Here is a 65,093-nt window from a genome sequence, read left to right on the forward strand (position 1 = left end):
ATTGATCGTAAGGGTAGGGATATTATACGCTTTCAATCGATATTTCCATAGATTTTAGAGGAGGCTGCAAATTTAATTCTTCTAATTCGTTGCTTTCCTTAGCCAAAACGAGGAAATGAAAAAGCGGGAGGCAACTGGAAAACCAGGGTAGTTGCATGACAAAATTGGTCAAGGTTAGAACTGGCATGGACATCAGAGTTAAATGCCTTTGTCGAACAATGGCAGCAGATCATCTTCGCAGCAAAACTCTGCCTTAGGCAACTTGGTTAGCTTCATTCCTCCGTTTCTGTGCCTAAATTTCATCCAAATAGTAAGGGCCTCAACCCAATAACGCAGGTAGAAGCACTTTCAGGGAAGAAGGTTTGACGTTCCTTGGTCGTCTAAGAATCTTCCAAGGTGCACATGGTGGTAATGGTATTTACCAGCATCACCATTCTCTGGGAAACAGGTCAATACCTATGTTTCATCATTTGATGAGAAGCGGTGCAGAGCGGGAATCCTTTCACTTCAAAAACGTCAGGAGGAAGTCAATCATCAAGCCAACTCCTTTCGGCGGTACCAAAAGCCAAATCTTTCGACACCAAGCATTCACTAGCTTCAAGGAAATGGAAACCTGTATCTTAGACTCACTTTCACCATCTGGTATTAGACCCCAATCCCATTACACTCGATGGAGTATGCCGATGGATGACCAATATCAGAGTGCGGAGGCAGGAATAGAAGACAATACGAACGAATTGCTTATGTCGGACTATAGTGGTGATCCAAGCACATCGAGCGCGAGCGAGTATGGAAGTGCAAATCTCCAATTCTAGACGAAATACTATACCATGAGAGGTAATACATTTTTTTATTTCTATGTACTCTGCAAATGTTTAAATTTTTTGCCCAAAAAAGGGAAATTTCAATGGAATAGTAGGATGATGTAATGTAAGCCTAAAGACATTCAGAGCTGAACTAGAAGTTGCATGAATTGAACGTAATGTGTTAGCTGCCATGAGAACCGGGCTAATCGCCTGTCTGTCGAAGTGTGTGGTGCACGCTATCACCACTTCAACAGTTTTGTTCATGTAAGTTAAACGAGTGATTTCTGTACAAGGACTTTTTCCGCTAAAAACTAAGGAGTGACTACAACGCACAAGATAATAAATAGGGAAAAACAAACCAAAAAACAAAAACAAAAAACAAAAAAATACACACGTAGGTACGTGAAAACAATGTTGAAACATTCATGTACATGTGTTTACAACGGAACATTAACTTGTACAACACTTGTGTTATGAATTTGCAAGATATGCTTGTCGTGAGTCTCTTGCCTGCTTTTTTTCGAGCAACGAGGGTCATACTGGAATTTGAATTGTTCAATAGAATTTTAAGAAAAACTATAGTTATATACAAAGAAAAATATGTAACAATGTTGGATGTTGAAAGGGTTTTGTTTTTTTTGTTAATTGTGAGTCAGCAGACGTCCAAACCATAAGGCGTAAAAATATCATACTTCGTCCTGAATTATGCGAGAAAAACCACTTGTCATACAGTGAGTATGCGACCTTTAAGGACTATGTCTTAGGTAGTTTCAGCTGAATCGAGGTTTTGAGCGTTTTCGTCAGAGTAGCACTTTAAATGATCTGAGTAAAGAGAAAACAATTCATTCTTCTTGATAGGGTTTTCGGAAAGCTCTACTGATAGACAACCGCATCAAATATATATGGAGGATACCTATTTTGGATATGTTTTGAAAGCTTGTATATATATTGGAAGCGCCACAAATTTTTCAAAGGCTGTATATAAAAGATACAATATACTTTTAGATAAGTAGATTAATCAGTTCCAATCACGCTTCAGTCTTGAGATTTGTTGAAACTGTGTTAAAAAAGTAAACCATGTATTAGTTGTATGTTATTGTATGTAGTATGCAGTCCTGATATTATGCCTGTAGCACACCTTGAGGCATCAGAAGCGAAACAAATGCCAAAAAAATGGGGATTAAAAGAACTTCAGCTCAAAGAATGAGGGTATGGGAATTTGGTCATCGGTGGCTAATTCAAAGTCTGAAGCGAATATGAGAGAACTTTGGATGCACTAAAGAATACTAACATTAGACGGGTATATGATTTATTCTAGTAAGAAATGGAACTATAGTAAAGGAAAAAGTGCCCTCCTCAGTGTTACCACCGTCTGCACCTCCCCACTTTGAAATCCCCCCCTCTGCCACGAATTTATTGACTCCCTTATAATACTCGAAACTCCCGCGTGCTCCTGCGTCGTCTTTGATTAGTACCCGTTTGCGTCTTAAGTACTACCAAGGTTCGTCTAATTTGGCCGCAGACCGCTTTTTTTCCCCCTCCCGCGGGCGTGCCCAGTGGGGCGGGTCTGTTGGCGTATTGTCGTTAGGCGCTACTTGTGCTCCTGTAGGTCTTTTCGCTTCAGGTTGCACATCTCTGTGGTTTGCGGTTGGTGGTGGTTCGTGTTTCGGTGATGCTTGGTCTAATTTTTTTAAAGAACCAACAATCTAATGTGGGCGAAAACTACAAACGATGGCTGTAATCACGGTTTGTTAGATGAAAGGTATTTTCCAGGTGCGCCAGCTTGAAGTGCAGTTCTGCTGAAGTTTTCTGACGAGTGGTCAAAAATGCAAGGGTGACGAACGGCACACACCATATTTACGCCAGGCTATTACAAGGAGGCAACAGATCTATGTGGATTTCATAAGCGCTGGGCAATGGGATTTCTACAAAAAACAGACAGATTCGTATGTGTTTCCCCATTCATCCAATTCTGAAAGATCAGACTTGCCGAGTCTGTCAAATATGTCACAACGGTGAATTCAACGAACCCGTTGACACTGTCCCAGCAATTCAGGAGAGTCTCTCAGACAGCAAAACCAGGCGGCACTTCAACGTGAGGAGATATGTCCACCCTGCCATAGACGGCAGGCGTGTTACTAGGAAGCTTTAATACAAAGCTGGTCCCGTGGTCAGGAAGTTGGTTTGTCAAGTCGAAAATGGACAGTGGTGAAAGACCCGGAATCACAAGGTTGGCGACGAGTGAAGACGAGACGCAATGCCAGCGAAATGAAGATATCTCGAAAATGAATTAATATAATCGAGGATAAATGATTTGATTGAGAGCAATTTCGCCAAGGAGTTCAAAACAGCTCCTTACGTTAATAGGAAAAAGTCCTAATATTGAAAAAGAATAATAGAGGAAAATACATATTGTAGTTTAAGTAGTCAAGACCTACAACTACAAAATTTAAATGGATACAAATTTTTTATACATTTTCCTTTTGATACAAGTGTAGCAGTATACAATTGATTGATAAATAACTTTACATTTGACCAGAGAAAGTGACAACGTGTGTAAGAGTGGCAAGGTGTTAAGAGTGGGCAAGATCTATGTTGGGGGACGAAGGCATTCCAGGGTTCTGGGGTTGTAAAGAAAGCTGTGATAAACAGAAAGTCAGAAAACGAATACAATGATGTTAGAGGTTGGAGCGGTAGGAAACTCGGTATTGATCGGTATTTTCTGACGCAGCCATTTATCAAAAGTAGAAAACACAAACCTTTATTGATCGAGACTCGAAAGACTACTAAAAGTCAGTTATACATAGGTTCTATACAACCTTGTCCTCGCTTTTTTCCACACTTCAACATAACGATTTTGCAGGTTTAATACAGAAAGAGTAAGGGAAAACATGTAGAACTTAGAGTATGACAATTCAAAGGCAGATAGTTGTTGTATATTTAACTGAATTACACTTTTTTTGCACAGAAATACGACCAACCATATTTTTTAACAGGGTATTAACATGTTCAAGTGTGGTTATAGCAACCTGCCGTAATAATGAACAAGTTTAGACACATTGCAGTTCCAAATGCAGGTGATCAGATGATAATAATTACAATCTTGGATAACACTCTTCAACTATGAACTAAACCAAATACTACAGAATCAAGTTCCACCATTGTATATCTCATCAACAGAGGATACCATCACAGATGAGTAGTATAGGGGATGCCACTCCTGATTCACCCCTAGACCCCCCATTAACGCCCGTGTTTAGGAGTCCTATAGGGGGATTCGCCGCCTCGAGTACCCCTACTTTTACTATGTATTTCGGATGCAACATGGGGGATTTATTGCGCCAACTCCCCATTTATAGTAACCGGATTTTTACTATTAAGTAACTTTGGTAGTAATCGAAAATGAGCTCCTAAAATGACCCACGGGGATTACAGGAGCCTACTCAATAAGATAAGGAAACCACCAACGAATACCATTAAATATGCTAACATATATGCATGAATGTAAAGAATTCAGTCCAATTTATGACTTCTGTATAAAGTGTTTGAAACCTAAGTTTATGCCCACTAAACCAAATAAGTATATTTGTTGTGGTAAAAAATGCAATAGAAGATGACACGTCAGCACAGTGTTACGAGTGTGGTAAGAATATTCGTAATGCCGTACCAAATGCTACCAGAGAGCAGTATTACGCCAATGGAGGTCGTAAGAAAACACCTTATAAGAGAATAAAATACTTTAGGGACTGGATGAGTCATATCCATGGTTATCGGTCGGTATATTTAGATAACGAAGTAAAGAACACTACCAAGCAGCCCAGGAAGACCGGCTGCCATCTTTTTTCCAAGTCCGTTAGACCATTGCCTAACTTCTTTACGCCTGCGCCCGTAGCCTTAAGGGAGCTAAGAATTACTCCTACTACGCTTGAAATAACAACCGCGAATGCAAGGGGAATACCATGCTTCATGAGAGCTCTTTTTACCTTTTCCTTGGTGGTAAGGCCCAACTCCTTTTCCAAGTTTTCCTTTTGCGCCTGTAATTCCGCAAGGCGCACCTCGAGGGTTTATACTTCCCTTTGAGCTGCCTCCCTTTCCTCTTCAGGGCGAGCCTGGTCATTGATTATTTCCTGCTGCCGCTCTATTTGCCCCTCCAGCTCCTCAATGGCCTGATCTCTTTGCCTGATTTGCTCTTCTTTGGTGTTGATTTCGGCAACCAACTGCCGGCGTTCCTCCAAAGAGCCGGCTATGGTGGTATGCAAGTTTTTGGCTTCCTCCTTGCTCATATCCAGGTCTTGCAGGGCAAGATTGAAGGCCTTTTGGGCTAGGTTTTTTTTGCGTAGGGCATCGTCTCTTTGTTCTCTCATTTCTATTATTTGCTGATTCTTGTCATTGACTTCTCTTTTTTGAGCATCGAGAAGCAGTTGGTTCTGTCTCATGTAATCTGCTTCCCTTTCTTCCAACGTTTCTTGCAGCCCCTCGACGTGTTTTTCTAACGCAACCCTCTCATTCAGGGTTGCCAACCTTTCTAATGCGCTTCGGGTAGCTAGTTGAAAACCTCTTAATCTCGCCACGTCACCCCTAACTTCGCCATTCTCATCAAAGAGGAGTTGTGGTTTTGTCCAGTGGTTCTTATCAGGAAATCTTAGGTCTTGGACGCTTATGAGGACTCTACCGCCGCGCTCGGTAAGCCTTACTTCGTCTGAGTTAAAGTTGGAATACGTATCTTTTAGCCGCTGCATGGCCGAGTTTACAGTGCCTAAGTCCTCTAGCTCTATGTGCTCGCGCGTAAGTACGTACTCGCGTGCTTTGGGATGTCTTAGGGCCTTTGTGATTCTATTTCTTAGGGAATCATCGGGGGCAGGAAGCAGCGGTTCTTCATCGCCGTCGTTAATGTCTTCTTTACCTTCCTCAGTGGTGGGGTCGAAGTCAGTAGTTTCGTCTACCTCCATTATATATGATAAGCTCAAAGTTAAATCCCAACGTATTACCTAAGCAGGTTGGCGGGCTGAAAGCGGAACGCACCTTTCACCGGGTCACATTCACGCCTTCTAGCGCAAAACCAGGAGAAACCTTGTACGTAGGCGTGCCCCGCCTAACGGATAACCTAGTCTTAGTTCCTGGCACCTTGGCGTTAAGGTTTGACCTAGCGGTGCAGCCCAGCACCAAGGACAAGCGCTATACCGTCAATAATGTGGGCAGGAACCTCGTCTCTAAGATGAGAATCAAGTTTGCCGGGGAATCCCTCTTGGACTTGAACAGGTACGATCTGTACACCACGTATAAGGATCTGTGGCTAACAGCCTTCGACTGTGCACAAAAGATAGAGCAGGGAATTGGAAGCATTATTCTTCGTAAGCTTCGCAGCGATACCAACCCGGCGCCTACGGACTCCAGTGGAGCAACCGCAGTAGCAGACGCGACGAGGGTAAAGACCGCCTATGGTAGCAAGTACGTTATCCCCTTGGATTTCGAAGTAATTACGAGTCATGGCGTGTACTACCCCAGACAGTTATCCGAGTTACAGTTTGAAGTAACCTTGGCGGACACTACGAACGTCATTGGAGGCATGGACAGCGCAATTAGCGGGGCTGTTGATCCCTATTCTATCACCAACTTAGAGCTGCAGTATGAGACCGTGTACAGCAAAGAGCTGGCCCGTAGCGCTGGCATGGAATACAGCTCCGGCAAGGCATTCCTTTACGACCACGTAGTAATGTACAAGACATTTAGCTTCTTGGACAAGACGGATGAGGTTATTAACCAAAGTATTAACCTCCCCCGAAGAAGTCTCACGGGGTTAATGTTGGTGTTTGCCAAGCCCTATGAGGCCGGTAAGCGCGATTCCGAGGCCTTCCACAACCCCAACATTACCAACGTAGGGATAAATGTCAACGGCGTTCCAAACAAGGTCTACTCCCAGGGGATAAAGCCCGCAGACATTTACAGGGAGGCAATGCGCAAGTTTGGCGACCAAATTAGCCCTGAGGAATTCTTTAATGATAAGTATGCGCTGTGGATTGACATGCGCACGACGAACGATGAAGACCTACATGGTCAGGGTCTGCGGTTGATAAACACCCAGGACGGCATCACTTTGGAGATCAAGCGCACCAAGAACACCAGTGCGGGCGACGGCGACAAGATAAACTGCTACGTCTTTGTCGTGTCTGACGCGCAACTGAGCGTAGAAATGAATCAGCTAAAGAGCGTTGCATATTAATTTCGGCAAACAAGTTTGCCTCTAGAGGTGAGCTATGCTCACCGACTTCGCTGCGCTCCCTCATCCTAGTTACCCTGAAAAACATGAAATATTTCTAGTGTATACGATGCTACGCGTATTCCAAAACAACGAAACAAAACTTCAATGCATAGTGCAAGGTGAAACTTTGTACTTCAAAGGAAAGGAGGTGGCTGCTGCATTAGGATATGAGCACCCCAAGGATGCTATTAAGGCGCACGTTCGTGATAAGTATAAGATAAAAGTCAGTGAGCTTAGAAGGGAGGCGATTCACCTCCCTTCCAAGTTACACCCAGATTCCCTGTACGTAACCGAATCTGGCTTGTATCAATTAATATTTAGCTCTAAGATGTCGACGGCGGAGGTGTTTCAGGATTGGGTGCTCGAAAATACGCAATAGAAAAGCGGTTTGACACCCAAAACAAGCTGGTTTTCAAGATCGAAAATGAGTTTGACCTGCATAAGAAGGTGGTTAACTATATCCGCAGGTTTTACCCACAGATGCTCATAACACCAGGTTTGGGTGAATTACAGGACTCGGATGGAAAGCGCATTAAGTGCTGGCAGAAGGGCTACCAACGTGGTCAGCCTGACTTAATGATCATAAATGCGCATGTTCATTACCGTGGGTTCTGTATTGAATTAAAAACGCCAAAAGGTAATGGGGTGCTTTCCCCGGATCAACAGCTGCTCCTGCAAAGATATGAGGAAAACGGGTACAAGGTGCTCATAAGTAATGACTACGACGACATTTGCCGCGCAATTAACGCATACGCAGAGCAAATCCGCATACCTTGTAAGTTCTGCTGCAAAGCCTTTAAGACCTCCGAGACGTTGTCGACGCATTTAAAGATATTCCATAGGATATATGAACCGGCTTACATCGAAAGGGTAATTGGTACAAACACAATGGCGTGAATTAATCGAAGGTGTTTCATATGAAATAAAAAATTACGTCGTCTTCGAGGATTTGAACCGCATGCGGTTACTCCTCAAATACGACGGCGTTGAATATTCTCTCTGGGCGCCTGACAGGGTGCGCTACATACTACAAGGCGAGGAATTCCCCCACCTGCGTTCGCACGGCAAGCGGGATGGGCGGTGGGTCTTTGACATCGAAAGAAGGGTTGCCCCGTCTCCTCTATGTGGTTAGGCGCGTTTAAAGTAGGGTCGTCGGTCGGCGACTCTTTTTTAACGATGCAGTCAGCAGGGGGTTCGCATGTAATACAGTCCATATATTGAAAGGGTTATTAGTACTGCTGCGTAGGCTATCATATATCCATCCCAGAATGTTAAATGGTGGTTAAGATTTTGTTAAAAAAGGTCGGAAACTATTTCAGAAACCATCTCAGAATGTTAAGCTGAGGTTAAAATATTGTTAAATGGGGTCGGAAACCCTCAAAAAGAATGCCTCAAAATGTTAAGCTGAGGTTAAATCTTTGTTAAGGCAGTTAAAGATATATTCCTCTTCTCTTACACATCCACATCTCCCACACTGCTGCCTCCAATATTCCCTGTTAGTCCATGGAACACCTTCTAACATGTCAAAACGGGGTAGCGTCCTACTTATCTTCCTAAAATAGTCTATTCGATTCCTTAGGTAATCATCCTCATGAGATCCCCGCACTGATAACAATCCACCCCTTCCAAGTCGTATCCCTTTGAAAGGTATTGATACGATCTTTCATGCTTTTCCTCGTGAGTTTGAAGCCGCTGACAACTACTTAAAACCTTTCCACAGTAACTACACTCCGTCGTTTTACGACAAATACCCTTACTTACGTGTTGTTGCATCTCTTGAACGGTGCTGAACTCCTTATTACAATCCTTGCAAGCCTTGCTGACTAACTTCTTCGTACAAACCCCATGGTAAACGAGGTATTTTAACCTTTGCTTTGTACTAAAAACCTTCTTACAGACTAAGCAGTCCATATATACTTAACAATATCTTAACCTATATTTAACATTTTAAGGCACCTTTCTTAGGAGTTTCCGACCCCATTTAACAATATCTTAACCTATATTTAACATTTTATGGTGGATATCTCATAAAGTCCTTAACGGACTCCTTAGCCCATGAGGCCATCGTTAACAGCGTACAAAACCTTTCCGCGCGCTTCAGACCACACATTTCATCGTACAACTCCTGCACGCGCTCTTTTAATCGATTGATCTCCTCCCTTTGCATTTCAATGGTGTCTCTCTTATCTTTTACGTCGTTAACGATTCTCTGCACTGCTTCCGTAGGCTCCATATATATGAACCCAGATCACATGCCTTGTAACGCTCTGATAGTAGGACCCACCGGCTGCGGAAAGACCCAGTTCGTGGTAGAGCAGCTATTAGGACCCTTTAGATACCGTTTCGACTACATAGTGCTGCTTTGTCCCACCTACGTGAACAACCGCACCTGGACGGGCGTAGGCACGAAAGATGACGACTTCTTTGTAGACATCTTAGACCCTAACGAGTTATCTGGACATCTTAAGTTCTGGCACAAACAATTCTCGTCTCACGGGGCTCGACGAGCGAGTACGCAAACCTTGCTCATACTGGATGACATTGCCTGTGGGGAAGACGTAAAAGACGCACCTCCGAATTAGTGAAGCTCGTCTTTAGCGGCAGGCATGACAACATTAGCGTTTGGTTGCTCTCGCAGCAGCTTACCAGTGTCTCCAAGCCTTTTAGGGAAAACATAGGTTCACTTGTCGTATTTTATACTCCAAGTAAGTCAGACCTGGAAACCATCTTAAGCGACTATGGCGGTGAAATATCCAAGGAACAGTTACACGAATACATGCGGCATTTGAAGATGCACCAACATTCCAAAATGATCTTCTCTTTGAGGTTTCCGTACGACGTTGGAATCTTTGATTCCTAATGTATATGGAGATTGAGCAGTTGATAGATGAAGTCGCCACACAGCTAAGTGAACCACTTAACATCCTGGTGTCTTCTGGGAAGCGCAAAGAAATGATAGGCAAGGAACTCACCCATGAGCAGGTAAATAAGTTGTCAGAAGAGGAAGTTAAAAAGTTCCATAAGAGGTACGAGGCTGCCCTTGCAAGTAAGACCACGGACGCCGCAGCAGACTCCGCTATCCGACTTGCAACTAAATTGCTTGGACTTGCGCTGCCTATAGACGACGTGGAGCAACTACGGAAGGACATAAGCGAGGACTATGTTATCGCCTAAGAACTTAAGATAACCTGTGGGTGGTTGTATTTGAAGTGCGGTAAGTTAATGGCAGTCGCCTCTGCGGCACTTCACATAGCTCAGCATGTCGACTTGAAGGAACTTACGATGTCTTGGAAGGACTTCAAGAAGGACAGAGAAGTCGAAAAGGTCTTCCAGGCGGCACTTGCCGAGGTACCTGATCAAGTCGCCTCAAGTCCTTCTTAAGTACTTACTTAAGTCATTCTCAAGTACTTATCAAGTCCTTCTCAAGTACTTACCCAAGTTATCAAGTCCTTCAAGTCCTTAGATATAAATGAGTGAATCGAAGGCGGAGGAGCAGCCCCAAGAGGAGCAGAAGATTACCAAGGCTAAATCTCCAGGCAGAGTCGCTGCCGGTAAGAAGCTCGCGGAGATGAACAGGAAGAACAAAGCCAAAAAAGAAGAAAAGGTGGAGGAAAAAGAAGAGGAATCCCTTATTAATCCGGGCTACGTAATTGGCGCGTTGGGATTTGCTATAGCAGCAGGCAGCCTCTACTTACAATGGCGGGCTACGAAGCCAAAGGTAGAACCCGTACATGTGACGCAGGAGCCTAGAAGCAAAATACCCGTAATGGAGTAATAACCTTCTCGCTCTGTAATATAATGTCAACCGCGTTATTGAAAACCGTTGAAGAGGCAGCTATTATTACTTCCATCGTTGCGGGTATTGGTTGGGTAGGTAAGAAAGTGCTCAAAGAAGACTTTACTGAAGACCCAAGCAAGAGCTTCGCTAACTTTGCTAAGATGACCGCTGCCGTTGGCGGGGCTATCATGCTAAAGGACTATCTGCAGAAGGAAAAGTACATCCCTAATGTATAGATGGCTGCGATAGGAGGTGCATTAATTGCTGCTTTAGCATTTACTTGCGCCAGTTACGCAGGTAAGTACATAGAAAAGGCGGTAACTGGCGGAAGTAGTCTCGAAGCCGAAAGGAAAAGACACGACTTAGCGCTGGAAAAGTATCAAAGGGACGTGGCGGCTTGGAATGAAAAAAGACAAGCTTACAGGGATTGGTTGGACAAAAATTACCAAGACAAGATGCAGGCGGATAAGAACTTTGAAAATACAGACTACGCCTTTAAGCTCTATGCGCAAGCACACCCCGCGGCATCGACGGGGTTGAAAAGGCCTCAGTTCAAGAATTACTACCAACCTTCTAAGAAACAAAAAAATAGCGAGCTGGTATTTGTAGGAGTCGCAGGGCTTGCCGGAGCCGTAGCTTTGGTGTATTTAGTCTAAGCTGCGCTTAGCCTCTAGTGACGCGAAGCATGAGCGTCTAATATATATGATCGTCTTTTTGGAAAGCGACAAGAATGACTTTACCACTTACTTCAATCCCCCCATCAAAGCCTGTAAGGTTCGGCTCATAAGTTGCTCTTTGTACAATTCTTGGCATAATTTAATTGGGGGCATAGTCACTGAGCATACAGGAGGATCTAACTATCAAGCCGTATTGCTGCCCAATGGACATTACACCCCAATAACACTGGCCAAGGAATTAGCAAAACACGGTTATACTCTCACCACGGGATTACCACACGAAATGACCCTCAAACATAATATGCCAAACTATTCAGTAACTTTTGGAAAGTTTGACGCATTGGGATCTTTATTATGTGCCTCGGGCAAGACGATTACCGACACAGCCATACCTGTAAATTGGAAAGTCGCATCCTCTTATGAAGTCTATTGCGATTTGGTCCATAGTTACAGCAATGGAGAAAAGTCTTCTCTTATGTCCAAGTTTCTACCAAAAGGTAATCCATTTGACCTGGTAGAATACACTCCCATTTCTTTAATCTATGACTTGTTTAATTTGGTAGAAAGCATAAACATCACCATTAAAGTGGACGGAGAGACGGTGGATTTCAACGGGCGAAAGATCAATCTTGTCTTATCCTTTGCTTGAATCAAGCGAAGCGCGATTATATTCATATAATGGGTCGAACTGAGGACAAACTCAAAAGGCTTTACTATGGGCCTGAAGGCTATTGGAGAGGAGCGTCAGCTATCAAGAAACTCGCGACCGCTGCCAGGGTATCAGAAGAAACGGCCAAGAATTGGTTAAGAAAACAAACCCTCTGGCAGGTTTATCTTCCCGTGCCTAAGTACATTCCCAGGCCCAGCTTTACCGTAAATGCCCCCAATGAAGTTCATCAGGCGGACTTGCTTTTCTTGCCGCACGACAAGGTGAGAAGAAAGACCTATAGGTACGCTTTGACCGTAGTTGATATCGCAAGCACATACAAGGACGCCGAACCCATAACCAGCAAGGATTCTGGGGAAGTCGCAGAAGCCCTAGGTAGGATTTATAAGCGCGTCTTGAAATGGCCTAAGCTGCTGCAAGTGGATGCGGGGACGGAGTTCATGGGCGTGGTTACCAAGACCGTGAAAGACCACGACACTAAGATTAGGAGAGCTGAAGCTGAGTACCACAGGGGTCAGAGCATCGTCGAAAGATTCAATAAGACCCTGGCCGAGCGCCTCTTTGGATACCAGTATTGGAAAGAGCTTGAAGATCCCTCCGAGCGCAACAGGGAATGGACTCAGAGACTCCCCCAGGTCTTCGCGGCTTTAAATAACGAGGCGGCCAGGGCTACGGGAATGAAACCCAAGTATGCCATAAAAAAGAAACACGTGGAGCACAAGTCCTACGTCAGAAGTTCGAGGGCGGTCTTCCCCCAGGAAAAGAGATTAGGCGATGTCACGGTTCGATATCTCTACGAGCCGGGGAATTAGAAGGAGGATCTAAAAGAGCTACGGATCCTTATTGGTCTTTGGAAACTTACCAGATCCGAAGTGCGATAGCTAAGAAGGGTCAGCCCATCTTGTATTATCTTCATGATGGTCCCACACGTGGGTTTGTCAAAGAAGAACTGCTTATCGTGTGATTACCAAACGCGTGCGTATGGATACCATCGTCGCACATCCACCTCTTACCATCAAATGCTGACAGCGACACCTTCTCTTGGGTGACGTTGTGTATTTGATGTTTAAAGGACCGCAGGGAGTTCATTTGATGCTTCTGAGACTTTTGAGTTTGAAGTACATCCACGTACGATTGGTGAGTTAAGTCTTTCTTCACCACGTACTTTTTTACGCCTTTGGCTTTCTTATCTGCGCCGTCTGTCTTTAATACGCTGTACATTTTGGGTTTAAGACCCACGTATTCCACGATGGGCTTGCCCAGGCATTTCATCCTTCATCTTACCTATTACCTTTTTATTCTTTGTCGAGTAAAGTGGGTGATCCTTCGGGTAACCGCTGGTGTCATATTCGTCAATGTCCTCCATACAGTCCGCGTAAACGTCAGGCGTCTCTATCTCCATTATCAAAGAGTCGGTGTCCGTGTGTATCAAGCGGCAACGGTCGCCATATTTCGGTTTAAGTTTGTCATAATAAAACTCATACATCAGCAATTTTGACAGCTCCAGCACTGAAAACCCTGTGTATACAGGATTGTTTAGAAAGAGGTTCACCTTCTTCATGTGAATTACGAAGAAGTTCAACATGTCTACGTATCGAACAAACCCTGGTTGCGAAACGTACTTCTCCGCTTCCTCGCGGGTGTTAGCAATCTTTATGCTAACCCGCTTACGAATGTTCTCCATTGTCTTTCCAAACACGGAGTTATTCATCAACTTAAACAGGTTTTTCTCAAAGTCATTCTTTGCTGCTGTGCGCTTTTGGGTATTAAAGTCGATGTAAGGCTGCATCCACGGTTCTTGACGAAACTTCAAAGCGCGGTGCACCTTTGTCACACGCATTCCGTGTCGCACGTAGAATTGCAGGTTGCGGTAGTGAACCACGTAATTCTTTTTATTCATCAAATTCATCGTTAACTTACGGTACGGCTTATAGTTGGGGCACAGCTTCTTTTGAAGTGGGGATAGCTGTTCGAAGGGTATTTCAATTGCTTCTGGGGCAAGTGGGTAATCATCGTGAAGGTGGTGTAATTCCTCAGGGTATTCTAAGTCAACTTCTAAGATAAAGCCTTTGCGGCTGTCAGGTCTTATTTTCATGTAAAACTCGGGCTCTCTCGGCTCCGTCCATTCAAAGTCGCGCACGGGTAAGTGCTGGGACATTGCCCAACCGTAAAGGTTGTTAGCATCCAGATAAAAGATGTAGGTGTTTGGTTTGTCGGGGTCGTAGCCCTCCACTTGGGGATTATTCGCTCGCGCGTAACGCCTGCTGGGTCAGCAAACGCCACCTCGGATGCCGTCTTCCATAAATCTATACATTTCATAATCAGTTAATAGATCCAGTTGCGTACCTGTCTTCTTTAACAGCGCACTCCAAGAAAGCCTGGGGGCTGTATAGAAGTTTGCTGGGTCTAACTGATAGTAAGACATAGCCATCTTTCGGAAACTTTGAAAGACGTCTGCTAATAGTACGACGTCTGACAACAGGTAAACGTCGTGGTAGTCACCTAAGTTCTTACATTCGTGTCTCTTCCAAACCTCCTTCGCATGCTCGTATTCAGCATCGGATATCCCCGACTCAGTTAAGGTGCTGTAGAAACATTCTTGTGGTGGCAGCTGCGTTTCTTTAAAGAGATCCCAGGAGTTCATGTACTCATATGGATACACACCTTTCTTTTCTGCGCCGTTTTCGTCGGATATCGGTGAATACTCGTTGTATTTAGCTAAGTTGGCTAAGGAATCTGCCATGAACTGCTGTGAGTCCAGGAATTTTAGTTTGCCAATGGTTACGGACATATACCGTTCTTTGTTATTAGGTATGCACTTTACTTCGTGCCCCTCCACACCTTGCAATAGTAAATGGGAGTCGTACCCACGAAGATTGTGAAAGAACACAGGAATCTCCATGTTTGGGTTTATCCTTTGCCTGCATTTCCAGTGGGCTGCACCCTTAAATTCACCGGTAATTTCACAGCAATCAAGAACTTTGTCCGTGTAGAAGTCTTCCTCTAATGGCTCACCGCAGTGAAAGCAGTGCGTGGAGGGCTTACCAGGCTTATCCCCATTTTCTGCGTAACGTCCGCATGTAGGGTGTGCTTCTCCCAAATAAGCTCCATCCTTAGCCCAGGCTTTCTTTGCTCGGCGTCCGTACTTTAACAAACCTAGCTTGCAAACGTGGCACTCCTGTGCTGCATGATATGCTCCTAACTGCTCTTTGGTTAACTTAGTCTTCTTCTTATGCGTTAAGCGGCGTCGAATGTCTTCTTCCTCTTCTTCTAAAGCCGTAAGAAACTTCCTCGCGGCAATAGGACCCCAGTAAAGCACTGGTTCGTCTGCTTCACCGTCGCAGCGGACAACTACGTAGCCGTACGAGCAAATCTCGTGTAGTCCTTTCTTTTGCGTGTTACCGGCTTCCTCATACTCATCCGTAATCAAGGACTCGAAGTCCGCGTAAATCACGTAAGGCACCTTGTTTTGCCGCTTATGGTCGTCGTATTGTAAGTTCTTGTCTTCTGGTAGCTGAATTCTTTGAGCTGGCTCCTCAACTCCTCGACAAATTCTGTCATGTTTCTTCAATGCTTTTAGGTCCTTAAATGGTAGCAAGCAGGCATCGCAAAAGAACCTCTTATGTCCGTTTTTGCTATGCGTCGCAAATAGGCGGCTCGTCGACTTTACCCACGAATAATGCTCACCGTGGTAGAAAAGGTGTATGCGCTCTCCCTTACGGTCTGAAATATGTAGTGGGACTATAGTCTTTTCTCGAACGCCGTAAACGTTTATCGTAAGGTCGTTTCGTTCTTCAAACTCTGGTATGCATCGTATTTCCATCGGGAATTCAACGTTAGACCAATCTAAGTCGTCGTGTGGATACTTAGACGTCCTAAATGCGTTTTCAGTGGCTGGGTACAACGCTGATCGCAGCGCCCATTGAAAACATCTGTCATCCTTATTACGCACGCTAATTATTGCCTTCTTACGCTGTATGAAAGTTGGCAGTGGCACGTAAGAACCACCGCGAATCGGTACGTAACGGGCAATGCTAATCGTAGCACCTTTGATGGCTGTTACAGTCCATCCGGATCCTTCTCGGGTGTACTTAGCGAGCGTTTCCAAAATTGGCTCAACTTGCGAGGACACCTTTTGCTCCAAGTCCGTCGACTCTAAGACTGTTAGCGTTTTGGCGCGCAACCAAACTGTGGTTTCTGTGTCGTCTTTCATTAAGTCAACCTCCACCACAACGGAGACTTTTGCAGCTCCTAACTCTTCTATGCCCTTCTCTATTAATCGCTGTATGCGCCTCGCGTTCGTATCCCAATACCGTCGCAAATCTATTACAGAACTGCCAGGAATGGTGTATGTTTCGAAATTGTATTGCGAGTCCATTGTCTATATATAAGGAATATCTTTTGGGAAGCGTTGTGGGTAATGCCTGTAAAGCTGTTTTTGACCTCATAAGTACCCGCTTTGTAAGCCTCCTATGTTCCCTGGGAGCCATTTTAGGAGCTCATTTTCGATTACTACCAAAGTTACTTAATAGTAAAAATCCGGTTACTATAAATGGGGAGTTGGCGCAATAAATCCCCATGTTGCATCCGAAATACATAGTAAAAGTAGGGGTACTCGAGGCGGCGAATCCCCCTATAGGACTCCTAAACACGGGCGTTAATGGGGGTCTAGGGGTGAATCAGGAGTGGCATCCCCTATACTACTCAGATGCACTCCTAAAGGCTACAAACATGGCCATCAAGTACAGATACAGAAACAAACATCGTCAAATCTGTCACTTTGTAACACACTGCTTGAACTCTTATCTCAGTTTTGTTCAATATAGTAGTAGTATATTTTACAGTTCCTCTTGGTTACTCCAGCCTCAATACCGTGTAATATATTCTTTAGTTTTTGACTGCAGCCCATGTGTTTTTTAAATGTTTCGATCCTTCTTTTATGTATCCATTCTTTACATTACTACAGCGTGCAGTCAATAACTAATAAAATACATTACTCGTTATCAAGGCTACAGTAACAAAGAGTAACTGTAATAGTTGCGTTGTAATATAAGTTTAAATTAAAAAAAAAAGATGGTTGATTCTAAGTGTCACTTAAAATTAAAACGTACCAGTTTTATAATCAAAAATTTAAAGAGCTTTCTTAATGCTGCCATCTATAACTTTCACGTCTAAAAACCGTTTTTTGTTGCAAAACGTTTTATGTTGCTTGTATTTACTTTGTAACATTGTAATCTTTGTTGGGTTATTGAGAGTTAGAATTTAAGGCATTATGCAAGGAGTCCCTCAGCCCGTCCCTCCCTGAGCCGTCGATTCATTCGCCTGAGATTATTGCTTTTCAATTCAATTAAAACTCTGAAACGGCTTAGATTTATTCACACATTTAATTGTTTGTATGTTTGTTTGTAAAAAAATTTAGGGAAGAAGGGATAATGCCTATGCACAACAAAATGAGCAGTAGAACTGATAATTGTTTGGGGTTTCTATCTTTAGGTAGAAAACAAAGACGAAGAGGTGTCTTTAGAACAAGTATTTGCAAGTCCAACACTCTCTCAAATAGATGGTACTGAATGCTTTAGCCCAGATACTCCAAAAAGCCTTTACAAGCCAAGCCAAGAGTCACTTTTCTTTTCTACTGTTGCAGAAGAATCCCTGCGAGAAAAATTAAATGAATATCTTAGTTCCACAGATATCAGTCCCGTCCGAAATACTCTGACGATTCCATGGGAAAATGCGTCAGAGCGAACTAAGAGACTGCATCTAAGAAAGACTCAAGAACTGGTTCATACGTGTCTCGAGGAAATTGCCCCAGGAAAATCAGTCCAGCTGTTTAATCACTTAGATAAAAAAAGTTCGAAGGTTCTAACGTTGATTGCTCATTAATGGAGGCCCTGTCTGAATGTTATAATGATGAACAACACTTGAGGTCTCTTTGTGAGTAAACTTTAAAGGCAAAAGAGAGTTAACCCTTTGCCCCCAAAACCGCGCATATACGCGCGCTCCATACATGGCGAACATTTTTGAGGATTTCAGGGACTAATTGGCACTTTTTTACCGTCTCTCGGACAAAACGTAAAATATACGTGAAAACAAAATGGCGGCCTTTCGAAGTGTTTTCAGCAAATATTTTGAACTTTTTTTGAAAAAAGTGATTGTTTCTTCCTTGGGGATTTAAATATGGCTTTTTTTAATCTTGCAACAATCAGTGTTGCTGTTAATCAAAGAAAGCAATGAAGTCAGAAAGAGAATGGTTGAATGGTTTATATCAGTGTTATTTCGCTTTATTTCAAATGTGAAAACAACAAGAAGAAAACAAAAATGTGAAGACAACACAAAGAAAACAAAGCACGAGAAAAGAAAAGAAAAAGGAAGAACTCCATAAGATAAAAGAAAAAAACCGGCAAATAACCGATTCAATACTGGGCTCAGCCTTCATTTCCAGCATGATGGACACAGCGACAGCTTCTGCACAAACTGTAGCCAAAGCACGGCAAAAGCGAAATGTCCTAAGGATATTCATGCCGATTGCAAAAAAAGAAATCGACAGTTTAAAAAAAGAGATAGAGGAATTGAAACGCCAACTACCCAATATTCTGCACAACATGCTGCCGAAACGGATTGCTCGCCAATGTTCTCGTTTCTGTGAGGAAACAAACTTCCGTCCCTTTAATGAAAGCACGATGCAGTGTATACTCTCAGAGTGCGGTGCCTCCGTAAGGAAATCTTTACAAGGCCTTGACTATTTTGCAGCTGAAGGTATGCGCCCGTTTGACGAGCTCCTGTTGTTGGCTTACTGGATGACAGAATAAGGTGCTGATAGAGAATGGGAGCACAGATGTCAGACGTGCTGAAAACAGCAAAATTTTACTTGCAAGGAGACTACAAGGTATCTTGTTTTTCAATGATTAATAGTAATAGGACGGAGTTGAGTCCAATTCAGTCTGTAATAATACGAAGGATAAATAAGATTGGGTGATCGTGTAACAGGACTCTACCTATTTCGACTGATTACAAACGGAATCAGATGACACGAAGCCCAACTAATCATAAACATAGATATTAGAATTTCCAATAAAGTGTTTTAGCCGAATTTGAAAGTCTGTGATCTGATTGGCCAAATTTCACAATGGTCTACAACATCCAAGACGTTCTAGCCGCCATAAAACATCAGCACCCATCTATCAAAAAGGCATATTTCAGGCAAGACAACGATGCCTGTTACCACTCAGCCGAGATGATCCTGGCTTGCCCTGTCATTTCCAATGCTACAGGTGTGGAGATTGTATGAGTTGACTTGTCTGACCCACAGGGAGGGAAAGGAGCAGCAGATCGGCTTGACTATGACAATTTCCACCTATCAGAAAACAACGAAAATTGGCAACTCAGACTTACAAGTCCACTACAATAACAAACTCTTGGATAGTGTATCTCATGAAAACGTGCTGGGTGTCACAATAGATAAACATTTACTATGGAAATAGCATATATACAATGTTGCTGGGACACTAAACAAAAAACCTAGCTTTATTACGTAGAATAAGAGCTAATCCCCCAATTAGTATTAGGATTATCTATTATAAAGCATTTTTTCAACCTACTATTGACTGCCGTAGTACTATATGGGGAAAATCTAGTCATGTTACTAGAATTTTTAAATTACAAAAACTAGCTTTATGATTAATTTATGATAAACCGTGGGACTCATCATCTTGTCCACGTTTTCAAGAATCTAAATTACTTCCTATTGAAGTTTGCAGGTGAGTTTGCAGCAGTAATCTAATTACTGATATTACTGACCATTTCTCGCAATTTTGCATCATTCCTTCTGGCAAAGGAACCAATAAAACATACCGCCAAAAAGTTAGACGCTTTTCAAAATCGTCTGAAAGGGAATTCGTGAAAGAAATTTCTGAAACTCGCCTCACAGCGTGCTTCTCAGAAAATAAAGTTGACAAAATCTTCTCCTCTTTTATCGAAAAATAAACAATATTGTCAACAAAGTTGCTCCTCTGAAAAAGCTAAGTAAGCGAGATATTAAAAAGCTAAACAAGCCATGGATAACCGAGGGAATTCGTGAGTCTATAAGGATTAAAAATCAGTTATTAATGTCTGGAAATAAAGACCGATATTTTTACTATAGGAACAAAATAGTTTCTCTTATATGAACAAGTAAAAGAAATCATTATGAATCTTTTTTTGAAGTAAATCAAAGGAATGCAAAGAAGACTTGGCAAGCTATCAACTCATTTTTGCACAATTATAAGAGTAAACGCAAACAAGTTTCAGCTTTAAAGGATTCTTCCCTTAACGATCGTGTTACTAGTAACCCACACAAGTTACCTAGCATTCTCAATGCTTTTTTTGCTGCCGTAGGAAAAAACTATGCTAGTCGAATTCTGCAGTCCAAGGCACACTTTACCGAATACCTTAAAAATATAAATCAACTTAATTCCATGTTTTTCACTCCTGTGACAGCATCTGAAATAGATGATGAAATTTTATCGCTATCTAATAATAAAGCCTATGGTCTATACTCATGCCCAGTTAATTTTTTAAAAGCATCTAAACCGTTTCTCAGTGAACATCTTGCGAAACTGATGAACTTATCTGTGCAAACAGGTAGATATCCGACAAAACTTAAGATCTCCAAAATTTGTCCTATTTATAAATCGGAGGATGATACAGACCCTAGTAACTACAGACCTATACCACTTCTCTGTGTGTTTAACAGAATCTTTGAAAATACAATGTATAATAGATTAATTACATTCATACATAAACATCATATTCTCTCTGACATGCAATATGGCTTTAGGAAAAATCACTCCACACAAAATACACTTCTTGATATAATTAGTACAATACAACATAATATGGACAACAAAATATACACGTGCAGTTTTCATTGATTTAGCGAAAGCATTCGATACTGTTGACCATTTCATTCTCATGAAAAAACTTTATATTTATGGCGTGAGAGGATGCGTCTATGATTGGTTTAAGCCGTACTTGTCTGAGAGAACTCAAACTACTAGTGTTAGTAATCATATATGGAATAAAGAAGCAATTAATTTTGGGGTCCCTCAAGGTTCTACATTAGGTCCTTTACTCTTTCTCCTTTACATAAATGATATTAGTATGGCCTCTCATATTTTAAAATTTCATCTTTTCGCAGACGATACAAATATACTTCACTCGAATAAATGCTTAAAAACCCTTGAAAGGGAAATGAACAATGAACTAACAAAGCTCCATGATTGGTTCACTGCAAACAAACTTACCATAAATATCAAAAAATCAAACTTTGTTTTATTCCATTCAGCTCGTAACAAACCAAAACATTCATTGAACATTAAAATCTTGGATTATAAAAGTAACCAGTATATACAGCTTGAAAAAAAGGATTATGTAAAATATCTTGGTGTTTTATTAGATAGTACATTATCTTGGAAGCCTCATATTGATTATATAAGCAAAAAAGTAAGTAGAATAGTGGGTATTCTCAGCAGATTGAGACATTTTGTTCCAAAAAATACTCTAATCAAAATGTATAAATCCCTCTTACAGCCGCTCTTGATATATGGAATATGTACCTGGGGTCAAGCTTGCAAAAAGCTTACTGATAAATTGCTCATTCTGCAGAAGCGCGATCTAAGGTCAATATTTTTCGTGAAATCAATTCAAAGTGCAATACCGATATTCATTGAACATGAAATTTTACCAATCAAATCTCTTTATTTTTATTCAGTAGCACAGCTAATGTACGATGTTAAATATGATTATATTCCCAGTAATATTAGCAAACTCTTTACTTACATAAAAGATATTCACTCCTATGAAACAAGATCTTCTGCCAGTGATAATTTCTACACTAGATATTCACGTTTAAACACTCAAAAAGATTCCTTCTCGCGAGTGGGTGCACGTCTATGGAATCAAATACCACTTTTCATTAGGAGTTTATCCAAAAAAAACTTCCAAAAGGAAATCAAAACCGTTTTATTAAACGATTTTAATATTAATCGCTATGATACTGAGATCTTCAAACTTTTTAAGTAAGTCTATCTGTAATGAGCTATTTTTCATTTTCTACTCAGTGAACTACTTTTCATTTCCTATTCAGCTCTTTGTACTCTGATATTAACATTTATTTATTATTAACATAGAAAGACATCTTTGTAAATCTACGTGTATATTCTGTGAATTGAACCTGCCTAGACTAGCTTTAGCTATATGCAGGTTGTATAGTTTTTCTTTTTTGTATTCTTTTATTCATCAATAAAGTTTAAACGTTAAGTTTAAAGTTTAGAGTAAACTTTAGATTAGCTTTAATGGCATATAAAGCAATCAACGGCTATAATAAAACCGACAAATATATTGTAATCGTTGTTTGGTTGTCTATGATTTTAAGGAGATTTAGATAGACGTTAGGTTTCGTTCGGTACTTGTAATACAAATATTTTGACTTGTATTTCTTGGATTGAAAACATTCATTAAACAAGATTTGCAACATTTATTTATAATCTAAATCAAAACATATATTGTAAGAACCTGAATTAAACTTTTCGATAGTTAAAAGACTAATCTTGAATCTGATAGGTTCAACGTTTTCAACGTGTTCAATGTTTTGAATGTAATCCTTTTCACAAATCAGTCCGTGACAAATTTTACATCATGCAGATAGGACTTTTACATCGTGAATTTCGATTTTTTTTCCTCGCCACACATCCACAAAAAAAGCTCAAACATCACATTCTTCAATATTTTCTTGCAAACTGTACCAAACTAAGACGTATATAAAATTCGAACTTCCTTGACTCCTTTCTCGCCATCATGTGCACACTTTGATGCTATTTTTAGAATCTATTCTTAAAATATCATCCAATATCATTTATTTGAGCGTTTGATTTTCTGCACGTGCTCTATGCTGTTTGATAACGTTTTCTTGTGCTTTCCTTATGTTCAAATGTTCAAATCTGCCCTCAAGACGACGATGTAGGTCGAAAGCTTTAGAAAATAAATGAAAAAAATACTCCAGAAAGTTGAACAAATTACAGTAGTAGGAAAGTAAGAGTTCACCAACATCCGGTGCCGGTGCCATCCGGTGTCATTCCACGGGGGCGCTAATTGGCTAAGGGGTCCAGCTATTGTTAGAGAGTTTTTTTAGATTTTTGTTTTATGGATGCTGTGAGAACATTGCCAACAAAAAAAGGATTAATGAGATTGAAAGAACCAAGGAAAGAAAGGTCACTCTTGATAAACTAATCCATTGGGAAGCGGATGAGACCTTTAGGCAAAAGGCCTTTCAGAAAGTCTGGTTTCGTATGCAAAGAGAACTTCCCTTACCGACATTATTGCAAGCTTTTGACTCTTTCATGAAGTATGAACATGGTTCAGAAAACCTCGAGTACTTAAAACCAGTCCTGAGAAACTACTTCCACGAACTATACGATAATAACGACAGTGGAAAAATGATAAAACTGATGCAGAAAATGAACCACGTTAAGAGCCATGCCTTCTCAGTATCTGACAAGAAAATCTACCTCCAAGAGCTGACTAGTGACTTGGCATCCCAGACCATCAATCCTTTGTTTAACAATCATCCTATTATCATATCTTGGGATGTATTCGTCCCGTATTCCAAATCGAGATGCTGCTACATCCTCGAGATTGATGGTGGACGTACTGTGAGAAAACTGCTGCTCAGGGTATGCAATTTTGCTATGTTTTCAAACCCCAGCTAGCAATACAAGATCCTCAAGACGGGTGAAATTTTCACTAGTCCCGAAAAAGACATCCACAAGGCATTGTTCCTCCACAAAAAGTGTACTGATAAAAATGCCCAACTCATTGCTTGAAATTCAGAGAATTTGAGAACTATAAACATTTTAACTATTAACTATCACGCTGTGTATTGTAATAGTCATATATTCTAATAAAATTTCAAATGAAAGTGTTTCTTCATTAATCAACTATTGAAAAGAGTTCCACACTCCCCCAAAACTGTGCGCGCTAAATTATGAGCGGTATTGGATATAAAGAGCGTGAGTAGTATACAGAATAGGGGTTTTTGGACGGGTGGATCAGGGCGGATCGCGGAACAGCCCTTGCAATGACGTCACTGGGGCAAGTTCAGGCATGTTTGAAATTTTGGATGAGCTAAGCTGTTTTGGAGTTTAGCGAACTCAGGGAATAGAAAATGTACTTAGACAAGCTAGATTGAGCAAAGGGATCTAAAAAAATGGCCCTATGTTTAATATGTCCCGTTTTCACGAGTGTCCTGGGTTTGTCCTGATCATCCTGGTTTTGTCCTTACGGTCCTGGTTTTGGCCATTTTGAGAAAACTCTCATTCGTAACAACTCTTCGAACCGTCAACATGGTAAACTGAGTGTGCAGGGATTATCCTGTTCCTGAATGTGGAGCAAAGTATCTTGTCAAGTTATCAAATCATTTAGCTGATGTGCATTTGATGGTTTACAAAGAAAGATTTTATTTACAAGAAGCAAAGCTTCATCCCAAATTCAAAGTGATTATCTATCGAGACGATGCTCTGAAATCAAAATCTTTTAAGTCTTGTAAATGTTCCAGCACTAACTGAAAGACCAGATATATCTTATGAGCTTTCATCACCAAGAAAGAAAAAGAAATGCGGTGGTTGAAAACGCAACAAAAAAAGTTAACAAGGCCAAGAAGAAAATAAAGAGCAGAAAGAAAATACAGATCTATTCGACGAGAAGAAAATCGCAAACTAGACTTTACCACCGCGAGATATCACTTTTACTTCCTAAAAGCTTTTCAACGAAGAAGATGGATGTTAGTCATCCTGTTTACGCAGAAGTATGAAAGAATCTTGAGTGTTAGAAAAATATCTTTGATCCTAGATGATTCATGTGCTTGTTCGATTATGCAAAACCATTAAGTGCAACTGCTTTTGTTGGCTTAGCATGTGTCTTTGTCGTGAAGTTTGAGAACAAGAATGTTATAAGGTTTATTCCCACTTGAGTAGTAAGAAAAACTAAAAATGAAAAATTTTATCAAACCAACAACATGATTATATGTTGTCAGGATTCAATAAGTCGGATGATTGGTTTCCTTAATTATGCAAAAAGCTTTTCTTTTGTTCAAAGCCTCAGGTGTTGAAATTGAAAGAACATCATTGAATTTGTACATCAAGTTTGTTCAGTTATGGTTATAAAAGTTTATAAAAGAAATTTTTGTGCGTTTCTTGAATCTAAGTCAGTTTGTAGGTATAAACTAAAAGCATCTACAGAAAGAGTGGAAAAATCATAAAGTTATGTGCTTATGTACTACTATACTGTGTATACCATAACGGCCAATCAAAAACCGGTCAGAACAGGTGATCTGAGTAATGGAACAAAAGCTCAGCAGTTTTTGATTAGACATGGCCTTGCGTTTGCTATTCCTTTGCGGCAATTAAAGGCATTGATGCGTGTTTCATGGTTGGGGTAAGAACTAAAATATCTTTAAGATTTCTTTGTACGCAGGCATATAGTTAATAATAAGATTTAAAGTTTTAATATAATACACCGAGCTTTTGGCCATAGTTTGACTGTTTAGTATCTGCCATGTATTACTCAAAATACAACAATTGAATGATTAAACATAAATACCTATTCTATAAAGATTAAAAATCTATACTTTAGTCATGATCATAGGACTAAGATACGCTGATGAAAAACAAAAAAAGAATTCGGATTCTATATTCAGGAGATGAGGAAAAAATTCAGGGCCCAGTTGTTCAAAGCCCGATTAGTGCTAATCCTGGGTTAACTCTTAAAAAGACCTATAGAGTTAATCCTGGATTAGCACTAATCCAGCTTTGAACAACACGGCCCAGACGTTTAAAATCTGTTTATACATACAAAAGATCTCAAGAACTATGACGTCATAATAGGGGTTGTTCTAAAAATAGACATGACCTATCCGAAGAGGAGGTGTGACGTCACTATGAAGGGTATGACGTCATTTTACGGGTATGACGTCATTTTATTGGTTTGACGTTATTTTACGGGTATGACGTCATTTTATGGGGCTGACGTCATTCTTTGGGTTGTTCCACGATCCACCCTGATCCACCCGACGTAGAACCCCTATTCTGTATACCACTAATTACTACTTCAATTTCCTGTCGTATTTGCCAAGCTTTCGACGTGCACATTCGTATTCAGGGTAGAGTCGAAAAAACGGAAAAACCCCAAAAACGTAAGCAAACAGCGTAAAGCGCGCGCAGTATGCGCGTGCAGAAAAACAAATGGTTTAAAAATAGCATCAAACTGTGCACATGATGTTTACAAGGCTATATAGGGGACATTCCTTCTATTAGTTCATTTTCTCTTGCAATATGCCAAATTAGCGAAATCTTAGCAATCAGTAAAGTATTTAAAGTTAGAGTCTACATCATCCAAAAAAAAAGAAAATATGGACAAGTTTAGAGATGTCTTACGTAGAGAAAGAGAGTACGCGTCAAAACAATCAAGATCTGGCTTCCTTGGAAGGTTGACTTATGTTTACACTCAAATAGAGAAATTAATGGTTGCCTACAGAAACGTAGAGTCGGTGGAAAAGTTCAAAGGAGATTTAGATCGAACTTATCAAAGATTTGTTGAAGCTAATAAGGATGTCATCGAGAATACTAACGACGATACAGATAATCCATCTACATATCAGGTCAAGCACTTTGCGTGAACGCTGGAATGAAACCGAAATAGCTTACATTTTTGATTATGTTGTCCACTTTATTCTTGACATTTCCCTAAACTATTTCTTCATTTTAAGGATTCAGATGACAACATTGCTTTTATTTTCAATACATTTTATTTTTCAAAAAATGTTCTTACAGTCTAAATCTCAGATAGGAGTTCGTATGTGCGTGTATTCTTCAAATGATAAGAGTAATCAAAACCATATTTTTAATACGAAAAAGAAATGCAGAAAAATGATGAATCTTTTTTAACAGGTAAACACATTATGGGTATACTATAGGATTCTTGCCATCAATTTTATTAACAAACAAGTTTTTTATTTCTTTTTCGTTGATCTCCAAGCTATGTTAAAGAAAACCTTGGTATGGAAATAAGTATTTGCACTATCAAAAGGGTGCGAAGAAAGCTTGGATGGGTTGTAACTGGTCCGAGATACTTTCAACTTGTGAGAGATAGAAACTGCTTGCTAGGTCTTGAAGATGCCAATAAATGCCTTGATTAAAAAGAAGAATTTGGTAATGTGATTTTCACTGACGAAAGCAGCATTTGGATGCAGCGGCACGGAAACATATGTTCCCAAAAAATTGTCCAGCGACCAAATCTCAAGCCCACAGTGAAACACCCTTATAAAGATCACGTATGGGATGGCATTTGCAAGCGTGGCACGGCAGACATTTTGATCTTCACCAGAATAATGAAAAGACCTCTTTATGGAAGAAATTTTAAAGAACACTCTCCTGCCATTTATTCGCCGTGTATTTCCTTACGTTCATCGGTTTCAACAAGACACTAATCCAAAACATAAAAGTTCAGAATTAAAAGCTGATTATAGTAACATTTTTAACCTCACAATTTTGTGATCTCTTCGAGTTCAATTTATTTATTTACACTTTCATAATTTTTTTTTTAATATTAGGCAAAGATGCTATGGCATTCTAGGAGAAAAACAACACCAACTACATTCCTACACCAGCAAAGTAGCCTGCTTTGAATCCAATCGAAATGCTTTGCACCAATTGAAAGACCATCTGCTGCGAACAGTTAAGCAAGTGACAAGCAAGAACTTGAATTGAACTTGAACTGAATGGTATTCTTGATTTCTGGAACACCATCCCACCAGACGGCTGCCAAAAATATATTGGCGACCTTAAAAACGTTCTCCCAGCAATAGTCAAGGACGTACCCCTCTTGTGCCTACACCAAACACGTATACAACACCCATACAAAAATTTAATTACGGTATATGCATCTCCACAGCCACCTTTTCTACCAACAGGTCTAAAATACCCGTTATTCCTGGAATCACCTACACTACCTTTACCACACCAGTACCAATTTTAACGTCCAGTAAACAGATATTTATGGAGTTGCTAGAGGAGGTTGAAGTTGAGACTACCTGCAGTAGATGCCCAGCATTGGAAAAAAAACCTAGGGAGGCTGAAAGAAAACTTGAATTGATAATAATTTATAATAATAATAAAAATTTATTGAATTTGTATAGCGCAAATCTCATTTGCGCTGTATTACTAGGTAAGAAATCTTAACAGCTATTATGCTGTGTGTATTTCGAAATATAGTATATGGAGTGTGCTTGAAGTCACTCAGAAACATAAAAACCTATGAGTGCCTTGGGCGTATAATACATCATGACTTTATTTTAACAGGTTTTTCACCAATACGATTACCAAGGGCATCCCTTCACCAAGCTTTGTTTAATAATGCTGATGAGAGGTGCATTACTGATTCCTTTCTTAAAGTTCTCCCCGCAAGTCAACGAAATGAGGTGAGAAAGGCCCGGATCCTAGCACTTCGAAGGAGAACTTTCTAACCGATGAACTGTGTGAGATTTTGGAGGGCTACAGAAACACAACCCTGCCAACTCCTGAAAATATCAGAAATGTTGTTCAGTCAATTGGTAAAATAGAATTTGTTTCAAAGCCTTATCTGTCATTAATGAAGATCAAAGAAGTATTGGGTCCTTTCTGGGACAAAGTAACAAAACAGCAAGATTGATGCGGTGTGTGAGATGTGTGAACCAACACCTTGCAAGGTTATAAGAGGATTACAAATTATCCCAGTCAGCAGAAAAGAAGAAAAAATCTTCAGGTGGGTAGAGGTTGCTATTAAGGTACCAGGGGACCTTCGCCACCGATGTTCAACCATGATAATTATTTTTTTAACACTCTTATAAGTTTTTCAAGAGTCCGAGCTTTATAATTTTTGACCGCTCTTTTTCTTTTTCTCGTTGGCAATAAATAAATCTAATGATACGGGTCAAGTGACATTTTGATAAAATTTGTCACTGCAAATCTTCAGAACACTGATAGTCACTGTAACATAGTCGTCAGTCGTAAAGCCATACTACAATCAACGCTAAGGGCAATGCAACGAAAGACATTTTCTTTCTTCCGTGCCCTGGTAGTTACTTTTGCTGGAGAAGAGGGTGTGGATGAAGATGGGCCAAAACGTGAATTTCTCCGCCTTCTCATGGTGGCCCTCAGGTAATCTTCAACGTTTCAAGGGCCTTGGCTTTCTCATGACCTCAATCTCTTGAGCTCCAACAAGTATAATGAGATAGGAAAGCTAATTGCATGGAGCGTATTGCAAGGAGGGAATGGTCGCAGGTGATTGTCTGGAGAAGGTTACAACATTATCAGAGGTTGTGCATTTGACAAGGTGTCAGCAATCAAGGCAGTTTATGATGCTGATATGAAGTCAATTCTTAAGGCCCTTGCAGCTACATCAGAAAATATTTTTTCAAAATGTAAAAACAATTGCACAATCATGAACGGCGGAGCAGTTTTTTGATTGGGGGGGGGGGGGGGGGGGGGCTCAATAGTGACATTGTATGGCAAGGTTGGGGGACTGAGTTTAGTGAAAATGTATTAAAATTTCACAAAAAGTGGAGGGGCTAAAGAATTCAAGAGCCTTATGAGAGATTCCATTCTCGTATCCCATAGCTTTGGAAAAGGATAATTGATCTGCAAATTAATTGTAACTTAATTGTCATTGACAGTCTCTTAAGAGCGACTGTCCACTAATATCGAGCCAAATCAAGAATCGGCGGCAACAGTGAAAAAATCGATTTTCTTTATTTTTGGTCCAGAGTTAGGTATTAGTGAGTAAGTAAACGTGGTGGGTTTTATTTCTTCAAAAAAAATGTTATCGCTGAGAAAAATCGAAAAAAACGGTCCGTCCGATATAGGGCCCAAGACGGCACGAAATGAAAGCCATTTTAGGGGTCTCTTTAACGTTATCCTGTAAAGTCGCAACACATTTTCCAGCCTTTTTAAATTGAGATATTCGTTCTTCAACTATTCTTGAACATTTTCATGCAATTTTAGGCTCATGGGTTTATTTATTATTTTTTTAGAGGTCCGTCAAACTCGCTATAATTTGAGTCTGCAAAAACTTCGCTCCGGCACACAAATTCAAAAAATAAATTCTACATGTGGTATAATTCAGAATCTTTCAAAACTTCGGATTCTAAGCAAGTTAATATGGATCTTAAAAGTTCCATCAAAATTAGTTTGGGGAAATTTCCACAGCGGTCCAAACAAGCGAGTGAATAATGCTGGTTTTTAGAAGAAACCGCCCCGTGACTTGAAAACATTGTGTTTGGAGCCTTTGAAATTAGGACGAAAATCAGTCTATAATTTTGCTAAAACGGACAGGTTTTAATTTCCAACGACTTTCTTAGTGTTTCTTTGAGTTAACTTCAAAATATCAAAGCTTAAGAATCGAGTTTTCCTTTTATTTACTTTGAGTAAGAACTACCCAGTTTCTAATTAGCATAGTGCTTTCAACGAGTAGATTTCAAAATATGTTTTTTGGTCTGAAAACACTCCTACAATTCGACTAATGTCAAAGCAATGTTACAGAAAGACGTTTCCTACTTGCTTTACATGTTTTCTTGCTAATTCTGTACAGTTTTACTTCCATTTTCAGAATTAGTTGTGATACGTTTATCGGAACTTGGGATCAGTACTATTGATTGCGTGACCTAACGTCCCGTGGGGGAAGGGGGGCGGGGGGTGAAAAGCTGAATGTAGCGGGCTTCCAGGTTTTGATACGAGGGAAGTCTCGAATCATTTCTTATTTTCTCGATTTGCGAAGCAATAACAAACTGGCTCCTTGCTGGCCTGACAACTATATTGAACAAAAATGTACCAAAGGATTTTACTGTAGTTACTTAACTACCTCGCTGATACCTGAGGCTAATTTCTAATTTGAAGATCTTGCTTACGTGAATCATGGCAAAAGATAAACCCAAGAATGGGAAACATTAAGAAAAAATACTGAAATTGTCAATTCCTACTTGTCATGATGTGCTCATAAATACCTGGACAAGCGTTCAACCACGTGACATGGGAAAATGACGTTTACTAGCACTTCCTAATAAAGCGGCTTTCGTTCATGAGGGATTAGGAATGGAAGTCAGCTGTTCATTTAAGAAAATCGTAGGCGGAAATTGCGGTTATGATCCCAGAGATCGAAACAAGAAGATGGTCGTGATACCACTTAGTTCATGTGAATTGGATATATCCGGGCATAAGAAAGCTTTTGGTATACAGGATGTCGATTCTGAGGTTGAACTACTTTTGGCTCGAGCTTCGATATTCTCGGTTCCAGACAATATTGCAGAGTTGACAATTTGTCCAGGTCATCGTTCATTGTTAGGTATAGGCTGGCGCAGAAGTTCCCAGTGCTGCCGAGTTCCTCAGGAGCTGTCAAGGCATGGCGAAAAGAAAGCAAAATGGCCCAAAGCTGATCGCGGGATCGGCAAAGAAAAATCGAATACTATCTTGCAGATGACGGGTGTCTTTGTTCCCGTAGGTTCAGGTTAGTATATATGTTACTCTTTTTGTGTACTAAGGAATGAAATAAAGCCAATTCAGTATGAAAATAAATGTATTTCCCGCTAAATTGCATGCTGCAATAGCTGCATGTGAAAATTCAAGCAATGTCAAATGAAGACGTTAACTTGACGCCATAAAGTCTGATATACTGAAATCATGCCATGTGAATATTTCATTGTTATACAGCAATATGCCGGGAATGCAGGGTCCTTCTAGACGATTACACTGTTCAAGCAAAGATGAAGTGTATGTCCTTGGTGAGTCGATGTCTTTCGTAGCATTAAATAAAGGCGTGGTTTTAGCACATATCCTGAGGGTCTGGTCCAGGGGTGGCGAGGGAATGCATTACTAGTGTTTATGTCAGAAAACATTTTAGACTGGCAACGGCATTGGTTACCCTGTAAGAATTACTCCCCTTAAAACATTCTGGATCCGCCCCTTCTATTAAATGATTATAACTCCCATGCGTTTTCTTGTCTTTCAGGAAATAAAATTAACTTTTCATATGTATGTACTTGTATTTTATAGGAGACTGACAAAGAGGTAACAATGAATACCCCAACCGCCCACAGCACCCCGTTGACTGCAAAAAGTACCGGTCAACCACATCTAAACCCAGTAACACCTGGTGGGAGCCTTTTTTTGCCCTCTGATGATAGCAGCTGGGAGGAATCATCTGGAAATCCTTTACAAGAACTGAATAGCTTTTTGCGTTCCAGAGATGTCAGTCCAGTCAGACACACCCTAACTACGCCTTGGTCTAATGCTAGTGACAGGACCAAGCGATATTATACACGCAAAGCATACCAAGGAGTAACAGCCGTTCTTGAAGAAATTGCCCCGTGTGATGCTGATTTTCTCTGGCAGTCAGTCTCTTCTTCGACAGCCCTTTGCCAGCGGTTTTCTGATGATGTAGCAAACTTTAAAGACATGGATACCATTCTTTTGGATGCGCTGACCGAATGTTACAATACTGCAGGTAGTTGGGGTACTCGAAGACAAATTCTCTCTATCATGGCGGACAAGGTCAGTCTAAACAATCTTCGTAAATGGATTCCAGATCTTACAAAGTATCGATATACTGAGGCCAAACGTCACTGCCTACTTTACGGAAGAGGAGAACCTGTCCCACTGTCACCTCAGTCAAGAATTTCCGTGTCAACAAGCAAGATCGACCACTTTATTAACTTCGTTACCAGTCCACACATCATCCAGGACTTACCTTTTGGAGAGAAAACCATAAAATTATCTTCTGATCAGCTAGTCAAGGTCCCAAACGTAATTCGTACGATCATTCCCGAAAGGGTAATTCAACAGTACCAGGAATTCTGTCGGGAGTCAGCCTTTACGCCCTTGAGTCGCAGTACTTTGCTTCGTATCCTTATGGTCTGTCCTGCTTCTTTAAGAACTTCGCTTCAGGGTTTGGACTACATAAGTTCGACAGGTGCAGAGGCATTTGACGATCTAGAAAGCGTTACAGAAATACTAGGAGACATCGGTTTAGGAATGGCCTGGGCAAAACAACAACAAGATCGCCTTAAAGCAGGAAAACGCTACCTGAAAACTGACTACAAGGTAACCGCTATAACATCACATTACGGTACAAAGACCGCGTAGGCCGATTAGGGAGTCTCTCCGCAGTCAAAGCAGATGTTTTAAAATAGCGCAATTCACGCGGATTCACGTACTTAGAGTAACCTTACACACAATACTGAAACTCTAATATAGCGGACCTTCGCTGTCCAGTACAAATAAAATCAACAACAGAGAATCAAAGCTAGAGCATTAAAGATAAACCAAACATCCCCTCGGTTAGTTTTATTTAAAGGCTAATTTAAATTAATTCAGTGATGGATATTTTTAAATATAAATTGCAGGTGCACATATCTGAGAGTTCGACGGTGGCTGATCATTGTAGGCGGTATGCCTTGAGTGACCCTGGTGATTCAGATTATCAGTCAGAGTGTAATCACCAGCACGATAGCTCATGTGATCGGTGTACTATGCTAACCGACACCGTCATGTGCATAGAGGAAGCTTTAAAAGAGCAGTCGGGAAATCTCTCTGAAGATACAAAGGAAGAGCTGACTTTCCGTGTGCGACAGGCCAAAACAAACATTGGAGCATGGAAATCACATCTTCTGCGCTATGTTAACCAAGATGAGGCTAGAGTAGACATCTTAGAAGTCCTCGATGAGACGTCCGTTTTTCTAACCCAAGACTGGGCCATGAAATTCATTCCAAGAAAGTTTAGAGAGAGTCAGAAAGACTGGTTTGCCAAACGTGGCATGTCTTGGCACATCACAGTAGCGACTAAACGAGGCAAAGATGGTCAATTAGAAATGTTAACATTTGTTCACATCTTTGAGTCATGTAGTCAGGAATACGTCGTCATTCTGGCTATAATGTCAGATGTCATTGAAAGGCTTAAAGTCATCATGCCCAAACTACGCTCAGTTTTTTACCGTCAGGACAACGCTGGATGCTATCGCAACGGTCCGAACATTTTTTATGCAAAGTTATTAGGCCATTGTCATGGTGTTGCAATCAAGCGCATGGACTTCTCAGATCCACAGGGAGGAAAGGGAGCCTGTGATAGAAAGGCTGCTACCATCAAGTCCCATATGAGAATCCACCTCAATGAAGGCAATGATATCATTTCTCATGAGCACATGAAAAAAGCAATCTTATCGTCAGGCGGAGTTCCTGCTGTGGGCGTCATCCTCTCTGGATCCCCCGTCATCCCAGATATGCCAACATTGAAACTGGATGGTGTCAGTCAAGTATCTAATGTAGAGTATTGTGAAGATGGGATTCGTATCTGGAAGGCATACAAAATTGGACCAGGTAAACTTCTATCATCCAAAGATCTACAACTACCTACCGACTCACAGATACCATCCCTGACGTTGATTGAAACCAGCGATAGTCAATTTACACAGATCAAATCTAAAACTCCCAAATCCGTTGAATCAGTAATAACGACCACAGAGAAAACACTCAGTGCTCCATCAGAAGCTAGAGAGCCAAGTGCACTGTTTACCTGTCCTGAAGAAGGGTGTACGATGACGTTCTTGAGACATTCTTCCCTTGAACAGCATCTAGATTGTGGAAAACACCATTTTGCTTTGGAGCGGGAGACCATTTTTGACAAAGCGACACTTTGTTACGCAGAAAAATTAGAAGGACAGTTCATTGGGATCCCCCATTTAGATGCGAGCTACAGAAGAACGACAGCACAAAACAAGAAAGAAACCTTGCCAATGGGATGGGCCCTAAGATCTTCACTAGGAGGTAAAAAAAGATTCTCCCAAAAGCAGAAAGACTACCTTTTGAAGAAATTCCAGATAGGAGAAACTACTGGACAGAAAGCAAATTCCTTGTCAGTTGCTAGAGCCATGATGACAGCAAAGGACATCAACGGCAATCGACTGTTCAACAGCGACGAATTCTTGACAAGCAAGCAGATTACCAGTTTTTTTTCACGCGTAGCTAAAAAGAAGAAGCTTCCGAGTCCAGATCCAAAGGAAGATGTCGATGATTATACTGCTGACGAACTGGAAAACGCCATTCATCAATATGAGATTGAAGAATTCGCAGCCAAGGCAAAAAGCGAACTGTCCGTAAAGCACCCACTGGTTTTCGACACATATAACATTTGTGATTTGGCATCAAAGTCAAAACTGGAGACTTTTGCCATCGCAATGTTGAAGCAAATATGCCTCCATTTTGGTATTGACACCACAGATGTTCAAGTCAAGCGCAAGAAGCCATATACAGACAAGATTATGGCCCTTTATGCAAACTGCGAATGTCAGGTTTAATGGCAGAAAGTCGCACCGATTCGGTTTAAACTCATATGTAGAACTCAAAAGTTAAGTCTTTCTGACTGAAACGCCTTTTCGTTGATTTTACCTGAGCGCAAGTACAAAAATAAATCAAAAACTAAAACTAAAAAAAAAAGGCAACAAAAAAGAAAAAAAAGGAAAACAAAAGAAAAAAAAAGAAACGCTTGTCCAGGTATTTATGAGCACATCATGACAAGTAGGAATTGACAATTTCAGTATTTTTTCTTAATGTTTCCCATTCTTGGGTTTATCTTTTGCCATGATTCACGTAAGCAAGATCTTCAAATTAGAAATTAGCCTCAGGTATCAGCGAGGTAGTTAAGTAACTACAGTAAAATCCTTTGGTACATTTTTGTTCAATATAGTTGTCAGGCCAGCAAGGAGCCAGTTTGTTATTGCTTCGCAAATCGAGAAAATAAGAAATGATTCGAGACTTCCCTCGTATCAAAACCTGGAAGCCCGCTACATTCAGCTTTTCACCCCCCGCCCCCCTTCCCCCACGGGACGTTAGGTCACGCAATCAATAGTACTGATCCCAAGTTCCGATAAACGTATCACAACTAATTCTGAAAATGGAAGTAAAACTGTACAGAATTAGCAAGAAAACATGTAAAGCAAGTAGGAAACGTCTTTCTGTAACATTGCTTTGACATTAGTCGAATTGTAGGAGTGTTTTCAGACCAAAAAACATATTTTGAAATCTACTCGTTGAAAGCACTATGCTAATTAGAAACTGGGTAGTTCTTACTCAAAGTAAATAAAAGGAAAACTCGATTCTTAAGCTTTGATATTTTGAAGTTAACTCAAAGAAACACTAAGAAAGTCGTTGGAAATTAAAACCTGTCCGTTTTAGCAAAATTATAGACTGATTTTCGTCCTAATTTCAAAGGCTCCAAACACAATGTTTTCAAGTCACGGGGCGGTTTCTTCTAAAAACCAGCATTATTCACTCGCTTGTTTGGACCGCTGTGGAAATTTCCCCAAACTAATTTTGATGGAACTTTTAAGATCCATATTAACTTGCTTAGAATCCGAAGTTTTGAAAGATTCTGAATTATACCACATGTAGAATTTATTTTTTGAATTTGTGTGCCGGAGCGAAGTTTTTGCAGACTCAAATTATAGCGAGTTTGACGGACCTCTAAAAAAATAATAAATAAACCCATGAGCCTAAAATTGCATGAAAATGTTCAAGAATAGTTGAAGAACGAATATCTCAATTTAAAAAGGCTGGAAAATGTGTTGCGACTTTACAGGATAACGTTAAAGAGACCCCTAAAATGGCTTTCATTTCGTGCCGTCTTGGGCCCTATATCGGACGGACCGTTTTTTCGATTTTTCTCAGCGATAACATTTTTTTTGAAGAAATAAAACCCACCACGTTTACTTACTCACTAATACCTAACTCTGGACCAAAAATAAAGAAAATCGATTTTTTGCTGTTGCCGCACATTGCTCGATATTAGTGGACAGTCGCTCTTAAAGACTTAAAGTAAGTTACTTATGTGCCAGTTGCTTTCAAAATTGACATTTTTCCAAATAAGTACAGTTGAGTTTTAAAGTTTAAAATGGATTCAGATTGTTAATCAAATGATTATGGTTAAATGGTCAAGCTTTACAAGGTTATTTACTATTGTATGTTACCTAATTTCTTTGACTGAACCATGGAGATTAACATTGGCTTTAACTGGGGTAGTTTCGTTGTTTTTTGGAGCATAGTCAAGTCTGTGTTCGTCATCCCCTTGCCCTTGGTCTTCCTCGTCTTTACCCTTATCTAAGTCGATTCCCCTGCAGGCTTCATCCGTAACATTTTCCGCCAAATCAATTGTTCTATCCAGATCTGGGCAATGGGTCTCTCCGAGATTGGATAGGGAACTTGTTTGTCTGTTTCAACTCTTGTCTCTTGTGTCCTGCTCTACCTTCCTGTAGTAGTGCCTTTCCGTTTTTCTTTCGGGCCCTCCATCTCTTTTTGGCCAAATTTCTAATCGCTTTAATTTTCTCTTTGTCATTTACATTTTTTTTGATCCAGCGCTTTCAACTTATCAAAGCTTTTTTTCTATTATTATAGTATTATTGCATTATATATTATGCAGTTATGTTGAAAAACGTATTGTATTGTTTATTATGCTATATTTATTTATTGTTCTAAGTGCTTTTATGTGTTAAACTTAACTCACACAGTATTCTAAACTGTAGTTTTGTTAAAATCGAAACTCCAAAAGCTCGAGTGCCACGTTTTCTCTTCTAATTTTACGATTTGTATCCAATAACTGATGTATATAGTATCGCTTGCATGTGCATGTTCTCATGGTTTTTATTCCGGGAATTGGGAAAATGTTTGTCGACCTGGGACAGCACAATATTTCCAAAATACCAACAATGCTTAAGAAGCTGTCTCAGTAAAAGCAGCCCACTGAATTTATTTTGAAATTAGATCACCTAATGACTATGCTGAGTGGCATGAAATTATGTGTTCAGAGTTCCCATCATGCTTCAACCGCCTCTTCAGAGGACCCATGTGGAGCTCCTTTCCTGCTGAACAACATTAAGATGCTTTAACACTAATGTAGAAAAAACCTTACTTATCCGACGAAGGACTAACGTCTGAAACGTCAGGCTGATCTACTTTTTCACTGTGATGTAACATCCTATAGTTCCTACTATTTTATCAAGAAACACTGACACAGTCCACACTAGTACTTTTCTACAAGTCATCATCTACTAGAAAAAAAATTAGTTTATTTTGGTACATTGGCAAAAAGTTTACATATTTCGTTTCAGTTAGTTTTGGTATGAAACAGTACGGTTGAACTTGTATTTTACTGTGGGTTTTGAATTTTTTGCATTTAGAAAGGAGTGTTTTGTGTATATGTTTTATTATTTAAATATTAAATTCCTAGGCAAAAGTTAATGTGCAGCCCCAAGCTTAACAATTCGGCAAAAACCCAGAATTGCAGGTTTGTCATATATATAATGCAGCCATTTGCAAAAATTATGGCCGCTTCCGATATATATACAAGTATAAAGTGTTAAAAGTATCACATCCAAAGGGATGATTCTGGCTAAAAGTAGATGCTTGTGACCTCAAGCCAGCACTACAAGAGTCGGTAAGAAATCAATGGAGTGGGGATATTGATCTTGGAGATGGTAGAGTAAAAGCTCTTTATAAAGAATATGAAAGAAGAAGAAAACAGACAACACCACCACTACCTGCCAATAGAGATAATTTAGAGAGAAGAGTGATGGAAATGATTGATGATTTAGATAGAGATATCCAGTTCCTTGCTAAAGGGCTTACCAATGCTGACCAGGACTATCAAGTAAAGCTTGACAGCCAGAATTCTTCTAAGGAGCTATTGAAAACGCTGAGTTGGGGGAGAATGGAATACAATACCTTGCTTCTTGAAGCCCACTCTATCAAACGCAATCTGGAAAATATATTTTGTCCCACCTGCACCCTAACCATCAGCAACCTGCGAGTTGCTCAAATGCCTGAGAAATGCATTTGTTAAGAAGAGGCAAGCGGCAACAAGCTATGTCCTAGCAATCCTTCTGTCTGATGAAAAGCGATCCTGTAAGCCATATGCACTGCCATTACAGTACGTCCCATACCATTCGATCAGAGATCAGTTCATAAGAGATTAAACAAACGGAGTCAAGGCTGCAATGGTGGCATATAGATTAAAACCAGTGGGTAAAAATTTAAATCCAATAGTTGTTAAAAGAGGGAAATGGTTATGAAACCTAATTTAATTTTCCTTCAGAAAGTGGTGATTCACTAAACAAATCGAAATTCACTTCACAATATTTAACGTCACTCCCAGAAATCACGCTAACAAGGCACGAGTTCACCCTGTAATCAGGGTCTAGTTAAATATAGAAACAGGTACAGATTATCTATCCTTGAGAAGACGTAGCTAAGTTTAAAAAAACAATCGTTGAACCGTTTATGAGAAATCGTGGAAAACGCAAAACTTCAAAGATTTGCTAAATCTTTACTTAAAAACAAATCGACATTCTTAAAACTTAAAACGCTCTTCGAAAAACGAAATTCGTTCTCAAGAGCAGAAAGTAAATAGTTGACCAAACTTACACAGTTTAAAAACTAGAGCAAGAGCAACGCTTTAGGATATTTTTGAATAATTTCATTCAATAGTAATTTTTTAAACCGGATGCGCAAAAGCGATAAACAAAACTGAGAGTATGAAAAGTTGGTGCGATTTTCTCCAAATCTAACTTAAGAATTTCTTTAAATAAATTACATTTTGTTTGTCATGAATTGGAGATTCCTAGGTGTTTACAGTTTTCTTACATCACATCTAAATCGCGCGCACTTTTATTTTTTCCAATTTTCGATTTTTCTCGATTTTCTTGCGTTGAAGACTTTGATTTTATGAAATACACATTAGTACAAACTTCAAACCAAGAGCAATAACTGGTAGAAATTCTAAAATGATCCAGCAAACAGAACATTGTCAAAGCGACGATTGAAAAAGTTCAGTTTGGTGATCACGAAACTGTATCGAAACACCTTAAGTTAGTATTCACGGTATCATAATTGTTGTTTTCAGTACTATACCAAGCCTAAAGACCTACGAGTTTGAGAGATTTTACAGTCGTAACGAAGGCTGACCAGAAAGAAGAGCAGGCGAAGACAAAAAAAAAACAGGAGGAAGAAGAAAGTCCCAATTCCAGCAGCGAGAGCCATGGTTCCCTTTTCTGCTGTCCCAATGAAGGGTGTACGAAAGTGTGCCAGCAGTATACCGACTTGGAAAACCTTAATCTTTACGGAAAATGTAATTTAACTCCAGAGAAGTTAGCCCTTATGGGTAAAGCCAAAGTGGCCTACAACACCAAGCTAACCGGAGCTGCAGGTGTCTATACCAGGATTCAAGGCTCTACATCAATGACGTATTCCAAAGAATGTGACCCTCTTCCTGCTGGCTGGGCTTTAAAAGTAGTAAAAAAGTCGCGTTTTAATGAAAAGCAAACACGTTCTTGGAAGGTAAATTCAGAATCGGCCAAGAAAGTGAACACAAGGTGAATCCTGAAATCGTTGGTTTTATAAGTCCGACTAGAAAAAACTTAGCGAACTTGCAAAAGAAAATGGTAACACAATGCCAAAGACTATAATTTTTTGCAACACCATCACAGATGTTGCAACTGTTGTAACAGATTACTACTTCACTTGGGAAATAATGCATACTCACCCAGGTCATCCAAAAAAACCTAGTGACTGCCTGGTTGGCATTTTTCATTCAAATTAATGGGAAGGATGCAAGGAGAGCGTCATGGAAGAATTGAAAAGCAATGGTAAGAAACAGATAATTGCAGCTACAAGTGCCTTGAGCATGGGTGAGAATTTCCCTGACATTCGTTATGTTGTAAACTGGGGTCCTGCTAGAAATATACTTGATCACCATCAAGAAGCTGGGCGTGCTGGAAGACATAATGTCACATCAGATGTTGTAGTTATTTTTCATGGACATCAGCTTTCACAATGTGAAGATGATGTTAAGTCATTTGTTAGGGCATCGGGATGTCTGAGGGTTGCAAGCTACAAAGCTTTTGATGAAAGTATCAAGCCACTTGAACAAGGACATGACTGCTGTACCAACTGCAGGGAATCTTGTCTGTGTCAAGGAGACACATGTGCTGCACCCGAACTGCAAATTGAAAAAGATTTTTCGCAGTCATATGACAGTGTTCTAACATTTACAAGGCCTGTATCAGAGGATGATAAGATAGATCTATATAATGCTCTGAAAGAGCTGCAGTGATCAGAAAGAGGCAGGGGACTGCTGTTCAGCAAGGCTTCTTGTCGTGGGTTTTCTGATGAGTTAATTTAGGACATTGTTGATATCAGCTGTACAATCTTCTCTTGAAGATGTCATGAAATCACCAGTATATTCAATGAAGCATGCTCTACAAATACTAGAGATCTTTGATGACCTTTTTGGAGATATCCCCACTTCAGATGACATGATGAACCTCTTAGTTAATATCCACCCACAGTTAAAAGAAAGCAACTATGCAGGCATTTATGACAACCTACCTGAGTCAGATGACAAGGAAAGTTAAAATTGCAATTGATTTGCTATAATTTTGGTTACCTAAATAATAGAACTTAAAGTTTCCATGTCAAGGATGACTGAACTTTATTCATATATTGATGAAGGTCCACTTGACTTGAAAACATTGTATTATTATCCAAGTAAATTCAGGAAAGATCTATTTGAAAATAATTGATTTATAGTCATGCGTTGAATAATTACACATTGTGCTGCAATACTGTTAACTGTACATACACAGTATTAGTATTATTGTGCAACATTAAAATAAGAAAGCACTAAACAACAACTCTAGTAAGGTGGTTGAGTAATGGATTACAAAAGTACAGGTTATCTACAAACCAGTGTAGCTTGCTTGTGTACTTTAATCTTTATCTACAGTCCTTTGACTAAACGTTGTTTGATCGGCATCATCCCTATGCGCCTAGACCGAAAAGGATCATGGGGATAATTAATTCAGTTACTAGCTGCCGCATATATTATCTAACACGTCTTGAGCTCGCTTTTTTCAATCCCATTTAATTTGCTAAAACCACGCCTCGAGCATACGGCGAAGATTTAAACTGGCAAGCGTTTGGATGACGCAAGTTCTGGGTAATTTACACGTTATCCTTTTCGGTCTAGGCGCGTAGGGATGATCCGATCAGACGACAACGTATAGTCAAAGGACTGTATACGTACACTACCAAGTTCGGGTGTCTACCATAGAGGCATAAAACTTAGAACTCAGCATTAACTATTAGACATTTTCTTTTCATTCTGTTTCATGGAAGTGTAACCACTGTAATCTTGGAAAATCAATCATTGACTGGCTGAAACTAGAAGACTGACTCTTTTTTTGCTTTTTTTTTTTCAAAAAAACATTTTAAATATTTGCATAATGGCTTGTGACTTGCATGGCAATGTTGGTTGTAAGTTCCAAGCATTTGCTAACTAAAATTAAGATGTCCCAGGCACATGCTATTAGGATGTAACAGCTGTCAGGTGCTATATACCGCTATGGAAATTAGAAGCTAAGGGGAAAAATCTATAGCTATGGGAATAAAAGTATCATGTATCATATAATGCGCCTGTAGGAGTTGTGTTGTTGGCTGATAAAGGCTACCCAGATGACCCTCCTTTGCTTACGCCTTTCAGGCAAGCACAGATCAGACGAATGAGAAACAACAAATAAAGGCGAAGGGCGAGAAATTTCCAGTTTGAACTTTTGTGCAAACGTGTGAAGGTAGAACGTATATTCAAGCACCTGAAAGATTGCAAATGTACTACGTTTACATTGCGTCACCCAAGGTAGATGCTTCCTATGGTAATTGAGCTATGTACATTTTTAACTGAACGCCATTTCTCCCTCGTTTCTTGCTGCCAACGACCCATTCGAGAACTCTACTTCTGTGTCAGCTGATGACAAGACAATCACAGATGTGATTATTGCCCAGGTAAAAGATGCTGCACTAAGCATGGAAAAGATGACAAGTTTATCGAGTGAAGGAGAATCAGTGTTCACTGGCTCAAAAAATGGTGTTGCTCAAAGGTTACGAACTGAAACCATGGCAACGATCGACGTCCACTGTATATGTCATCGTTTATCACTCACTTGTGGAGATAGATGCAAATGATACAGTGAACTATGTCAAGCAAGTTGAACAAATCCTTACTCAACTGTGGTCACTTTTTGAAAACTTTTGCGTACACAAAAGCAGTACTTGCTGTCAAGGAAATCAACTTCAATGAGCATGGGCAGAAGTTTAAGAAGCTTCAAAAGCGGTTCAAAAAGGCATGCAGGACCAGGTGGCTTTCAACTGAGAAGGCGATGGATGGGGTCTTTGAAGATTTTGATGAATTGCTTCAAACTCTGAGTGTTGAAAGAGTCAAATGATTCTACCTCAATTGGCCTCCTCTACCAAACCAGCAACCTCAAATTCCTTGGTACTGTCTACCTTCTACACGAAGTGCTACCAATTCACAGCCACCTCAGTAAGGCCTTTCAGGAAGGGGAGGGTAAGCTTTCCTTCCATTGCACCAGCTATTGACTACACAATGGACCTGCTAGATGACGTTGCCAAAGACATGAAGCACAAAACAAAGCTGAAGAAAGACCTCATGTCTGGCGGGAGACACTCCAGATGTGACTTGCCAAGCATGACACCCCATACAGATAATATCCTTACCAACTTCACATCAAAATATGTAAAGGCGTTAAAAAAAACATCAAAAACAGATTCGCTGGCAACCTTGATGTTCTCACATCCTTCAGAATTTTCGATCCAACAGTCGTTCCAAAGAAAACTGACCCCAGCTTTAGAGTATGGAACACAAAAGATCTCCAAATTAGCAGACTTTTTTATAAGGAGTCTGGTGATATGAATGGCAAGAAAGATGATCTGGTGACGGAGTGGACAAAGTTCAAGTACAACATCTTAATTCTACAAAGCCAAATACCTCGAGACATCACACGCCCTTCAACTAAGCTGTGTAACCATAAGACTCCTATAGAATGGCAGTTTCAGCATATGATGACCATGCGAGCAACTTATCACCATCTTTGCCCACTTCTACTTCAAATAGCAGAAGTGTGCTTATCCTTACCAGTGAGTAATGCCTGGCCAGAGCGAGGGGCTTCTGCTGTCAAAAGGCTCAAGACGCCTGAGATCTTCTATGAAGAACGACATGTTGCAGACTTTGATGCTCATCACTTTGAATGGACCAAGCGCAAGCAAATGTCACAGTGTCATCCATGAGGTCACAAGGCAGTGGTTCGCCAAACCCAGACAAAAATTAGCAGGGCCTCCAAAAGGGAACCAACTCGTAACAACTTCCGATGCATGCACGCAGGTCGACCCACAGCCCGCTATGGAAGAACCCGCTATATCAGAAACTTGGGAGATGCATAAGCGTTAGAAGAGGAACTTGAGGCTACCACAGCCCTCCTAAAGCTCCCACCTGACATGGACATTGACATGGACTCTGACTTTAGTGACTTTGAGAAATAAGCTTGAATAGAGTGCAAAATGTGCTATATAAATAGCAAGCACTGAGGAAACAAAAGACTTTCAACTATTTAATTATCTACTCATTCACAACATGAATATGAATAATATAAGTTTAGAAGTTGATTTTAGATATTAGAACACTTTTCATAATATTAGTTTCAATGTATATTTTTGAGGAAAACTTTCATGCATTAACTGATTACTACTGTAAAAATAAGTCAACACCTTGTGTGATAAAGAAAAATATAATTAAAGTCGAGTTGGCAGTGTAGATACTAGAACACTTTTCATTTCATAAAATTGCTTTCACTGCAAACTCATCATTTTGAGAAAAATATTAAAACTTTACCAGACTTGAATCTCCCAGTTATTTTGCCCTCAAAACGTTTGATATCACAATCCCGGACCCCCCTAATTAACTCGGCCCTCGCATCGTCTACTCTTCCTTCATAGCCTTCTACTTTCAGAACTATTGACACCCCGGAATACATTGTAAATTATTTATTCATCTTTATCAGCATCAGGGATCAGAATGTCGTATAATTCTCTCTTTAGCATTTCTACTGTTGACAGACTGCAGCTGCGTGATTGTGAATTAGACGATGAATGTGTTAAGATAATATGAGACGTGTATAATTTTCTTTTTAGTATTCCTACTGTTAATAGACTACAGGCTGTGTGATTGTGAATTAGATGATGAATGTGTTAAGATTATATGTGACATGTATCATTTTCTTTTTAGTATTTCTACTGTTAATAGACTGCAGCTGGGTGATTGTGAATTAGAAGATGAATGTGTTAAGATAATATGTGACATATATAATTTTCTTTTTAGTATTTCTACTGTTAATAGACTGCAGCTGGATGATTGTGAATTAGACGATGAATGTGTTAAGATAATATGTGACATGTATCATTTTCTTTTTAATATTTCTACTGTTAATAGACGGCAGCTGGGTGATTGTGAATTAGACAATGAATGTGTTAAGATAATATGTGACATGTATCATTTTCTTTTTAGTATTTCTATTGCTAATAGACTGCAGCTGGGTGATTGTGAATTAGACGATGAATGTGTTAAGATTATATGTGACATGCCATATAATTTTCTTTTTAGTATTTTTACTGTTAATAGACTGCAGCTGGGTGATTGTGAATTAGACGATGAATGTGTTAAGATAATATGTGACATATATAATTTTCTTTTTAGTATTTCTATTGTTAATAGACTGCAGCTGGGTGATTGTGAATTAGACGATGAATGTGTTAAGATAATATGTGACATGTATCATTTTCTTTTTAGTATTTCTACTGTTAATAGACGGCAGCTGGGTGATTGTGAATTAGACGATGAATGTGTTAAGATAATATGTGACATGTATCATTTTCTTTTTAGTATTTCTACTGTTAATAGACTGCAGCTGGGTGATTGTGAATTAGACGATGAATGTGTTAAGATAATATGTGACATATATAATTTTCTTTTTAGTATTTCTACTGTTAATAGACTGCAGCTGGGTGATTGTGAATTAGACGATGAATGTGTTAAAATAATATGTGACATATATAATTCTCTTTTTAGTATTTCTACTGTTAATAGACTATAGGCTGGGTGATTGTGAATTAGACGATGAATGTGTTAAAATAATATGTGACATATATAATTCTCTTTTTAGTATTTCTACTGTTAATAGACTATAGGCTGGGTGATTGTGAATTAAACGATGGATGTGTTAAAATAATATGTGGCATGTTGCCAGGTACTAATAAAACACACCTAGAATTACAAGGTAATAAGATAACAGATGTTGGTGTTTAGATGATGCGACGTATTGCCTTGTACTAATATAACACACCTAGACCTAAGTGGTAATAATATAACAGATGCTGGTGTTCAGTGTCTGTGTTCACTATTAATACTTTTTGTTTCAAACATATAATATGAGTATCTATATAATAAGATAATAAATTAGTATATGTTGTCAACTCCTAATAGAAAATTTAAAAAACTTTGATCAAAATCCTTATATCCTATATATATTCTTTTTCCTATAGAACCAGTAGTCAAGAGAACCTGGACGAAGGATGAGAATGATGCAGTTCTTGAACATCTAGGGAAATATATTCGCCAAGGGAAACTTCCATGGAAATAACAATTTGAAACCTGTAAAAAGAATGCCCTGGGAAGACTTGACAAAAGACCATGGAAATCAATAAAGTACTATGTGAAATATCAAATCGAGAAAAGAGCAAATCCCTAGTTCAGAAGAAGATCCATTATCAAGCTTAGAAGATAGGATTTGATCAGAGGTTGTATAACAAAAAACAATTAATCTTATCAAAGAGATGTTTATATCTCAATCAGTCATCGTCTCCCGGTTGGCAAAGATTATAAAGGAACCTGAAAAGCTCCCCCATTGATTGTAAAATTTACTCCTTCAACGAAAGAAAAATTCTATAAGGTGAGAGCTCAACTTAAAGATTGCTCTACACGAGACCTTGGGTTTGCTGACGAAAAAAAATCTTTATAAACGAATGCTTGACGGATCAAAATAAAAAACTTTTCAGCGATTGTCTTAAATTTAAGAAGGAAAGGAAATTGTCATCCATCTGGACATCAAATGTTAAAGTTTTTAGTCGATTCATTTAATAACCATTTTCTTTAATCTACCCAGCTTTTCACCTACACAGTTACCTTCAGGGTATCAAGTAGAAAATATCATTATAACTACAAGAAACACCAGCTAAAGCTTAGTCATTAAAACAGTCATTGTGCGCATTATATATGCTATATTAAGGTGAGAAGGGATAAATCAGTCACCCATTCTAGAAAAACAACTAAAGGTGGCTTCAAATAGTTATTTATTCAAACCACACTTCCCATTTTCATTTAGCAAATTGGTCAACTTTTCCTGGTCTGATTTAAATGTCTTCTCCACCAAATACCAAGCATAGATATACAATTGGCATTGCTATGGCAACATAAAACAAAGATAACTGAAATACGTTTTTCTAAAATATTCATATTCAGGTAAAGTTAATCATTTAATGATTAGAGTGTTTGATGAGAGCAATTTTGAATCAATCGCACAAATTTTCTGAGATCTGGTATTATGATGCTCAAAAATAAAGCAAAAAAAATCATTGACATATACAAAATAACTACTAAGGTTTTCTAAAGCATTTATTTATCTGTCTTAGCTTGCAAGTGGCTCTTATGAAAGCTTTTTCTCGTCAAGGTGCTTTTAGTTGACTGATTTAAATTATTCTGATCTGATTCTGATTCTGATTTTCTGTGTTGCAGGTTGCAAAACTTTGTGATTAAAATTTGTGATTATTGAATATTTCAATGTCTGAGTGTTTAGTCATTTAGTCGATGGCTATCTAATAATAGCCAAAATCTCCTACCCCTCTACCCAACTATGAAATGTACCAACAAAATGGCTCAACTTGTCTTGCAACATTGTCACGACAAAAGTTGTAGAGCAAATATTGCTCGTTTTACCACCTCACGCGCATCAAAATTCCCTTGTTGCAAAAAGTAGAGGGTGTTTCTACTTAATGAACATACACAAAACATATTCTAATTTATTACTTATTTGATTGAAAAAGATCGATACCGAACGGGAATTATAATGGTGAGGTGATGATGAAGTTTTCTTCTTCAGAGAGGAAGGGAGGAATTGTGGTTATTACAGAGGATTTTCCCAAGAGAAAAAGAACGAAGGCTAAGAGGTGCCTGTTTGTGAAGTAAATGTGTTTTTAATCAAAATGTTATTATGAATGTCTAGAAGATGGTAGCACATGTTTAAGATAAACATCCTTATGCCCATTACTATGACATTCCAACAAAACCTATCCGGGCCAAAGGTCGCTAAAAATCTATTTAAAAAGTTTCAATGGTATCATAAAATGGCATATCGTTTGAAACTGGCGTTCTTTCAATAAAGGAATAGATTGATTCTCTGATTAGTTTTGTTCAAGAGGGTTTGTTAGTGTGTCAACGGTTAAATTATTAATTCTGTTGACAAAAATTTTTTGTCTAGATAAAACCTACCAATTTTTGTCAACAATTAACATGTATATACATTTATGTATGTAGGGGACCTTCGAATTAAAAATCATGAATCGGTTTAAAAAGGTTCAGCTTAAAAGAACCAACCAAGACACAGAATGTCCAAAAGAAAAAGCCGCCAGTAGCCTCAATCCAAAAACCCTCCAAACATAAACCCTGGATGGTGTTCACTACAGAGGATCAAAGTGAAGAAGAAGTAAAAGGCACAATTCTTGCAATGAAGCAGGAGTGGAAGAAGACGAGAAAGGACCATGGCAACATAAAAGAAATGATGAACCAAACCTATGCAAAAAGAGGAGAGATGGTTCTCATTGAGCAAAAGCTTCTCAAAGAAATTGTTAACATGTTCCCAGTCAATCATTATAGTTGCTAATGACCTCTACAATTCTGATTTAATGTATGTGGCTGCAGAGGACATGTTCTCAACAATCAACAATCACAATCAAAGTAAGATGCGGATTAATAAGTGTATAAACCCTAATAGACCTAAGCAGCCTTTACATTGTATTTAATATAATATTTTCACAAGGGGCCATTTTATGAGGAGCTTTGACCGACAAAAAAGTGAAACAATTCACTTTAAAAGTGAGTTGTTTTGCAACAGGAGTCATAATGTAATACCGCTTTGATATTGTCTCCCCTTAATGCAGTTTGAGAGATCATCACCTTCAGTTGAATGACGCAGTGATCCTGTTTAAGAGAGGATGTCAGCAAAAATCGACCAAAATCAAATTTTGCCGGCAACAGCCAAAAAATCGAATTCGTTCATATTTTGGCATTAGGAAGACCTTGATGCGATATAAACCGTGGTATACTTCATTTGCCAAAATATCGCTTTATTTCCGAGAAAAGAGACTTCGAAGCGTTGATAACTAAGGAAGAGCAGAAACGTGGTGCCACGAATAAGGTAGGATTACACGAGATCTGCTCCTTTGGTTACATAGTAGTCAGATCAGACGGTAAAGCAAACCCTCCTGTGATTTACCGAGGTAAGAACGCAGCTAATGAGTTTCTAGAAGCATTGCGAGAAGAGGAGGGGGAGATTAGAGAACAATTAAGACGTCCAAAGAAGATGGAATTTACCAAAGAGAACCAGGAGGCTTTTAACAAGGCAAAAAAATGCCACATTTGCCAGCATACGCTTCTTCAGTTTGGAAGACGAGCCAAGAAAGCGTGGGATGAAGATGGAAAGTATCTAGGAGAAGCTCATTTTAAATGCGGGAAGTATGCTAAGAAAGGTGAGAAGCCGGGAAAGCCCTCCACGCACTGCATTCACTGCCACAAAGCATTTGTTGAGGATTTCTATGTGGATAAGGTTAGGGATCACTGCCACATCACGGGTAAATACAGAGGAGCGGCTCATTGGAAATGCAATATAAACTTCAAAGTAAATCCAGACATGGAGATTCCGGTGTTCTTTCACAACCTCCGCGGTTACGACTCCCATTTGCTACTACAAGGAACAGACGGCTCCGACGTCAAATGCATACCCAACAACAAAGAGCGCTACATGTCCGTAACTGTGGGTAAGCTAAAGTTCTTAGATTCGCAGCAGTTTATGGCGGACTCCTTAGCAAACCTCGTAAAGTATAACACCAACTTTCCCATTTCCAGTCAATATGGCGCGGAAAGGAAAGGAGTCTACCCATACGAATACATGGATTCCTGGGATCGATTCAAAGAGTCCCTACCACCCAAAGATCGCTTCTACAGCACCCTAAACGAGTCCGGCATAAAGGATGAGGAGTACCAGCATGCGTTAGACGTGTGGGAAAAGTACTCCTGTGAGAACATGGGGGACTACCACGACATCTACCTAAGGTCTGACGTAGTGCTGCTTGCAGATGTTTTCCAAAGCTTCAGAAAGATGGCTATGGAATATTACGGATTGGATCCCGCTAATTTCTACACGGCTCCTGGGCTCAGCTGGAGTGCTTTGTTAAAGAAGACAAATGCGCAGTTGGATCTCCTAACGGAGTACGACATGTATCGGTTTATGGAAGACGGTATTCGTGGCGGCGTATGCGGACCCAGCCGACGTTACGCCCGCGCAAACAACCCCTTAGTAGAGCACGACCCAGAGAAACCAACCACATACATTTACTACCTGGATGCGAATAACCTTTATGGTTGGGCAATGTCACAGTACCTACCTGTGAGAGACTTCGAATGGGATCCAGTGAAGCCGATAGACTTCTACATGCAGGTAGGAAAGGAGGAAGACAAGGGTTACGTCTTAGAAGTGGATCTGGAGTACCCAGAGCGCCTGCACGACGAACACAATGAGTTCCCCTTAGCACCAGAAGCGATAGAGATACCATTTAAGCAGCTAAGTCCGCTGCAAAAGCAAATGTGCCCTGGTTACAAACCGTACAGGAAACTAACTATGAACCTGATGGATAAGAAGAAGTATGTGGTACATTACCGCAACCTGCAGTTCTACGTGCGACACGGAATGCGCGTAGAGAAGATCCACAGAGTCCTAAAATTCACGCAGGAACCCTGGATGCGCCCCTACATTGACTTTAACACGCAAAAGCGTACCGCAGCGAAAAATGACTTCGAGAAAAACCTCTTCAAACTGATGAACAACAGCGTGTTCGGAAAGACAATGGAGAACATCCGCAAGCGCGTAAGCGTAAAAATAGTCAGCACCAAAGAGGAAGCAGAAGCATACGTGTCACAGCCAGGCTTCGTTAGATACGTAGAAATGCTGAACTTCTACGTGATTCACATGAAAAGGGCAAACCTCTTACTAAACAAGCCCGTTTACACAGGCTTTACGGTGCTGGATCTATCGAAGCTGCTTATGTACGAGTTCTACTACGATAAGCTTAAGCCAAAGTACGGAGACCGCTGTCGCCTCCTGTACACAGACACCGACTCCCTAATTCTAGAAGTGCAAACGGAAGACGTTTACAAAGACTGCCTCCCCGACATAGACGAGTACGACACCAGCGGTTACCCGAAGGAGCACTTCCTTTACTCTGCGAAGAATAAGAAGGTAATTGGGAAGATGAAAGACGAAATGTTAGGAAAACCCATAGTAGAGTACGTGGGTCTGAAACCAAAGATGTACAGCGTGCTAAAGTTAGACGGCGTAGAAAAGAAAGCTAAAGGCGTAAAAAAGTACGTGGTTAAGAAGGACATTACGCACGAGTCCTACCTCAACGTATTACGAACACGCAAGGAACAGCGGCATAAGATGAACAGCCTGCGCAGCTATGCTCATCAGATACATAACGTCACGCAGGAGAAGGTGTCACTGTCTGCATTTGACGGTAAGCGATGGATGTGTGATGACGGAGTGCATACGATAGCATTCGGACATCACACGATAATCAGTTCTTCCATGACAAACCCACGTGTGGGGCCATCGTGAAGATAATACAAGATGGGCTGACCCTTCTTAGCTATTACGCTTCGGATCTGGTAAGTTTCCAAAGACCAATTAGGATCCGTAGCTCTTTTGGATCCTCCTTCTAATTCACCCGGTCCGTAGAGATATCGGACTGTGACATTACCTAGTTTTTTTTCATGGGGGAAGACCGCCCTCGAACTTCTGACGTAGGACTTATGTTCCACGTGTTTCTCTTTTATGGCATCCTTGGGTTTCATTCCCGTAGCCCTGGCCGCCTCGTTGTTCAAAGCCGCGACCACCTGGGGGAGCCTCTGGGTCCATTCCCTGTTGCGTTTGGAGGGATCTTCCAGCTCTTTCCAATACTGGTATCCAAAGAGACGCTCGGCCAGGGTCTTATTGAATCTTTCGACAATGCTCTGACCCCTGTGGTAATCAGCTTCGGCTCTCCTAATCTTGGTGTCGTGGTCTTTCAGGGTCTTGGTAACCACGCCCATGAACTCTGTCCCCGCATCCACTTGCAGCAGCTTAGGCCATTTCAAGACGCGCTTATAAATCCTACCTAGGGCTTCTGCGACTTCTCCAGAATCCTTGCTGGTTATGTGTTCGGCGTCCTTATATCTGCTTGCGATATCGACTACGGTCAAAGCGTATCTATAGGTCTTTCTTCTTACCTTGTCGTGTGGTAAGAAAAGCAAATCCGCCTGATGAACTTCATTAGGGGTATTTACGGTAAAGCTGGGCCTGGGAATGTACTTGGGCACAGGAAGATAAACCTGCCAGAGGGTTTGTTTTTTCAACCAGTTCTTAGCCGTTTCTTCTGATACCCTGGCCGCGGTCGCGAGTTTCTTGATAGCTGACGCTCCTCTCCAATAGCCTTCAGGTCCATAGTAAATCCTTTTAAGTTTGTCCTCTACGCGGCCCATTATATGAATTCCAAAACGAGATTGATCTTGCGTCCGTTGAAATCCACCGTCTTTCCGTCCACTTTAATGGTGATGTTTATGCTTTCTACCAAATGAGACAAGTCATAGCTCAAAGAAATGGGAGTGTATTCTACTGGGTCAAATGGATTACCTTTGGGCAGAAACTTGGACATAAGAGAAGACTTTTCTCCATTGTTGTAACTATGGACCAAGTCGCAATAGACTTCGTAAGAGGATGCGACTTTCCATTTCACAGGTATGGCTGTGTCGGTAATTGTCTTGCCCGAGGCACATAATAAAGATCCCAATGGGTCAGACTTTCCAAAAGTTACTGAATAGTTTGGCATATTATGTTTGAGGGTCATTTCGTGCGGCAATCCTGTGGTGAGCGTATAACCGTGTTTTGCTAATTCCTTAGCAAGGGTGATTGGTGTGTAATGTCCATCGGGCAGCAATACGCCTTGATAATTGCCGCCGCCTTTATGCTCGGTGACCAAGGCATTGACTAAATTATACCAAGAATTGTACAAAGAGCAACTAACCAGCCGAACCTTATGGGCTTTAATGGGGGGATTCAGATAAGTGGTAAAGTTATTCTTGTCGCTTTCCAAAAAGACGATCATATATTACAGGGGACAAGTCCCCTTCTAGTGATCTGAGCGCAGCTCAGAGCAGATACGCCAAAGCTACGCCTCCGGCCAGCCCTGCGACTCCTACAAAGACCAACTCATTGTCTTTTTGTTTCTTAGAAGGCTGGTAGTAATTCTTAAACTGAGGCTTTCTTAACCCCGTTAATGCCGCGGGGTGCGCCTGCGCATAAAGTTTAAAGGCGTAGTCTGTATTTTCGAAGTTCTTGTCTGCCTGCATCTTGTCTTGGTAGTTCTTATCCAACCAATCCCTGTAAGCTTGTCTTTTTTCATTCCAAGCCGCCACGTCTCGCTGATATTTCTCCAGCGCTAAGTCGTGTCTCTTCCTCTCAGCGGCCAAATCTCCGCTTTTGTCGCCTCTGACTAATCTATCCAAATATTGACCACCATAATTAGCTCCAGTGAATGCTAAAGCTGCAATAACTCCACCTGCGACCACGCTAGCCATTTATATGTTAGGCAGGTACTTTTCCTTCCGTAGGTAATCCTTTACCATGATAGCCCCGCCTACGGCAGCGGTCATTTTAGCGAAATTAGCGAAGCTCTTGCTTGGGTCTTCAGTAAAGTCTTCTTTGAGCACTTTCTTACCTACCCAACCAATACCCGCAACGATGGAAGTAATGATAGCTGCTTCTTCAACGGTTTTCAATAACGTGGTTGACATTATATTACAAAGCGAGAAGGTTATTACTCCATTTCAGGGATTTTGCTCCTTCTCACGGGCGGCTCCGTAGGCGTGTAATGCGCTGGCTCCAATTTCGCCCCTGGCTTTGCTGCCCGCCATTGTAAGTAGAGGCTACCTGCTGCTATAGCAACTCCTAACGCGCCGATGACGTACCCAGGATTAATAAAGGATTCCTCTTCTTTCTCTTCCACCTTTTCCTCTTTCTTTGCTTTGTTCTTCCTATTCATCTCCGCGAGCTTCTTTCCCGCGGCAACTCTGCCTGGAGATTTAACCTTGGTAATTTTCTGCTCCTCTTGGGGCTGCTCTACCTTCGACTCTGGTTCACTCATTTATATCTAAGGACTTGAAGGACTTGATAAGTACTTGAGAATGACTTAAGGACGACTTGGAAATAACCTGGGCGCGACCTGACCAAGTACTTAGGGATGACTTAACTAGGTACTTGAGGCGACTTGATCATCAGCAAGTGCCGCCTGGAAGACCTTTTCAACTTCTCTGTCCTTCTTGAAGTCCTTCCAAGACATCGTAAGTTCCTTCAAGTCGACGTGCTGAGGTACGTGCAAGGCCGCAGAGGCGACTGCCATTAACTTACCGCACTTCAAAGACAACCACCCGCAGGTTATCTTAAGTTCTTGGGCGATGACATAGTCCTCGCTTATGTCCTTCCGCAGTTGCTCCACGTCGTCTATGGGCAGCGCAAGTCCGAGGAGCTTGGTGGCCAGCTTAATGGCTGAGTCTGCTACGGCGTCCGTGGTCTTACTTGCAAGGGCAGCCTCGTACCTCTTATGGAACTTCTTGACTTCCTCTTCTGACAACTTATTAACCTGCTCATGGGTAAGTTCCTTGCCTATCATTTCTTTACACTTCCCAGAAGACACAAGAATGTTAAGTTGTTCCTTGAGGTTACTTTCATCTAACTGTGTGGGGACTTCATCTAAGAGCTGCTCAATGTCCATATACATTAGGAATCATAGATTCCAACCGTGTAGGGAAACCTCAAAGAGAAGATCATCTTGGAATGTTGGTGCGTTTTTAGGTGCCGCATGTATTCATGCAACTGTTCCTTGGATATCTCACCGCCGTAGTCGCTTAAGATGGTTTCCAGGTCAGACTTACTTGGAGTATAAAATACGACCAGGGAGCCTATGTTTTCCCTAAAAGGCTTAGAGACGCTGGTAAGCTGCTGCGAGAGCAACCAAACGCTGATATTGTCGTGTCTGCCGCTAAAGGCGAGCTTCACTAATTCGGAAGTGCGTCTTTTTACGTCGTCCCCGCAGGCGATGTCATCCAGTATGAGGAGTGTCTGTGTATCTTTAGGGAATTGCTTGTGCCAGAACTTAAGATGGCTGGATAACTCGTTAGGATCCAGTATGTCCACAAAGAAGTCGTCGTCTTTCACTCCTATGCCCGTCCAGGTGCGGTTATTCACGTAGGTGGGGCAAAGCAGCACGATATAGTCGAAGCGGTATCTAAAGGGTCCTAATAGCTGCTCCACGATGAACTGCGTTTTGCCGCAGCCCGTGGGTCCTACTATCAGAGCATTGCAGGGAATATGGTTCGGATCCATTATATATACGATGGACCCAGTGGAAGCAGTAAGAAGGATTGCCGCCGACGCAAAAGATAAAAGAGACACCATAGAAATGCAAAGGGAGGAGATCGATCGGCTGAAAGAGCGCGTGCAGGAATTGTACGATGAAATGTGCGGCCTGAAGCGCGCGGAAAGGTTTGGTGCGCTTTTGACGATGGCCGGTTGGGCTAAGGAGTCCGTTAAGGACTTCATGCGATATCCCCCGTAGAATGTTAACAATAAGGTTAAATCTTTGTTAAGGATGCCCGGAAACTATTTCAAAGAGTGTCTCAGAATGTTGACGTTTAGGTTAAATCTTTGTTAAGGATGCCTGGAAACTATTTAAAAAGTGTCTTAGCTTTACTATTTTGAATCCTGCAAGCGCCCTTCAAAAAGGGGTTCTTATTTTTATTTATTATTATTAAATATCCTTAATTATTCTTAATATAATAATAAATAAAAATAAGAATGGGATTCGAGACTCTTTGCGCAAACCCTACTTTACTATTTTAAGCCGCCTACTAACCATTACGGGCTTTCCAGGCATCCTTAACAAAGATTTAACCTAAACGTCAACATTCTGAGACACTCTTTGAAATAGTTTCTGGCCGTTAAGGACTTCATGCGGTATCCCTTATAGTGGTTATTAAATCCTTATTATATATGGAGTGCGTGCACTGCAACAAGGAGTTCAGCTCGAAGCAAATGTTAAAATACCACGTTGAAAAAAAGGTGTGCGCTAAGAAGGCACGCGAAAGGCGTTGCAAGGAGTGTAATCGCCTCTTTAGCAGCGCGCAGATGTTGGATTACCACGTTGATAACCGCGTTTGCCTAAAGAACGTATGTGAGCGCTGCGAGGAGGACAAGAACGACGAATGGCATCGACATCGGTGCCGCGGCAATTACGACCTGCTGAGCGTGGCTTGCGAGGAGCACGGCGACGTTGCTGCACGATGTTGTCCGCAGGAAACCCAAAGGAAGTTAACGCGCCGGAAGAAGGAAATTGACCAGCGCTTTGCGGAGTTTGACTGCGTCGAAGGCGTAAGGTGGGAGGATAGAGAATATTGGGAGGCAACTTGTGAGCGCTGCGGCTGTCAAAGAAGTGACCAACATATTTGGCAGTGCCTCTACGACGGCCAAGGCGGCTTTAAGGAGTACTTAGATCGCTTCGAAGCTTGGCATGCCGGCAATGAGGCCGCAAGGAAAGCCCGTAATGATTAGTAGGCGGCTTAAGATAGTAGGTAGGGTTTGTGCAAAGAGTCTCAAATCCCATCCTTATTTTTATTTATTATTATTGAGGATAATGAATAATAAATGAAGATGGAGACCCCTTTTAAGGGCGCTTGCATAATCTAATAATAATAAATAAAGATAAGAACCCCTTTTAAAGGTATATGCTAGCCTACGCAGCTGCCTTTCTGGGAGGCATTCTAATCGCCCTTTCAATATATGGACTGTATTACTTGCGAACTACCTGCCGACTGCATTGCGACACCCAAACCGCGTAAAAAATACACCTGTCTTCATTGCGACAGGGTATTCTCCGAAGGATCCTTTGTGGGGCATTGGTGCTCCGCGGATCCTAAAGCGCAGCGGACTTTAGCAGACGCGCTTAACTACAAAGAGGAGATGGAGTGACTCTTCTTTCAATGTCAAACTTCCATCGGCCATTTACCTTACCATAGCTGCGTAAGTGGGTGAATTCCTCGCCCTGAATTACGTACCGCACGCAATCCGGCGCCCAAAGGGAATATTCCTTGCCTTCTAAGTCTTTGAGGACTAACCGTAAACGGTCGATGTCTTCGAAGACGACGTAATTTTTTATTTCGTATGCTTTACCGCAAATCAGGTCACGCCAGTGTATTTGGTTGACGATCATTATATCTATGAAATATTCTTAAATGCGTTGCCCTTGTCTCCGTAGTCTTGAAGCGTTTGCAGCACCACCGACAGGGAATACGGATGCCTTCCGCGTAGTTGCTAAGGGCACGACAGATGACGTCATAATCGTTGCTAACCATGGTCAGGTAACCATTCGCGTCATACTGCGAAATTATCTTGCGTTGGTCTGCGGAGAGTATGCCATTTCCTTTCGGCGTCTTTAATTCGATGCAAAGCCCTTCATACCTTAAATGCGCGTTCAGTATTAAGAGGTCGGGTTGACCCCTTTGATAACCCTTCTGCCAGCATTTTATGCGTTTGCTGTCAGAATCCTGCAATTCCCCTAAGCCGGGCGCTATGAGCATCTGTGGGTAGAAGCGGCGTATGTAGTCCACGACTTTCTTATGCAGGTCAAACTCATTTTCCATTTTGAAGACTAACTTGTTAGGACTATCGAACCGCCTTTCTATTTCATACTTACCTGTCTTTCTCAATGCGGGAAGAACGTCCTCGAGGACCCAATCCTGGAATGTCTCTGCCGTTGGCATCTTAGAGCTAAATATTAGTTGATACAACCCAGATTCGGTTACGTACAGGGAATTAGGCTGTGAATACGAGGGGAGGCGATTCACCTCCACTCTAAGTTTGCTAAGCTTTACTTTATACTTTTCACGAACATGCACCTTAATTGCATCTTTTGGGCGTTCGTAACCCAACGCCAGCGCCACTTCCTTTGCTTTGAAGTATAGTTTATCGCCTTGCACTATGCATTGCAGTTTGGTTTCGTTGTTTTGAAATACGCGAAGCATATTATACGTAAGGAATATTTTAATAGGCAACGCTTTTTAGCTGATTCATTTCCACGCTTAGCTGCGCGTCTGAGACTACGAAAATGTACGCGTTTATCTTAGTAGTGTCGCTGGCATGTTTGGTGCGCTTGATCTCCAACGTAATGCCGTCCTGGGTATTTACCAGGCGTAAACCCTGACCATGTAGGTCTTCGTCGTTGGTGGTGCGCATGTCAATCCATAACGCGTACTTATCCTTAAAGAACTCCTTTGGGGCAATTTGGTCGCCAAACTTACGCGCGACTTCCCGGTACATGTCCTCGGGCTTTATCCCTTGTGAGTAAACCTTATTAGGCACTCCGTTAATGCTAACGCCTACGTTAGTGATGTTAGGATTAAAGAACGCCTCAGAGTCACGCAATCCTGCCGTGTATGTCTTTGCGAACAGCAACATTATCCCTGTGAGGCTGCGCCTGGGAAGGTTAATGCTTTGGTTGATGACCTCTTCGACGTTGTTTGTAAAGCTGAACGTCTTGTACATCACGACGTGATCGTAAAGGAAAGCCTTCCCGGCGCTGTATTCCATACCGGCGCTACGTGCTAAATCTTCGCTGTATACCGTTTCGTACTGCAGCTCTAAGTTAGTAACGGAGTATGGGTGGACGGCTGAGGAACTTACGTCCTTTCCCTGCAGGATGTTTGTAGTGTCTGCTAGGGTTACTTCGAACTGCAGTTCGCTTAGCTGCCTTGGGTAGTATGCACCGTGGTTCGTGATAACTTCGAAATCAAATGGAACAACATATTTAGTACCATAAGCCGTCTTTATTTCGTCTTCTCCTGAGGCGCCAGAGGTTGCGCTTCTTACCTTGCGTATGGCATCACTGGCGATTCCCTGCTCTATCCTTTGCGCGCGGTCAAATGCAGTCAACCATAAGTCTTTGTACGTGGTATACAAATCATACCTGTTTAAGTCCAGCAAGGATTCCCCGGCGAACTTTACGCGTATTTTGGAAACGAGGTTTCTACCCATGTTATTGACGACGTAACGCACGTCCGCAGTGTTTGGTTGTATTGCTAGGTCAAACCTTAGCGCCAAGGTGCCAGGAACCAACACTAGGTTATCTGTTAGGCGGGGCACGCCTACGTACAGCGTTTCCCCTGGCTTTGCGCTAGAAGGCGTGAATGTGACCCGGTGAAAGGTGCGTTCTGCTTTCAGTCCGCCAACCTGCTTAGGTAATACGTTGGGGTTTAACTTTGAGCTTATCATATATAATGGAAGTAGAAGGAACGGATTTTGACCCCCTTACCGAAGAAGGCCAAGTAGACATTAACGACGAAGAATACGAGTCTTTACTTCCTGATGACAACGTTGACGGGCGGGGCCTTTTTGACAAGCTAAGACGCAAATATGGCAGCAGGGCCCGCGAGGCCTGGCGTTCCTTAGAGGATAAGTGGCAATCAAGGAACCCAGGGCGACCTATTCCAGAATATTTGGAATTGCAATACTTGGATTCCACGGACCTAAGAACTGAAATGCTAAGGGGGCTTTTAGACGACGTAAGGGAGAAATTTCCAAATGTGGACTTGACCCGCCTTAATTTCCAAACCGGAGATAAGGGGCAAATTCAAATCCAGTATCAAGGAAGGGATAAGTGGTATAATCTCTACCAAAGGAGAGACTCCGACAGGCTCACCAGTAATCTCCCAAAAGAAATCAAAAACGCATTAGGAAGACCTAATTTGGTGGAAAGACTAAGAGAAAACGATGAAAACACCAGCGAAGCCTTTGAAAAGTTCAAGACCCTAATGCAGCGGCAACAAAAAGGCATCGAAGCGATAAGGGAAGTCGAAGGACTAAAGGAAACAATGGAGGAAAGGGAAGCAGATTACATGAGGCAAAACCGACTACTCCTCGATGCTCAAAAAAGAGAACTTGACGACAAAAACCAAAGAATGATAGAACTTAGAGAACAAACAGACAAGGCCCTGCGCGATAGGAACCAAGCCCAAAAGGCCTTCGAACTTGCCCTGCAAGACCTGGATGTGAGCAAGGGGGAAGTTAAGGACTTACAAACCGCCATAGAGGGTTCTTTGGTGGAGCGGCGGCAGTTGGTTGCCGAAATTAACACTAAGGAAGAACAAATCCGGCAAAGAGATCAGGCTATTGAAGACCTGGAGGGACAAATAGAGCGGCAGCGAGAAGTAGTTGCGGACCAAACTCGCCCCGAAGAGGAAAGGGAGGCAGCACAAAGGGAATTAGAAGCCCTTCAGGAAAGAGTCGCGGAATTACAAGCGCAAAAGGACAACCTGGAAAGAGAATTGGGACTTACCACCAAGGAAAAGGTAAAAAGAGCCCTTTTGAAGTATGGTCTTCCGCTGGCATTTGCGGTCGCTATTTCGAGCGTAGTAGGAGTCATCCTATCCGCGCTTAAGGCTACAGGCGCGGGCGTAAAAGAAATTAGGCAATGGGCTGACGGACTTGGGAAAAAAGATGGCAGCCGGTCTTCCTGGGCTGCTGGGTTCGGTTGTTTCCTTGGCACTTAAGGCCGGCGGAGAACTGCTAAAGTTTGTGGGGAATAACATTTGGATATTAGTCGTAGCTATTGGAGTGGTACTCCTGAAGAAGATGAAGGGTTGATCTTATCCTTGTGTATTACTGGTGGCTTATCGTCGTCGGGCATCCGAGGCGTCCTCGACTGGGGATAAGTAAAGATAGTATTCACACCGCCCTGATAATGCGGAACTAGCGGCAGCACACTCATGGTGCTAATGGGCTTATGATTCCAAGTAGCATCCGGCGAAGGGTTAACAGTCGGGGCGGCATTTATTCGTATGCGGCCGTTACCATCGCTGGGGCGAACTTGAAGCTTCGCATATTGACAATTAGCTATCATATGGAAAGTTACCGGTGTTATGTCTTCCCCTTGCGGAGGAACAGGCTCCGACGAAAAATGAGTTGGATGCCTGGTATTACTTTTTACCCTGTATGGCGGCAATGGGTGGTTATTCTCATCAACGATCCTAAAGCCGGCATTGCATGAGTACCCCGCCGAAATACAAATAGTGCATATGATTAATCCCAGGCCTCCAACCTCCACCCACAATCCGGCGTCTTGCCACTTGTCGCCCACGTACTCCTTTTCCTCCAGGTAATGGAGAAACCAATCTTCCTTCGCGTGTGGGTTCATATATTTCAGCAAATAAATTTGCTTCTAAAGGCTAAGCACCGTAAGAGTGCTAATGGTAGCGTGATTATAAGGTCGATCTCTTTGGTCATGTATGCTATTTATCGTTACTACGCCCGTGTCGTCTACTCTCATTTGCAGCTTTACCTTCCCGTGGCAATCAGCAACCATGTGGAAAGTCCAAACCGAGATGTTTTCGGCGCTGCCGGGGTTGGGCTCTACGGAGAAATGCGCAGGCTCCCTGTTGTTTGTCTTATTTCTCATAGGCTGCAGTACGCCATTCTCATCCAGGAACCTAAAGCCGACGTTGGCATGGCTGCTCGTGCCAATGCAAATACTACAAAGGATTAACTTCTTTCCTGAGTAGTTCAAATTCACGGACATGCCCGTGACATCAACCCAAGATGCCTGGGTGTATTTTTTCTCGCCTGTGTAAGTCGTATAAACACAATCTACTCCAGCTACGTAGGGGTTGTTCATCGCCATATATAATAGCTCAGACCAATGCTTGCGGTGGCTAAGCCGGCTTTTAGTAAGTTATGGTCATATTCCTCAGGTATCGCAGGCATAACCTTCTTTAATGGTTTCTTAACTACGGGTAGCTTCGTTTCGTGTGACTTGTTTGGCTTCTCTACGAAGTGAGGAATGTTCCTAAGAGTGTCAGAGTTCACGTCGTTCACCCCAAACTTCATATCCTTAGTAGCTCGTTGAAGTTTGTTGTTGTATCCTACTACAGAGCCAGTATTTATAAATAAATTACTGGGCATTAACCAACAACCCGGGGCTACTGCATAGTCCAACCTTGCCTTAGAATTTTGTATAGCTAGTTGGTAACGCTGTACGCCCTTGCTAATGTCGCCCTCCAAGATTGAACTTTCGAATAGAATCAAAGCTTCGGCTCGCGTTTCTTCTGCGGCGCCCGTATTTCCGATTATGCTGGATCGGGTGTTTACCTGAGCTCCCAAAATGGAATACACGTAAGCTTCTATGCTGCGGTTCAAACGGGCAAGGCCGGCTCTAGTTAGTCCTTTACCTTCTGGGGGTATAAAGTTAAGATATTGCTTCGTTTGCTCGTCGTTGGTAATCTTAATAATCAGTGGATTGGCCCCTGCATACTTACCACCCTCGTCTTTGAACAGAGGTCCGTCTCTAATTTCCTTAGTGGTCTTAGCATTTGGTTCAAAGAAGGTGCTACTGTCGTGAGTTTCTTTGTGATACCCAGTGTTCCATCGTAGATTCAACGCATGAACTTCCTTATCACTTAGCTCGTGTCCACCAATCCCCCAATAAGCCCAAATATGTCCCAAACCATTGTTAGCACCGGTAGTGCATCTAAAATCCTTCCCTACAACACCGAACTCCTTACAAAGTCTGTCATAGGCTGGAACATCGTATTTATTATCTCTTGGATAAAACGTGGCATCTCCCGGCAGCGCAATAACTCCCATCTCATGCAGTATTCTTCTAACCGTGAAGTGAAAATGAAACATGAATATCGAATTCTTCATCAAGTTCGCACTTACACCGCAGCCGCTAGTGGTACACCAAACCGCAAAGTTCAGTTGTTGTGGCCAGTATCGCATGTTAGGACCGCTTAACCATTCATGAGATTCCTTGGCGGTGGTATGAATTATGGGCACGTTTTTGAAGATATCTCGCACCTTTAACGGAAAGGAATGCTTGTTAGAGATCCGCATGTTCAGCGTTAGGTCCAAGCTTGGGTGTTTATCAAATGAAACTGCGGGTATCGGATAAGTACTGGTACCAAGCAATAATTCCTTTAACCAACCTTGCACGGGCTTATGTTCGATATAACCAGAATTCTTCAGTTGAGAGTCTATCTGATCGACCAGCGTAGGTTTCAAATCCTCATTGCTGTACATTCTGGAGCCGTTAAAGTAAATCCCATCGGGTCTTCTTTCGAACTTACTAGGGTCTGCATGTGGAAACATCTTCCTAAATGCTCTCCAATTCCAGTAATCCCGGTTGTCATGATGTGGCTGCTCCTCAATATCATTCCCAAAAGCGTCGTACGTTAGTATATATAATGGATGTTATACCATCAGCACCTCCACTTTATCCTGATTTACCTAGGGAGGGACCTAACGAATTAAACGCTGAAAACTTTAGGCTCAACAAAGCAAACTTAATCCTGGCTTACTTGGAAGGACAAGCAAAACACTACGAAAAAGTTAGGAAGAAATACGTCAGAGCACGGAGTACGCTACATAAGATTGCGATAACTTCAGGGTCCATATCTGTTGTGTTAACGGGCTCCGGCGTTGCTACTTTCGCTTACTGGGCCGGGAATAATTGTTGGAGTTCCTTTGGCCGGCGTTGGGGCAACCTGTGGTATTATTTCTGCTGTTGCTACGGGTATTATGAAAAAGCTATCCACGAAAATATCCAAGCATGACACGACAATAGCTCTGTCTAGGGCTAAAGTAAATACTATTACCGACCTTGTCTCAAAGGCTTTGCGTGACAGAAAGATAGACGACGTAGAATTCTCGCTTATTCTGACCGAAGAGGAAAAGTACGAGAAATTAAAGTCGGACATAAGGAATAAAAAAACAGTCGTAAAAGATCTTTCCGAGGAATCTCGCAAAAAGATCTACCAAGAAGCGAAAGAAGAGCTTCAAAGAAAGCTTGCTCAGTAAACATCTGCTTCGAAAAGAGCGTGACGGGATTCTATTTACATATCGAACGTCAGTCTAGAAATTATGCAGATTAAATATAATATTTTTCACATACATAAGCGTCCAGATGTGTCTGGCGTTCGCTTGTGATCGTGGGACTTTGGAGCTGGGGAGGCCTAAAGTCCCGAGTTCAAGCCTCGCTGTAGACGCATTTGGACCGGTTGCTGTGAGTGAAAAAAAAAGCCTCCCCCACTCACAGCAACCGTGGGGGGAGGGGTAGAAAGTGCGATTCAATCCCGCGATGGGGGGTTTCGTGAGGAAAAGTTGGAAAAGTTAGGGGGTGTCTCGGGACGCTGTCCGGAGTTCACCCTCTGGTGGGTCGTAAGAAAGATATATGTGTATGTACTAGAGGGCCTCTGGCGCGGGATGAAATAAGCCCCGTAAGCTCAAAATGCAAAAAACCCACTGGGGATAGCTTGGTGTTCTGCGCGATGCATTCCCCAGTGGGGTTTCTGGCAAAATAAACGCCAGTTTTGCATTTTATTTTCTCGGAATCCATCCTAACAGGGGGTGGTTGGGGCTATTTTGTAAAATATATTTCTTCAATTACGTCAGGGTAATAATGAACTCCCTTATCCAGCCGTTATGGGTCATGCAGAC

General features: G+C 41.2%; 3 protein-coding genes and 1 pseudogene across 3 annotated transcripts; 3 read left to right on the forward strand and 1 right to left on the reverse strand.

The window, feature by feature from the left end:
- Positions 1–14,456: 14,456 nt before the first annotated feature.
- Positions 14,457–16,565, reverse strand: LOC148908543 (uncharacterized). The gene has a single exon (XM_089035921.1). It carries the CDS (start codon positions 16,563–16,565, stop codon positions 14,457–14,459), a length of 2,109 nt encoding a protein of 702 aa, XP_088892047.1.
- Positions 16,566–30,089: 13,524 nt separating this feature from the next.
- LOC148908544 (uncharacterized) lies at positions 30,090–36,478 on the forward strand. The gene is made up of 4 exons (XM_089034926.1): positions 30,090–31,753; positions 31,957–32,027; positions 32,299–33,345; positions 33,648–36,478. The coding sequence occupies exons 1-4, from the start codon at positions 31,342–31,344 to the stop codon at positions 35,592–35,594; spliced, it is 3,477 nt and encodes a 1,158-aa protein (XP_088891052.1). The 5' UTR covers positions 30,090–31,341; the 3' UTR covers positions 35,595–36,478.
- Positions 36,479–40,909: 4,431 nt separating this feature from the next.
- Positions 40,910–41,398, forward strand: LOC116306776 (uncharacterized). Its single transcript, XM_089035922.1, has one exon. It carries the CDS (start codon positions 40,910–40,912, stop codon positions 41,396–41,398), a length of 489 nt encoding a protein of 162 aa, XP_088892048.1.
- A 1,646-nt stretch (positions 41,399–43,044) lies between these two features.
- Positions 43,045–44,679, forward strand: LOC148908545 (zinc finger MYM-type protein 1-like; annotated as a pseudogene).
- Positions 44,680–65,093: the final 20,414 nt, after the last annotated feature.

This window comes from Actinia tenebrosa, unplaced genomic scaffold, assembly GCF_029948245.1.
Source record: "Actinia tenebrosa isolate PJP-AT-01 unplaced genomic scaffold, QUT_ActTen_1.0 PGA_scaffold3__52_contigs__length_22856419, whole genome shotgun sequence".
NCBI classification, from domain to species: Eukaryota; Metazoa; Cnidaria; class Anthozoa; order Actiniaria; family Actiniidae; genus Actinia; species Actinia tenebrosa.

Coding starts and splice junctions, on each gene's coding strand:
- LOC148908543 (XM_089035921.1), bottom strand. CDS start 16,565: ATGGACTCGCAATACAATTTCGAAACATACACCATTCCTGGCAGTTCT.
- LOC148908544 (XM_089034926.1), top strand. CDS start 31,342: ATGGAAGTCAGCTGTTCATTTAAGAAAATCGTAGGCGGAAATTGCGGT. Junction 31,754..31,956: donor CTTTGTTCCCGTAGGTTCAG/GTTAGTATATAT, acceptor ATTGTTATACAG/CAATATGCCGGGAATGCAGG. Junction 33,346..33,647: donor ACCTGAAAACTGACTACAAG/GTAACCGCTATA, acceptor TATAAATTGCAG/GTGCACATATCTGAGAGTTC.
- LOC116306776 (XM_089035922.1), top strand. CDS start 40,910: ATGGAAGAATTGAAAAGCAATGGTAAGAAACAGATAATTGCAGCTACA.